Below are 70,425 nucleotides of genomic sequence, written 5' to 3'. Positions count from 1 at the left end.
TTTCTGGTAAAGGTGTTTGAACAACAAGGAAGACAATGTAGAGTCTTATAATGCTTGCAATATGTCTTTTATGTGAGTTTTGCTGTACCGGTTCATACTTGTGTTTGCTTCAAACAACCTTGCTAGCCTAAGCCATGTATTGAGCGGGAATACTTCTCGTGCATCCAAATCCTTGAGCCAAACACTATGCCATTTGTGTCCACCATACCTACCTACTACATGGTATTTCTCTGCCATTCCAAAGTAAATTGCTTGAGTGCTACCTTTAAATTTCCATTCTTTGTCTTTGCAATATATAGCTCATGGGACAAATAGCCTAAAAACTATTGTGGTATTGAATATGTACTTATGCAGTTTATCTCTTATAAGTTGCTTGTTGTGCGATAACCATGTTCCTGGGGACGCCATCAACTCTTTGTTGAATATCATGTGAGTTTCTATGCATGTCCGTCTTGTCTGAAGTAAGGGCGATTTACCATGAGTTGAATGGTTTGAGCATGCATATTGTTAGAGAAGAACATTGGGCCGCTAACTAAAGCCATAATCAATGGTGGAAGTTTCAGTTTTGGACAAATATCCTCAATCTCATATGAGAAAATTAATTGTTGTTGAATGCTTATGCATTAAAGAGGAGTCCATTATCTGTTATCTATGTTGTCCCGGTATGGATGTCTAAGTTGAGAATAATCAAAAGCGAGAAATCCAATGCGAGCTTTCTCCTTAGACCTTTGTACAGGCGGCATAGAGGTACCCCTTTGTGACACTTGGTTAAAACATATGTATTGCGGTGATAATCCAGGTAATCCGAGCTAATTAGGACAAGGTGCGGGCACTATTAGTATACTATGCATGAGGCTTGCAACTTGTAGGATATAATTTACATGATACATATGCTTTATTACTACCATTGACAAAATTGTTTCTTGTTTTCAAAATAAAATCTCTAGCACAAACATAGCAATCAATGCTTCCCTCTGCGAAGGGCCATTCTTCTACTTTATGTTGAGTCAGTTCACCCATTTCTCTCCATCTCAAGAAGCAAACACTTGTGTTAATTGTGCATTGATTCTTACATACTAGCATATTTGCATTCATCATATTACATTGCGTTGACAATACCCATAAGATATACATGTTGAAAGTTGAAAGCAACCGCTGAAACTTAAATCTTCCTTTGTGTTGCTTCAATGCCTTTACTATGAATTTATTGCTTTATGAGTTAACTCTTATGCAAGACTTATTGATGCTTGTCTTGAAAGTACTATTCATGAAAAGTCTTTGCTATATGATTCAGTTGTTTAATCATTATCTTTATCATTGCTTTGAATCGCTGCATTCATCTCATATGCTTTTCAATAGTATGATTAAGATCATGTTGGTAGCATGTCACTTCAGAAATTATCTTTGTTATCGTTTACCTACTCGAGGACGAGTAGGAACTAAGCTTGGGGATGCTGATACGTCTCCAACGTATCGATAATTTCTTATGTTCCATGCTTGTTTTATGACAATACCTACATGTTTTGTTCACACTTTATGATGATTTTATGCGTTTTCCGGAACTAACCTATTGACGAGATGCCGAAGTGCCAGTTCCTGTTTTCTGCTGTTTTTGGTTTCAGAAATCCTAGTAAGGAAATATTCTCGGAATTGAACGAAATCAACGCCCAGAGTCTTAGAATTGGACGAAGCTTCCAGAACACCCGAGAGCTGCCAGAGGGGGGCCACAGGCCCACCAGATGATAGGCTGGTGCGGCCCAGGCCTTGGCCGCGCCGCCCTATTGTGTCGTCGCCTCGTCGACCTTCCGACTCCGCCTCTTCGCCTATATAAAGGTCCCTGACCTAAATCTTCGATACGAAAAAAGCCACGGTACGAGAAACCTTCCAGAGCCGCCGCCATCGCGACGCCAAGATCTGGGGGACAGGAGTCTCTGTTCCGGCACGCCGCCGGGACGGGGAAGTGCCCCCGAAAGGCTTCTACATCGACACCGCTGCCATCTCCACCGCCATCTTCATCACCGCTGCTATCTCCCATGAGGAGGGAGTAGTTCTCCATCGAGGCTAAGGGTTGTACCGGTAGCTATGTGGTTAATCTCTCTCCTATGTACTTCAATACAATAATCTCATGAGCTGCCTTACATGATTGAGATTCATATGAGTTTTGTATCACTATTCATCTATGTGCTACTCTAGTGATGTTATTAAAGTAGTCTATTCCTCCTGCACGGTGTAATGGTGACAGTGTGTGCATCGTGTAGTACTTGGCGTAGGTTATGATTGTAATCTCTTGTAGATTATGAAGTTAATTATTGCTATGATAGTATTGATGTGATCTATGCCTCCTTCATAGTGTGATGGTGACAGTGTGCATGCTATGTTAGTACTTGGTGTAATTGCAATGATCTATCATGCACTCTAAGGTTATTTAAACATGAATATCGAATATTGTGGAGCTTGTTAACTCCGACATTGAGGGTTCGTGTAATCCTACACAATTAGTGGTGTTCATCATCCAACAAGAGAGTGTAGAGTATAGCATTTATCTATTTATGTGATCAATGTTGAGAGTGTCCACTAGTGAAAGTATAATCCCTAGGTCTTGTTCCCAAATACTAAAATCGCTGCTTGTTTACTGTTCTACTGCATCTGTACTGCCTGCAATATTACCACCATCAACCACACGCCAGTTGTAGCATCAAGCTATTTTCTGGTGCCGTTACTACTGCTCATATATATTCATACCACCTGTATTTCACTATATCTTCGCCGAACTAGTGCACCTATACATCTGACAAGTGTATTAGGTGTGTTGGGGACACAAGAGACTTCTTGCTTTGTGGTTGCAGGGTTGCATGAGAGGGATATCTTTGACCTCTTCCTCCCTGAGTTCGATAAACCTTGGGTGATCCACTTAAGGGAAAACTTGCTGCTGTTCTACAAACCTCTGCTTTTGGAGGCCCAACACTGTCTACAAGAATAGAAGCACCCGTAGACATCAATGTCTCTTACTGATTTGCCGTTATCATTTTGGAGTTATGCATTAGAGACAGCCGCATTCACTTTAAATAGAGCACCATCAAAATCCGTAGAAACGACACCGTATGAATTATGGTTTAATAAGAAACCTAAGCTGTCGTTTCTTAAAGTTTGGGGTTGCGAAGCCTATGTAAAAAAGTTACAACCGGACAAGCTAGAACCCAAAGCGGAGAAATGCGTCTTCATAGGATACCCTAAGGAAACTATAGGGTACACTTTCTATCACAGATCCGAAGGCAAAATCTTTGTTGCTAAGAACGGAACCTTTCTTGGGAAAGAATTTCTCACTAAAGAAGTGACTGGAAGAAAAGTAGAACTCAATGAGATTGATGAATCTTTACTCGTTGATCAAAGTAGCGCAGTACCGGAAACTGTTCCTGTGCCGCCTACACCGGCAACAGAAGAAGCTAATGATAATGATCATGAAACTTCGAACGAGGAAACTACTGAACCTCGCAGATCGACAAGGGAACGTGCCACTCCTGATTGGTATGATCCTTGTCTAAATGTCATGATTGTGGACAACAATGATGAGGACCCTGCGACGTATGAAGAAGCGATGATGAGCCCAGATTCCAACAAATGGCAAGAAGCCATGAAATCCGAAATGGGATCCATGTATGATAACAAAGTGTGGACATTGGTAGACTTACCTGATAGCCGCAAGGCTGTCGAGAATAAATGGATCTTCAAGAGAAAAACATATGCTGATGGTAATATTACTGTCTATAAAGCTCGACTTGTCGCAAAGGGTTTTCGACAAATTCAAGGTGTTGACTACGATGAGACTTTCTCACCTGTAGCGAAGCTAAAATCTGTGAGGATTTTGTTAGCAATAGCTGCATTTTTCGATTATGAGATTTGACAGATGGATGTCAAAACGGCGTTCCTTAATGGAGACATTGAGGAAGAGTTGTATATGGTACAACCCAAAGGTTTTGTCGATCCTAAAAATGCTGACAAAGTATGCAAACTTCAGCGTTCAATCTATGGACTGAAGTAAGCATCAAGAAGTTGGAACCGACGCTATGATAAGGTGATCAAAGACTTCGGGTTTATACAGTGTCATGGAGAGGCCTGTATTTACAAGAAAGTGAGTGGGAGCTCTGTAGCATTCCTGATATTATATATAGATGACATATTATTGATTGGGAATGATATAGAACTATTAAACAGTATAAAAGGTTATTTGAATAATAGTTTTTCAATGAAAGACCTTGGTGAAGCATCGTATATATTAGGCATCAAGATTTATAGAGATAGATCAAGACGCCTAATAGGGCTATCACAGAGTACATACCTGGACAAGATTCTAAAGAAGTTTAGAATGGACGAAAGTAAGAAAGGGTTCTTACCTATGTGTTATCACCAGAATTTGACCGAGTCAGAGGTGGGCCGCGATCAAGATGGGCTTGAAGGATATACATGGAAGAAATTCATGAATCGGCCTTTATATGCAAAGTTTGGGCTAGTTTGCCCGTGTATCTGTAATATAGTAGGATACGTGTCGGTTAGTTAGAGTTTGGCTCGTGCACGGTTGGGATTATTCCCACGTTAGAAAGTCTACGGACTATAAATATGTATCTAGGGTTTATGAAATAAACAACAATCACGTTCACCATAAACCAATCTAGGCGCATCGCCAACTCCCTTGTCTCGAGGGTTTCTTCCGGGTAAGCATCATGCTGCCTAGATCGCATCTTGCGATCTAGGCAGTACAAGTTTATTCGTCGTTCATGCGTTGCTCGTACTGAAGCCTTTTTGATGGCGAGCAACGTAGTTATCTTAGATGTGTTAGGGTTAGCATTGTTCTTCGTATCATATGCTATCGTCGTGCAACCCTTAGACATATAGCCGCCCTTACGCCTATCTTAGGCGTAGGGGCGGCACCCCGCTTGATCATTATTTAGTAGATCCGATCCGTTATGGTTGCTCCTTGTTCTTCAAGGATTAGTTTAATATCTGCATAGTTAGGCCTTACAAAGGGTTGAAGGATCCAGCGGCGCGCAGGGTGTAGTTTGCTAGCCCTAGACAGGATGTTCCGCGGATCAACTTCGTGTTGGTTTTTAGGCCTTGTCTAGGATCGGCTTACGATCACCGTGCGCGGCCGCGAGGCTCAATCACGAGTAGGATGTTCCGATTATGCGGTGAAAACCCTAAATCGTCGTAGATCGTTTTAGCTTTATCTTGATCAAGCAGGACCGCCATATATTCGTACACCTCGTGCGAATCATGGGTGGATCGGCTCTTTGAGCCGATTCACAGGACAACCTGAGAGCCGATCGAGGCTCGTATTTAATGTTTACGTGTATGCCATGCAGGAAACTAAGCGAGGCATCTCCATCACCTTCCTGACCAGGTATAGGTCAGGTGGCACGCCCTTGCACCAGCATCGGACGTGCGTGCCGGAAATCTTTGCGGGCCGTCGCTCGGAGGGACCAGGGCCAGCCGCAGCCCTAAGTTGCTCCCGGCTCTCCTGTGTTGCCCGTCGCTGCTCGCCGGTGGGTTTCTGACCGCAACACATTCTGGCACGCCCGGTGGGACAATCTTCGACATCAACCACATCGCCATCTACATCTGAGATGGCGGATGGCACCCCAGTCACGTACGAGGATCTGACCGAGGAGCTCAAGAAGAAGTATGACGAGGTCAAAGCGATCCTCGAAGCCGACCTCATCGGCTCCTTTCACAGAACCCGCTCACATGGCATTAGGTGGAAAGGGTTCTCACCTGAAGGCGCGCTCGATGGAGTGGACCTGTCCGCCCCGTCCGAAGAACGCACCAGGTCTCTGCGTCAGGAGATTAACTTCATGGTAGCTCATTCGCTACATCGCCACTCTGAGAACCTGGTGAACACTTTGGAGCGTGTTGCTCTTCGGGTGATCCAGGAAATCATGAGGCACCAGTACTCTCCGTCAGGACCAGCTCTCGGGACATACCAAGGAGAGATGCCACTCCAGTCCCGTCCACCGCTGCCATTCGCGTTGGCAGCACCAGAAGTGCCGAGTTCACCGGCATACGTCGTCTACAAGATCGGTGGTGACCCTAGTGACTACCAGTTCTTGCACGAGGCGCCTAAGGAGATCCCTCACGGGTACACGTGCACATACGTGCCAGACTGCGGTAGCTGGGCGCTCACAAACCAGGCCGCAACAGCAGGGACTTCTGGAACAACAGGAGGAACTTCGGGAACGGATCTTGAGAAGCAGACGTGGCTAGCTAAGTATGCCACTCCGACAAACCTCCAGAGCTCAGCTCCTGCAGTTGGCTCAGAGCTGGAAAAGCAAGCATGGCTGGCTAGGTATGCCACCCCGGTGAATCTTCAGAGTTCGACTCCTGCGGCCAGCACCGCGGATCAGATCAGTACCATCCTGAGAGACCAGTTCGGCATGGTGCCGAAAAGGAGGACAATCGGCTATTCCAAGCCGTACCCCAACGAGTACAAATTGATCCCGCTACCACCCAAGTATCGGCTCCCTGACTTCTCCAAATTTAATGGATCAGATGGTTCCAGCTCCATCGAGCATGTGAGCCGATATTTGGCACAGCTAGGAACGGTCTCAGCATCGGATCCACTACGCGTGAGGTTCTTCGCACAGTCCCTCACAGGATCGACTTTCGGGTGGTACACTTCGTTGCCACCAGACTCGATCCGGACTTGGAAGCAGTTGGAAGAACAGTTCCACATGCAGTATCACTCAGAGGCTTCCGAGTCTGGCCTTGCCGATCTAGCACAAGTACGTCAGAAGCGTGGAGAAACTGTGACAGAATACGTCCAGCGCTTCAGAAATCTTAGGAACCGATGTTATTCGGCTCGTGTGACTGAAAAGGAGGCAGTCGAGTTGGCAGTGGTGGGCCTTGCATCACCAATCAAGGATATGGCCTCCCAAGCAGACTACCCTTCACTGGCGCACATGGTTCAGAAACTGTCGTTATATGAACAGCGCCACCCGGACTTGTACCAGGACAAATTCAAGCGTGCGGTAGTCCTGGTTGAGGCAGATGAAGACGAAGACTCTGCGGGAGATCAAGAGGTAGCAGTGGCTGAATGGACTCGGGGGCAACCCCCGTGTCCTGCAAATGGGTTAAGCCACCAGGTCCGCCCAGAGGGTTTGATTTTGACGTGACTAAAACTGAGCAAATCTTCGACCTCTTACTCAAGGAGAAGCAGTTGAAGTTACCCGAAGGCCTCAAAATCCTCACGGTACAAGAGCTGAACGGAAAGCCATACTGCAAATGGCATAACTCGTTCTCCCATACCACCAACGACTGCAGGGTGTGGCGTCAGCAGATCCAAATGGCGATAGAACAAGGACGTCTGATTTTCAACCAGTACGCCATGAAGGTCGACACCCACCCCTTCCCCGCCGTTAACATGGTGGAGTGCACTTATCCTGAAGGGTGCCAGCCAGGATTCTCGTTCAACATCAACATGGTAGGACCTGGACACCACTCTGGTAAGGACGGAGACGAGGGCAGCTGCTCTCGTAGCAAGGACACAGAGGAGGCCGCTCCACGCGATCGGCTCCGGCACGATGGCAAGCGCTACATCACAGAGGGAGAAGTGAGGAACGTAAGATATCAGCGACCTCTCTCTGATCACCTCCTCAACAAGTATGTGAGTCAATATGACCAACGCCGACGACCCAACGACGATGATGAAAGAGATCATCTGGCTAGGGACGCCAGGAGACATCGTCGGCATGATCGCGATGAGGATGAGTACGAGCGCCGTGCCAAGGAAAAATCGAGGAAGCAAGACGACGAGGATAGGCACTGGGACTGCCCCTTCTTCAGACACTGCTGGGATTCAGGAATGAGCCGATTGCCTACAATCGGCAACTGCCCAGAATGTAGACAGAAGAGGAAGGATGCAGCTAACGTGTCCGTGTTCAAACGTCTAGGGCCTCTCCCACCGCGGAACAAGCACGCTGAGTCCCTTCGGGTGGAAGATCTCGGGGATTTGGAAGACGATGATGGAGAAGAAGAAGACAGGTACCACCGGCCAAGGTGGTGCCCTGATGGACTCAGCCGTTCCCAAAAGCGCAGGGTTCAGCGACTGCGCGGCTTGGAGGAAGCCGAAAGGTTATACCTGCACACGCTAAGGAAGGCGTGGCCTGATCTGGCCGCGAAAATTCAGCGAACCCTGGATGAAGAGGGTCGACCACAAAAAATGGAGTGGCGCCCCAAGCAAAGGAAAGCCGATGATGAAACATCGGCTGGCACAAACATGGTGTTCATCCTTCCGACGGAGTTTAGTGCTCCAGGAATGGACGAGGCACCCGTGGCACAACTTGACTGCGGCCCACGGCCAGTTATCTTTGAGAAGCCACGAGAAAGAAGCTACAGACATCTGAAGGCCCTGTACTTGCGAGGTTATATCAATGGGCGGCCTGTCAACAAGATGCTGGTGGACACCGGAGCGGCAGTCAACATTATGCCATACTCCATGCTACGTCGGTTGGGACGCTCTAGCTCGGATCTGATCAAGACCAACGTGACATTGAGCGATTTCAACGGCCAAGCGTCTGACGCACAAGGTGTTCTGAACGTGGATCTGACCGTAGGAAGGAAAACCATCCCTACGACGTTCTTCATTGTCGATAGCAAGAGCACCTATGCTGTTCTGCTAGGAAGAGATTGGATCCACGCCAACTGTTGCATCCCATCCACGATGCACCAATGCGTAATACAGTGGGATGGAGATGAGGTAGAGGTCGTCCATGCAGATGACTCAGCCGAGATTTCAACGGCTGGCATGAACGCTTGGGAGACAGCAGGCCAAGAGCCACTCTCAGGCATCAACTGACGATCGCGAGCGCATCGACGTGACGAAGGATGGGGTTAGGCTGGTCTTATCCACCGGCCTGACCGTGTAGCAGGAACAAACCTATGGACAAACGTGGCGAGGCCGATCCTTGGGATCGGCCCCAAAGATCTATGGAGGAACATTGCAAAACCTTCATTGAGCGATTCGATCAACGTGGAGGCCAATTCCAGCAATCGGCCAAAATTATCCTCACCATACATTCTGCCTGTGTTCAACATCGATCTAATACAGTGCCTTGGCTAACTACAGAGCCGATATCCGCAGTTACCTGGCAGATTCGGCTCGGGGGGCACTTAATCAGATGAACATGTGCGATACATGTGCGGTGAAATATTGGGGGCCGATAGAAAATCGGCCAGTAAATTTTTTTTACATAGTATACAGCCGATGCACGGACATCGACTTCAGAGCTAAGAAACAAAGCCAATGCACAGCCATCGACTCTAGTACAATTACACAAGATCTACCGGCTGCGTGTTCAAGACACGGATTTCGACCAGGTCGGTTTTCAGTTCAGCTGTGAGGCCTTCTGCTTCCTCGAGGGAATGAACAATGAGCTGATTTTGGTGCCTGAACCTTCTTTTCGAGGACTTCCAACCCTTTGCGCCAGTTCAGCAGTACTGTCAGAGGCGTCAGTTTTGGCATACAAGGCAGCCCTTTGCTCGTTAAGCCGTTGGTACTTCATCTACAATATCGGCTTTCAAAGGAAGAAAGGTGATCGGCTCTGGTACATCTACCGTCGGCCTAGCTAAGTTGGCCACTTTCTCAGCTACGCTCTGCATGATGGCTGTCTCACTTGCCTGAGTTCAAGGCCCTTTGTCTGATCTGTGCATCCTTACCGATATTCTCGCCTTGATTGAGGCTCGGGGGGCAGCTGGCCTGGTAGATGCTCTGTTTTAGAAGCCGATTGGGGTGTCATCGGCTGATCCTTCGTCGCAACCTTCTTCAAAATCATCAGTTGGAGAATTGAAGGATGAATTGTGAAGGACCGATGCATTGCTATCGGCTCATTAAGCATTGACTAAGTGGACAAATCGGCAAAATCAGTATGAGGGGAAATCGGCTAAATTAGCTCAAGGGAAATCGGCAAAATCAAATTGGGGGAAGTTCTTCATTGATAAGCAGGATTTCTTACATAAAGAGCTGATTGCTCTCAAAGGGAAGTACTAGGGGGTACATTGCCCCATCTACCACTACTGATCCTATGCTAAGGGTCCTATCTATGGGCCGTCGCTGCCCTCGTCGTCGCCGTCGTCGCCGCTGTCGGCGCTACTCCCGGCGGGCTCGTCGTCGCTGCTCCAGCGGCCGCCGGCCGGGCCTTCGTTGTCCTCATCCTCCTCGTCAGCGTCGTCGTCGTCGCTGTCGAAGTCGCTGAGGTTCCCCGGCCAGGGGCAGAAGCGCTTGGCCGGCGGTTCATCGGAGGAGGTGTCATCCTCCTCCTTCTCCTCCTCCTCCTCGGGGGAGGTGAAGTCGTCGCAGGAGAAGCGATCGTCATCACTCTCCTCCTCCGTTTCCCCGTCGGCGAGGAAGCGGAGGTCACTTTCCCCGTCGGTCGAGGACTTGTCGTCCTCGGACCAGACGGAGAAGTCGTGACTAGATTCCTCCCCGGCTTCGATGGCGCGGCGGATGTTGGCCGCGTGGGCCTCCTCCGGGTTCCACTCCGGCGTTGGCTCGCGGGAAGAGGAGGACTGGGTGGAAAGATCCGATGAAGCAGAGGAGGAAGAAGACATGGTGGCACAGGAGGGCTTTTTGGAGTGCTAATGCGAAGGGGATGCGGAAGCGAACTGTTTGGAGCGGTTAAATAAAAGGGGATATAGTGGAAATTCAATGCCACAGCAGTTTCCGAGGAAATGGTGCCTAAAAAGAAAAAACTGCCAGGTCACGCGGAGAAGTTGAGAAGGCAAGGCATCATGATGAAGGATACTGCGACGGTTCTGCCACGACATGACCCGACGAAGAAAAGCAGAGTGATTTTGGAATTATCAATTCCAAAACCAGGGGGGCATGTGTTATCACCAGAATTTGACCGAGTCAGAGGTGGGCCGCGATCAAGATGGGCTTGAAGGATATACATGGAAGAAATTCATGAATCGGCCTTTATATGCAAAGTTTGGGCTAGTTTGCCCGTGTATCTGTAATATAGTAGGATACGTGTCGGTTAGTTAGAGTTTGGCTCGTGCACGGTTGGGATTATTCCCACGTTAGAAAGTCTACGGACTATAAATATGTATCTAGGGTTTATGAAATAAACAACAATCACGTTCACCACAAACCAATCTAGGCGCATCGCCAACTCCCTTGTCTCGAGGGTTTCTTCCGGGTAAGCATCATGCTGCCTAGATCGCATCTTGCGATCTAGGCAGTACAAGTTTATTCGTCGTTCATGCGTTGCTCGTACTGAAGCCTTTTTGATGGCGAGCAACGTAGTTATCTTAGATGTGTTAGGGTTAGCATTGTTCTTCGTATCATATGCTATCGTCGTGCAACCCTTAGACATATAGCCGCCCTTACGCCTATCTTAGGCGTAGGGGCGGCACCCCGCTTGATCATTATTTAGTAGATCCGATCCGTTATGGTTGCTCCTTGTTCTTCAAGGATTAGTTTAATATCTGCATAGTTAGGCCTTACAAAGGGTTGAAGGATCCAGCGGCGCGCAGGGTGTAGTTTGCTAGCCCTAGACAGGATGTTCCGGGGATCAACTTCGTGTTGGTTTTTAGGCCTTGTCTAGGATCGGCTTACGATCACCGTGCGCGGCCGCGAGGCTCAATCACGAGTAGGATGTTCCGATTATGCGGTGAAAACCCTAAATCGTCGTAGATCGTTTTAGCTTTATCTTGATCAAGCAGGACCGCCATATATTCGTACACCTCGTGCGAATCATGGGTGGATCGGCTCTTTGAGCCGATTCACAGGACAACCTGAGAGCCGATCGAGGCTCGTATTTAATGTTTACGTGTATGCCATGCAGGAAACTAAGCGAGGCATCTCCATCACCTTCCTGACCAGGTATAGGTCAGGTGGCACGCCCTTGCACCAGCATCGGACGTGCGTGCCGGAAATCTTTGCGGGCCGTCGCTCGGAGGGACCAGGGCCAGCCACAGCCCTAAGTTGCTCCCGGCTCTCCGGTGTTGCTCGTCGCTGCTCGCCGGTGGGTTTCTGACCGCAACACTATGTTACCAGGCAAGGTCTTGAGTAAGACTCAAGGACCGGCTACGGCAGAAGAAAGAGAAAGGATGAGTCAGATCCCCTATGCCTCGGCAGTAGGCTCTATCATGTATGCCATGCTATGTACTAGACCGGATATTGCACATGTTGTTAGTTTGACTAGCAGATATCAAAGTGATCCAGGGATGGAACACTGGACAGCGGTCAAAAATATCCTGAAGTACTTGAAAAGAACTAAGGATATGTTTCTTTGTTATGGAGGTGACCAAGAGCTCGTTGTAACAAGTTACACCGATGCAAGATGGAACACTGATCCTGATGACTCTAAGTCACAGTCTGGGTACGTGTTTATATTAAATGGTGCTGCAGTAAGCTGGGCAAGCTCGAAGCAGTGCACGGTGGCGAAGTCTTCAACAGAATCAGAGTACATAGCGGCTTCAGAGGCTTCATCAGAAGCGGTATGGATGAAGAGGTTCATTGTAGAGCTCAGTGTGGTTCCTAGTGCATTGGACCCACTAGTCATCTACTGTGACAACATGGGTGCCATCGCCAATGCACAAGAACCAAGGTCACACAAGAGGCTGAAGCATATCAAGCTACGTTACCACTCGATTCACGAGTACATCGAAGATGGAGAAGTAAAGATTTGCAAAGTACACACTGATCTGAATGTAGCAGATCCGTTGACTAAAGCTCTCCCTAGGGCAAAGCATGACCAACACCAGAATGCCATGGGTGTTAGGTACATTACAATGTAATCTAGATTATTGACTCTAGTGCAAGTGGGAGACTGTTGGAGATATGCCCAAGAAGCAATAATAAAAGTGTTTATTATATATCTTTATGTTTATGATAAATGTTTATATACCATGCTATAATTGTATTAACCGAAACATTGATACATGAGTGATATGTAAACAACAAAGAGTCCCTAGTATGCCTCTTATCTAGCTTGTTGATTAATGGATGATTAGTTTCATAATCATGAACATTGGATGTTATTAATAACAAGGTTATATCATTGTATGAATGATGTAATGGACACACCCAATTAAGCGTAGCATAAGATCACGTCATTAAGTTATTTGCTATAAGCTTTCGATACATAGTTACCTAGTCCTTATGACCATGAGATCATGTAAATCACTTATACCGGAAAGGTACTTTGATTACATCAAACGCCACTGCGTAAATGGGTGGTTATAAAGGTGGGATTAAGTATCCGGAAAGTATGAGTTGAGGCATATGGATCAACAGTGGGATTTGTCCATCCCGATGACAGATAGATATACTCTGGGCCCTCTCGGTGGAATGTCGTCTAATGTCTTGCAAGCATATGAATAAGTTCATAAGAGACCACATACCACGGTACGAGTAAAGAGTACTTGTCAGGAGACGAGGTTGAACAAGGTATAGAGTGATACCGATGATCAAACCTCGGACAAGTAAAATATCGCGTGACAAAGGGAATTGGTATCGTATGTGAATGGTTCATTCGATCACTAAAGTCATCGTTGAATATGTGGGAGCCATTATGGATCTCCAGATCCCGCTATTGGTTATTGGTCGGAGAGAGTATTCAACCATGTCCACATAGTTCGCGAACCGTAGGGTGACACACTTAAGGTTTGATGTTGAAATGGTAGAACTTGAATATGGAATGGAGTTCGAAGTTTTGTTCGAAGTCCCGGATGGGATCCCGGACATCACGAGGAGTTCCGGAATGGTCCGGAGAATAAGATTCATATATAGGAAGTCATTTTATAAGATTTAAAATGATCCGGAAGATTTTATGGAAGGTTCTAGAAGGTTCTAGAAAAGTCCGGAAGAAATCAATTTGGAAGGCGGAGTCCCGAAGGGACTCCACCTCCCATGGCCGGCCAACCCTAGTGGGGGAGTCCAAGGTGGACTCCACCTAAGGGGGCCGGCCACCCCCCACATGGGAGGGGGGAATCCCACCTCAAGTGGGAGTCCCACCTTGGGTAGGTTTCCCTACTACATGGAAGGTTTTGGGTTGGGGTCTTATTCGAAGACTTGTAGTCCAACACTTGGGGGTTCCACCTATATAATGAGGGGCCAAGGGGAGGGGGCCGACCACCCCAAGACCACAAGGTGGCCGCACCCCTTAGTGGCCGGCGCCCCCCTCTCCCAAACCCTAGCCGCCCCCTCTCTCCTCCACCTCTCCCGCACGCTTAGCGAAGCTCCGCCGGAGTTCTCCACCACCACCGCCACCACGCCGTCGTGCTGCCGGATTCAAGGAGGAGCTACTACTTCCGCTGACCGCTGGAACGGGGAGAAGGACGTCGTCTTCATCAACACCGAACGTGTGACCGAGTACGGAGGTGCTGCCCGATCGTGGCACCGTGATCAAGATCTTCTACGCGCTTTTGCAAGCGGCAAGTGATCGTCTACCGCAGCAATAAGAGCCTACTCTTATAGGCTTTGGAAATCTTAAAAGGTGAGTCTCGATCATCCCCTCGTTGCTACCGTCTTCTAGATTGCATCTTGGCTTGGATTGCGTTCTCGCGGTAGGAATTTTTTTGTTTTCTATGCTACGAATCCCTACATAAAGGCCACAACGACGCTGCCTGCCAACACTAGCGTGCAGAAGGCAAATTCGACACGGGTCGCTGGCAGGCGGGCCTAGAAAGCATGGCGTCGTGGGACTATACAGTCATGTCCGCTGACATAGTGGTCCCTTTATGCTGACCGACGGGTTGGGGTTTTCTTGGATACGTCGGTCCGTTTAAGCCGAGCCGCTCGAGATGATCTAAGGGCATCTCCAACGCTGTGACCCAAACAGACGCGTTGGGCGTCCGTTTTTTGGCCATTTAGATGGCCGCGCGGACACACAGATAGGTGGATCTGGCTTCGGTTCGTTTGGGTCGCGCACTGCGCCCAACGCGCGGACGCACCCCATAAGTGAAATACAACAAAAAAAAAATGAAAAAAATGAAAACAATTAAATCTAAACCATATTTCATTAAACATATGCCCCATTTTGGGCAAATTTATACATATGCCCTATTTTGGGCAACTTTAAACTACAAAAAAAGCCCTCTATATGGGCATTAAACTAAAAAAAAATATAACCCTATCCTAGGGTTTGAGGAGGACGAGGTGGCCGCCGGTGCGCCGCCTAGTCCTTGTGGGCCTCGTCGACGACGTCCCCCGGGCGGCGATGCGCTGTTGTGGCTCGACTGCGCCGGGGACTCCGGCCACGGCGACCACTGGGCCTCTTCCCAGACCGATTGGGGGTCCGGAGCCGCCCGCTGCTCCATCTCCTCCCTGAGGCGGAGCTGCCTCTCCTGCTCCGCCAGGCGCCTGGCCTCCTGGCGCCTCTCCTCGTCGCGGCGGCGCCTGGCCTCCTCGCACCGCCGCATGGCTTCCTCCTCTCGGCGGGCCTGGCCGAGCAATGCCTAGGCCTCGGCGTCCTCGGCCGCCTGCCGGGCCTCCTCCTCCATCGCGGAGGTACGGATGACCGCCGCGAGATGCGGCCACTTGGCCTCCTCCTCCATCGCGGAAGTGCGGATGACCGCCGCGAGATGCGGCCACTTGGCCTCCTCCTCCATCGCGGAGGTGCGGATGACTGCCGCGAGATGCGGCCACTTGGCCTCCTCCTCCACCTTGGACAGCGCCAGAGCGGCGCGTATGTCCGGGTCATCGTCGTCCTCCGGCTTCGGCACCAGCGGTGCGGGTTGCACCAATGCCGCACCGACGCGAGCGGCCTCTCTGATGTAGAGACCGCCGCTGTGTCCGATAGCCCTTAACGCCGACGGAGGACGGCGGCTGCTACTGGCCTCGCCGTCGTTGGCGTCGGGAGCAAAAGCCCTCTTCGGGGCCATGGCGGCAGTTGCGAGCGCGTGGGGACGTGGACTGCGGAGTGGGGAAGTGGATTGGACAGGACAGTCCCCTCCCAGTCCACATTTAATAATATTCGCGCCCCCACCGACAGCTGGGCCGAGGGAGGCGATCAGGCGGACGCGCGAGGACGTCGCGTGCCATCCGCGGACACACAAACCTGACCCAGATGGTGGCCCACTGCTCCATATACCACTCCTTCACCTTTGAGTCCATGTTTGACGTGTCAGACCATCAAGATCGCGAAGTCCTCGTTCCTTCATTTTCTTCATCAGATCTTGATGTATGGCGTAAACACCTTCGCCGCCTCCGGCTTTGGCGGCATGGCGAGATCGGCTAACGGTGTGCGGCGGAGACGAGAGTGTGGGGTGGGTGCGAACGAGGGCGACAACGGAGAAACCAAGTGGGAGGAGGGAAGAAAAGGGGAAGTGAGATGGTCTTTGGTTGTGTCATATGGCTCCTACCTAATCGCCGCTTCTACCCGACCCTCCCAAGTGGGTTGGGTCCTCCTGGGGGCACCTGACAAGTTATTTAACTAGCGCCAAAACCCAATGAATCATGGGCGGGCACAGGACTTTGTGAATGGGTATTCAAAATAAATAAATTACAAAGAAAAGTATAAAAAAAAGTGTGAGAAAACCGTGGTTTGAAACCAGAACGTGCTTATACAAGTTTGCTTGCTCTAGCCAACAACCCAGGCACAATAAATTCATAAATTCATAGCTGTTTATATGATTTGAAAAGTTTAACAAATATTTAAGTATTCACTTGCGTACCCATGAATACACGTAGGCCCACCCATGCAAGGAATGTATGGGGGCGACAGTTTATTAAGCCACCTAAGAACCGTATGCGGCGCAGATTTGGAGATGTTCTAAATGGTACCTACGCGAATATGTAAGTGATATATGGTACGGCATTTTTCCAAAACAAAAGTGAGTACGAGAATCATATGCTGGCGTGGGTGTGCAGGATCATGATGATGGAGTTAGTTTTAGCAGTCAGCTAAAATAATCCAGTGCGGACGGACGAACGAACATAGTTAACGAACCCAACGCTAGATCTGAGGCTGTAAATGCGTAGTTTTAAATTCAAAAATGCATTCTGTAAGCTCCCACTTACTTGGCCTCGCTTAGCTCCAGAAACACCTAAACTTGAGCTGAAGCTTTGGCCAAACAACTATCCATAGCATAGTTTTTAGCCAAAAAAAATGTGAATAGAAGTATGCGTAGAAGTACGTACAAACTTTCCGGTACGAGAAGAAAACAGAATAGCAGGCCGCTGGCTCCAGAATAAAATAAAATCAACTTGCGGTAATGACTCAACAAGGATGACCAGTTTACCGAATTTCAGGCGGTAAGGATATGTACAAAGGTGATTACCTCAGGAACGATTATTGGCAGCATGGAGGAAAGATAATAAAACTAACTCTTCACAAAGAGTGCAGCCATATGTAGATGCGAAGCTACGTTATGAACCTGGTACTGTGGAATGATGATTCTTTTATTACGTTAACTCTGGAAAAGAAGAAATAACATGTTGTACAAAATGGATTTGGTGTACTCTCTACATGATATTAGAAGCTTGCAAAACATTTTTGGCAACCTTAGAGCATGTCTAACAGGCCCCGTATTTCGCTGCCCCGTATAAGTCTCTTATTTCGCCCCGTATCGAAAAACTGCTCCATTTCGAGCCATTCCGTCTAGCAGACCCCGTATTTCGCCCCGTATTTTCAAAAATAAAAACCCCGGGAAGTTCATCTTCATTGATCATACTACGGATCATACATACATTCCGATCATACTACGGATCATACTACATCTAACTACGGATCAACCTACGTCTACTCGTCAAGGATGACGTAGGGGATGAAGGCGATCCTCGCCGCCTCCTCCTGCGCCTCCCGCGCCTGCCGCGCCTCGAACTCCTGGACGGCGGCGATGGCCGCCGCCTGCTCCTCTGCCTCCGCCCGAGCTTTCTCGGCGGCATCCGCCTCGGATTCGGCCACCGCACGGCGGAAGGCCGCCTCCTCCTCTGCCGCCTCCTCTTCCTCCTCGCCGCCTCCGCTTCCTCCACCGCTGGTGCTGCCGATGGTCGCCCTCCATGCCGCCATCGCCGCGCGGTCGCGCCGCGCATCGCGCGCGCCACTTCTCGAAGGCTTCGCCGCTCATCGGCTTGAGCGGCGGGTCTGCCGGTACCACCGCCCACCCGCGGCGTACTTCCGGAGCGGCTCCGGCACGTACAGCGCGCCGGCGTACTTGCAGGCCGCGCGACGGCTCCCGGCGGCGGAAAGCTTGCACTTGAGCCGCCACGCTTCCTCTACGGTGTCCGGCGAGCGGGATCGCTTCGATCCGCTCGCCGGCGAGGCGCTACTGCGGCGGCGGGAGTCCATGCAGGCTTGGGGGTGGAATGCGGCGCGGAGGAGCGGCTAATTGCTCGCCGGAGCAGGGGGAGGAGGCGGCGGCGCACGGCGGAGCTAGGGTTGTGAGTGAGGGGTTAACCCCTCACTCGCACCTGCGCCCACTATATGTACGGGGCGACGGGGCCGATTTCCTGGGCCCCGTATTCCGCCGAAACGGGGCGGCCCGAATACGGGGCCTGCTAGACGGCCCAAACCGCGCCTGCCCCGTATGTCGCCGGAATTTTACGGGGTGGACGGGTTATACGGGGCCTGTTAGACATGCTCTTAGTCTTGTTACAAACACCCCCAAACATTTCTTGCGTTGAATGGCTGGGAATGTCAAACATAACGACATGTATTTTTTCCGTTTACTGTTAAGGAATCTGAGATGGCCTGAGTAATGTTTCCTCCAAGACACCGTAAATTCAGTTGCACATCAGCAGTCTGTGAGAGAACCTACAATAGTTAATCTAAATGTACATATTACGTGTATGACACTTTTCAGACACTTAACAGATCTGTGTCTAGCATTCAGGACAGTCTTTTCAGTTGCAGACTAGAAGCTAACGATTCATTTGGGGGAAGAATGGGTTTCAAAGGGGCAATGAGCAAAAAAGTAGGAAGACAAGAAAGTTAGTATATCCAAATTGGAGCCAATCAATTGCACGAACTTTATGCATGAACAGTCTGTAGCAAAAATAAATGAAATGCCGTGCTCGGGTCCCTACTCCCATAATTGCATGCTTTTCATCCTTAGTGGACTAATATAATAAGGATGCTTTATATCCAGCAAAACCTTAAAAACGATGCAAATGATGTTGGCTCAACCTAAGATTCTTCTCTTTTTCGCCCATGGCCATAGTGGATTATTGTGTCAGTCATAATCTTACAGATAATCCGTTAGTAGTGTCAAAAGCAGAGTAAAAGAGCGACCTATATGTATGGTCCTCCAAAATGCAGAGTAAAAGGGGAAATTTAACTGAAGACCGAATTTGGACCCTTTTTAAAAGGGAAATTCTAGCTTTGGCTATGACCCACTGCAGTGCAGTGTCAAGATAATTGGGAGAATATATTATGGACAATAAGGAAAAGTGCCCATGTGAGCTGTAAGGAGGGATAGCTTAGCAATTTTCTTCTTGCTCGGCCCAGCCCACAGCCCAAGCATGAATGAAAAAAACTTGGCGTCATTTTGGTGAGGCACAACTGTGTATATTATTTCTTACAAAGCACGTCCTTAGTCTGACTGCGGTTAATATGATGCTCATGTGGATCTACATGTATATCTGAGCATAACGATCAGTTGTTTATGATTTGGTCTGGTATTACAGTTTCAACAACAGCTGCTAACTCAGCATTTGAGTTTCCTAGACACGCCCACAGAGGATCTCTCCGACCTGGAGGTGGCTTTCACTGAGGACGAGGTCTGGGATGTCATCAGACATCTGCCTCCGGGCAAGGCCCCTGGGCCTGATGGGTTCACGGCGGAGTTCTTGCAGAGATGCTGGGTGTGGTCAAGGCCGACTTTATGGCGGCCTTTGACAAACTTTACACGATGTGTGGGCGCGGGTTTCAAGGCCTCAACCAAGCCTTGATAGTCCTGCTGCCCAAACGCCCAGATGCTGCAGGGCTGGCTGACTACAGACCGATCAGTCTAATCCACATCTTTGCCAAGCTGGTGGCAAAAATTCTGGCCACTAGGCTGGCTCCCCGGATGGAATCGCTGGTGGATCGCAACCAATGCGCCTTTATTCGCAAACGGTGCATCCATGACAACTTCATGTTGGTCCAGCAGACGGCCAAATTCCTGCATAAGGAAAAGGAGCCGAGGGTGATGCTTAAGCTGGATATCGCGCGGGCCTTTGACTCAGTTTCCTGGGGATTCCTCTTAGAGGTCCTCCAGAAGGTTGGGTTCGGGCCGAGGTTCCGGGAGCTCGTCTCCCTTCTACTGGCTACGGCCAGCACCCGGGTGTTGCTCAATGGCGAGCCAGGCCCCCCGATCTGGCATCGACGGGGACTGAGACAGGGCGACCCCCTGTCGCCATCGATGTTCGTGCTGGTGATGAACTTGCTCAATAAGGTGCTGTCGAAGGCTTCTGAGTTGGGCATTCTGCGACGGCTGGCGCGGCGGGAGCTTGCGACGTCCGTTTCCCTCTATGCGGATGACGTGGTGATCTTCTGCCACCCGGATGAGGCTGAGTTGCGAGCGGTTCGGGACATCCTAGGGCTCTTCGGAGAAGCCTCCGCCTGCGCACCAACTTTGCCAAGAGTTCGGCGGCCCCCAACGCCTGCACGGATGAGGAGGCGGCGGGCGCTGCGGAACACAGGGCATGTCAGCTAGCGCCTGTTCCGGTGAGAGACCTTGGCAGCCCCCTTTCCACCAAAGTGCGGTCATCGGCGGTGGCTTTCGACCCCGTTGGAGAGGCTCGCCGATAAGTCGCCAACATGGCGTGCCTCGATGATGACGCGTGATGGACGTTTGACGCCGATTCGCTCGGTGCTTGCGGCTATCCCGCTTCACCACCGATGGTGTCGGGCCTCAACAAAAAGACGCTCAGCTGTGTCAACAAGATCCTGCGAGGGTTTCTATGGTTGGGCGGGCGCACGCGCCGGCGAGGCAACCGCCACGTGAATCGGGCTAGGGTGTGCGGGCCGCTTGCCCTAGGCGGACTTGGGATCCCCGACCTTGCACGAATGGCCACTAGCCTTAGGGTGCGCCGTCGTGGAGATTGCGCACGGATCCCATGAGACCGTGGCGTGGGTTGGACATGCAGTTCTCGAAGGCGGAGCTGGACATCTTTGCTGCCTCCACCGCCATGGTGGTGGGCAATGGAGAGTCCGCCCTCTTCTGGGAGGACCGTTGGGTGGATGGCAGATCCATCAAAGAGATGGAGCCAGAGGTGTACGCGCTCGGGTGCCTAAGCGACGCAGAAGGTGCGTACGGTACGTGAGGCGCCGCTCGATCGCGCTTGGATCCCCGACATTGCAGGGCGCCTAATGCCCTCGCAATGTGGCAAGACGTGCGGCTATGGGGCAAGCTTCGGGAGTTCCAGCCTTTCACGGGAGATGATAGGATGACTTGGCGATAGACGGCTGATAGCCAGTATACCTCCCATTCCTGCTATGAGGCCCTCTTTCATGGAGCCATCACCTCAGCATCTTGGGAGCTAAACTGGAAGTCCTGGGCGCCTCCGAGGGTGAAGTTCTTCATTTGGCTGGCCTGTCTGGACAGGTGTTGGACGAGTGAGAGGCTGGCGCGTCGGGGCCTTCCGCATGCGCCTAGATGCCCACTCTGCGACCAGGCTGAGGAGACCATGACGCACCTTCTCACAGGGTGCTCTTTTTCCAAGACGATCTGGTTCGAGGTCCTCTCGTGGATTCGATCCACCTCGGGACCTCCTTCGGAGGGCGACTTTGCGGAGTGGTGGTCGGGCCGGGCAAGCGTACTACCCCTCGCCTGCTGCGCAAAGGTACCTCGTCGATCATCATGCTCACGGCGTGGTGGATCTGGAAGCATCGGAACGCTGTGATCTTCGACAATGCACAGCCCTCGGTGCCATCCTTATTCGACGACATCAGGACTGAGGCGCGGCAATGGGCGGACGCAGGAGCCCGGGGTGTTCGCCTTCTTCTCTCCTAGAATAGGGTCTCTTTTTCTTGGGTTGAGTTGTAGTGCGGAGTGTTGGCCCCCCACGGGGGGCATGTACATATAAACCTTCTTTTCTATCAATGCATCGAAACGCAAGTCTTTTGCGTTTTCGCGAAAAAAGCATTTGAGTTTCCTAGGGAATTCCATGTTGAGCTAGGCCCAGCCCATCACGCTCACAGTGTGCAGTGAGTCAGCCTAAGGTTTGAAGAACAGGGCCCATGCAACCCCAACTAAAATTTGGTCAACATAACGTATTCTGGCAAATTCAAGAATCAGATATTTGAATCCCATCAACCCGAGGATGTTGATAAGTAGTACTAACCAAACTGATTAACACTGGCTATTGGAAATATGGATGTGAAACTCTATAGAATTGCAAATAATATAAGCGGCAACTGAAATTCGACAGTGAATCTGAAAATATACGTGAACTTTGAACATCTAATATACTGCATCAGTGAGAAACATGCATAGTGAACTTACAACAATGGCAAACCAAAAAGGCTTATTCATTGGAGAGGCAATTCCCAAACCAACAAACAAGGACCGCCATAACAATCACCTAGGAATTGCTGTCTGCCTAGGCCTCTTCAGTCTCATCTGAAAATGACATAACACAAACTTGTTAAGAAACTAAAAATTAATAGAACTACTAGTAGAGCCTGTCAGCCGCAATTAAAAGAATATCAAAACATTGTATGAATAACACATAATTACTTATCTACTGTAACCCCTGCTCTTGAGAAAATATTTGTCATAACCAGGTTTAGCTCTTATTTTACTACATCCAGCATATTTAATACTAGTTGCTTTGTTAAATTAATTCCAAATTGTTTTTATTTTGTTTTCAGGTACTATGGCAGGAGCTATGCCTACCTTTTCATTTAGAATGAATAGCATTTAAAAAAGTTTGTAATGTTAGAAGACCAAAAGTTCATTTGTCGCCGCCTGCTGGTTACTCGTATCTGCTCAAGCTAGACATACTCCATTGGAAAGCTAGATAATTCACCAAATTGTAACAGAAAAGTATAACTGAATAGGTATTCAGGAGAATGTGCCGCTAGAACGAATGCATCAGGATTTGGAGTTCTTCCATGTAATTCATCGATAGCACATTGTTTCATCATTTTTTTTTGTTTGTCAGTTCAATGCTTGAACTTCAAATCCATCTTTGTCATAAAATATTAAATTTCACTATGCGAGGTCATTCTCGGTTGTAAATTGTTCAGCTGCTTCTTAGCGCTAATAAAGGAAGGACTGCACTCACTACAGAAGCACAGAATTGACATATTGTCGTACACAGTACATACCTGATACCATACCTATAGAGATGGCACCATCATTGGTGGATCTCTAAGCATGATTCTAAATTAGACCTTGAATTATATCACTTTATATTTTTTACGGATAACTGTAAACTTGTCACAGTAGAGCATCGGGGGAATGCGGCTCGGAGTGACGAATGAGACCCAAGCATGATGATACCTTTAACATCAATGGTGTGTCGATTGGGAACATATGATTCTACTTTAATACTTTCATTAAGTTTTGCAGTCTCATTGCAAGGTTAACTGGAGGGGGCAGTGGACAACTGATAACATTGTAACGCTAGCATTTCAGTGAATACATTGTATAAGCTTTCGGATTTCATTCACCTTTTACGCCATAACAATTTAGTGCAAATGCAATACACTGCACAGACTGTTTGAAGCAAGAGCAGGCAATTCAATTCACATCACTAGATAATTTGAAATCCCAAATTGTGGTAATCCTGAGAGTTTTAAATATTGGTCACTGAAAAGCTATTGATTCCTGACTAATGTAGTACACCTAACGGATTTTGGCTTTGAATTACTAGCTCATTTCACGCATGCTAGCAGAAAAATAATCAAACAGCAGCACACTTCAATCCGTACTGCAAAATGGTGATGCATAGCTAGCTATATGTACCTTGGGCAGCCTCCTCTGTGATTCCTTCCTCCTCTTGCTCCTCGACCGCTTCCTCTTCACCGTCATCCTCGCCATCTGTGTCGCCCTCATATTCATCAAACACCGTGGTACCGTACCTGGAGTTGAGGTAGTCAACAGCGGAGGGGGTGAAGAAGTGCTTGCGGGCGTCGAGGATGTCGTAAAGGTTGAGCGTCCTGGGGGTGAGCATCTTGAGGGTGCCGATGTTCCTGCCGCTAAGGCGCACATTGTTATCAAGCTCCGTGGAGAGGAACATGGCCTTCTCCTTGGGGTCGAGCCCCCAGCGCTGCAGGGCGGCCACGAAGTCCCTGGTCCGCGGCCCCGTGGCGAACTCCTCGTCGAACTCCTGCACGACGAAGGAGTCGTTGGCGACGGCGGCGCTGGCGAGCGCGGTGGAGATGGCGAGGCGCTTCTCCTTGCGGTTGATCTTGATGGACCAGTCCCGGGGCTTGGGCCCGAAGATGACGCCGCCGCCGGGGCGGAGCGGGGTGCGCGTGGACCCGCGCCGCGCCTTCCCGGTCTTCTTCTGGCCGTAGGGCTTCCTGCCGCCGCCCCGGACCTCCCCGCGGGTGAGCGTGGAGGCCGTGCCCCGGCGCGCGTTCTGGCGGTCGGTGATGAGGCCGCGGTGCACGACGGCGCGCGCGGTGGCGGGCGACGCCGACTTGATGTCGAGGGAGACCTCGCCGACCTTCTCGCCGGTGAAGGAGATGACCGGGAGGGTGGTGGCCTCGGCGCGCAGCGCGCGGAGGATGGAGGCGGATGGCCTGCTCCCCCTGGCGGAGGCGTGCGGGGAGGAGGAGGCCGGGAGGAAGGAGAGCGAGGAGGAGGCGAGGAAGGAGGAGGAAGAGGCGGAGAGCGAGAGGAGGAGCGACGAGGCCATGGAGGCGACCGGCATTGCGGCGGCGGCGGCGGCTCTAGTGCGCTCGGTGAGCTGCGCTGCGCTGGGGGCGGACGGAGAAGGGGGAGATGGCTCTGCCCGCTGCAGCTGCCGCTTCTATCCCTTTATCCACACCCGTTTGGCCACACGCACGACGGCACGACTGCATAAAACTGTCTCGGCTCGGGGCGTCGCGCACTGCCTCGTTCTACTTGGCGCGCCAAATCAGTACACTAGTCAATACTCGATGCTTACTCAATAGGTAGTAGTCACATGTTTTAAAAATAACTGGAACATTTTATTTTCGAGCTAAAGCCGTAGCTTCCACTGTTTATATACAGGGTTTTGTTTCAGTTCCCAGGTCAAGGTAAAGATGAACGCCCCAAAAAGATGCAATCAAATTCCATTTGAAATTCTAACAGGTTGGTAGTTTCCAGCTACCGTCCCTAAAACACCAGCATCACATCAAGTATATAGTTTCAAATAACGATGGGTATTTTTGCATAGTTCGTCATATGGTTGGATAAGTTGAAGCAACTGCCGATTTTCAGACAAACAAGCCATCCGTTCATAAAGCACACAAGCTAAAACAGCCCAAGAAATCTGAGTACAGTAGATACTAGCACTTCATATTACCAGCTTATTTTGAATGTTTAACATTCCTAAATACATTTTACATCAATAACTTAATATCCTATCCAATACTGTATACAGTTTCGGGTCCCTACAAGAATCATAGTTTTCATCACTGTGTAATGCCTGAGTTCGTACCTCCCCATTATTCACTAGATCCTACACTTTTTTGTAACTTGGTACCTCCTAACAGAGGTGAGCTCTTTTTGCTGACCCCGTTCACACTTTGTTCATGATATAATCAACAACTAATACTTCTGCAAAGACCTAGATCATCATCTTGATGGCTTTGACGGCAACTTCTTAACCAGACTGGTGTCACCTGTGACCAATAATCGAGCACCCTTCACCAGCTCTTCCTTGATCATGAAAAGGAGAGCGGAAGCAAAAACACTTTGAACAATTTTTGTGCCCATTCCTTTGTACATCCCTGAAAGGCCTTCATAATGCATCATTTTTGTAATTGCATCAAATGTGCCTGAAATCAAAGACATGGCGCAATCAACATTTGATAGAAAAGCCAGTAAAAGCATGAAATAGTAACTGAAAGAGAAGTAAAGACTTGACAGCAGGAGGATTTGAAGCAATTGTACTGACTCAACATTTAAAAATGAATGATGGCTGGTCATGTACCTTTGTAGCGATGCTTCTTGTCATCGTCGATCATATGCTTTGCCTGAAGTCTTGCCTGCAGCATAAAAAAAGCTTCAGTTTTAGGTACACAAATATGCCGCGGATTAGCTGCAGTTATATTGGGTGCACCAAATAATCACCTTCACAACTAGAAGTGGATATGTAACAAGAGTTGCGCCCAGTTTTGCAACAGCTCCAAGAAGAAAAATCTGAACATGTGTTTTTACAAAGGAGGTTAGCCGTTGGGAATTCCCATAACATTGTTAACTAACAAAGAAATACTCCCTCCGATTCATATTACTTGACACTAACATAGATGTATCTAGACACATTTTAATTACAGATATATACATTTTAGTGGCAAGTAATATGAATCGGAGGAAGTACTAGTGTTTGGGAACCACATCAAAATTCCAAAGTGCTTCCAAAGAATCATGTCCTAATTTTCCAGACTGAATATACGTCATACATAAACAAGCTTTCGAGTATTCGTAAGTATGAGAACCAAGCGCTGGCTTGGTGGCTCCACCCGTTTTGAATCGCAGGTGAAGTGTACGGACTAAAGGGCCGAGGCGCTGTCAGCGTGAAAAATCACTGGAGAGGTTTCATTTAACTAAAACGTATAGCTAAGGGAGGGATCCTTCCCCTGTAGGTCAACGTAGTATTCATAAGTATAGATTCAGGGCCTTCAGGCCCCAGCACAAGAAAGTTGACGTGATGCAGTACACACGCTAATAATATGTAAACACTATTCACCAGAAAAGCTAAAGCTTACTTCAAGAGCAGTTAGTCCCTGAGCCCCCTTCAAATTAGTGGCCCGTTTATTCTTCAGCTTCTTCAGAAGAGCCTCGTACAACATGAACTGGATTGCGGGGTTGCTGACCTAGTAAGTAGTAACAGGTGAAACATGGTGAACAACCCTTGTAAAATCATTGAGCAAAAAGAAGATTTGGAAACAACGACTTACCATAATAAGAGCAGGAATAACCCCTTTCCAGAAGCCCAGCACTCCAGCTTCCTTGTAAAGATCCTGAATCTGTAGCCAGACCAAGTCAATCAACCATACTCCAAACTAAAGCAGAATTGTAGCAGTTCAAAGCGGCTTTGTATTAAGATCGAGTATGACATAGCAGCCTTAGCTAAATACAGAAAATAACTACAGCAAAAAAGCACAAACTTGTTATTTTCCCTCATAAACTAATACTGCTCATCCCGTTCTTCTAGTACACTATTTCTTGGTCTCTAATGAGGATTGTAGACCACAAGATGATTCCCAGGTCCTTTCCATCACGGCCTATGCAAACTTAGACCTTGTTTACAATTCATTTGTTTCTCATATTTACTGTCTGATAGTAGTCTATTCTGTAGCTGCGGTAAAGGTTTTGAAATGAAAAAAGAAGGGGAAACATATATACAATCGAGGCCAGCAAGGTTTGCATTTCACTAGCTTGATAAAGAGTCAAAAGTAAAAATGTACCAATTTTTGTCCTAATGTTAGCTCAGAGAAGTTACATTCCTTATATATGTCAATCATGTTTCCGAATTTATAAGATTCAAAGAGTGAGCTCAAGCCATGTGATTTTTATTGAAAAGCACAAACCATATATATTTTTGTTGTATGATACTTGCAGCAACACAGTAATGATGTGAAGAATATATCATGTACTGCCTCTGTCCATAAAAGGATGTCTTAGATTTGTCTAAATTTGGATGTAGGTAGACACTATTTAGTGTATAGATACATCCAAGTTTAGACAAATCTAAGACACCCTTTTATGGACGGAGGAAGTATCATTTTAGTGCTTACTATTGTCCAGCCAGTGAATCATGACACCCTTTGGATCTAAGAACCCTATACTTAACTAAATTTACAGCATTACCAATTCAAACCAGCTGGGCAAACAAGAAGGGGGGAATATATTAGTTTCAAATCTTAGTGATTATGAGGACACATGTGTTCCATTCCTAAACAACGTTATACGGTTTTTTGCCGATGTCAGAAGTTGTGAAAGCTAAAAAAATGGCACACTACTGAGTTAGAACAAAAGAAACTTGGCTGTATATGAACTATTGGTTACAAGATAAACATTCATATACACATAAAACTGCAAACAGATATATTCAAGATGCAAAATGATAATAGCAAGCTTAAAAGTGAAGTACAGCAACTTTTTCCCACACAGGTAAGAAAGGATGTTAATCCGGCATGTGGTAATCAGCGAAACGTAATTGCACAGATAGAGTATCTTATTCTACAGGGAAAATGATTGGAGATACATACAACGTTGATAGTTTTATGAGGGATGTTTTCCACTGGGGCAGTTTGTAGGGCCTTGTCAAGAGCAGAAGTCAAACCCTCGGGGCTTTGCTGTTTGTTTGCCTTTCTGTGAGTCTGCAGGAAATAATAAATTATACTCCAGGATGCGTTAGCAAATGATTTCCACTAAAAGCTATTGACTGGGAGACACCGTTCCCAGAAAGTTGCGTCTGCTTACTTGCATTCGCGTGACAATTACCCAGATTGGGTTTGTGAGAAGCACATTGACGCATCTGCAAATTGAGAATCAACAGCATCGTCAACACAAGCCGTAACCTTTTGGAGCCTAGAAGAAACCATGTCCAGGAAAAGACAATGCAGCACACGAAGTCAACGATCGATGCACAACGCAGGTCAGGTATAATTCGAATCATTACCCAGAAAGTGCAGCGACGGTGAGCGACTGGAGCATCCCGACGGATCCATCGCCAACTCCTCTGATGGACCGCTGGAGGGACGCCGCCTCAGCCCTGCTCCGGAATATTTGGTAGAAGTAGTAGTAGACACCCTGATAGCACGGCAGTTTCAATCTCAGTAGCGTGTAAATCATGTCAAAACCAAGGCGGGCGGGAGGTTGGCGGATCGACCAACCTGGGATGCCGCGGTGCCGACGAGGGAGGGCGCCAGGCCGCCGTACAGGCGCTCCCACCCCTCGTTCTTCACCACCTGCTACAGCAGAATCGGGGATCACGGTAGCGTTAGACTCGGATCAGGTCAAATTACTCGTCAGTTGGGATGGATAGGAGAAGGGGATTAGGGGGAGGAGGAGGACCAGGCACATCTGGCGGACGGCGCCGTCCTTGAACGCCGGCTTGGAGGGGTCGCGCTCCGTCTGCTGCCGCGCGTTCACCTGAAACCCTCCCCGTTCAGCACGCGGAAGCAGCAGCAACAACAGGAGGCAAGCACGCGAGCAATCCGCAAGCAACGGGGAGAGAGGAGGCGAGACGTACGGTCTGGAGGGGGTAGGTGAGGAGCTGGGCGACGATCCCGCCGCCGGCGCCGGCGAGGCCGTTGATCAGCGCGTCCGACATCTCCGCGGCGCGTGCTTACCTCCCTCCGGGCCGCCTCGCCACCTCGGGATCGCCGCCGCTGCGTCGTAGGCTACCGGAAAACTTACGGCAGCCGCTGTTGCTTGGCCGGCCTCCTCGGGTTGGTTGCCGTGGGGGAGACGGAGGCGTGGTCTCCTTCGGTCCCGTGCTGGCCCTGCTTCCCCTTCCTTCAAGTTCAGACTACTGCGTACTGTACTGCTCGTGTCCTCCAACCACCTTTTTTTAAAGACAGTTTGTTAGTTAGAATATTATTCAGTACACGTTTTTAAAAATGTTCTCTAAGAAATACACGTTTTTTTCAAAATATTCTCTAGAAAATTCACGTTTTTTAATTGGAAAAAACATACTCGAATAAATTAGCGAGTTCTCCAACCAATACCGTATCAGGTCAACCACCCTTCCTTCAGCAAGGTTTGGTTATTCAGGTTTCAGTTTTGGGTTTGGTTTTCAAATTAGATCCGTTTGAGTTGATCGATAGTGACATGTAGCTTTGCAGGATATCTCACGCCTTGGCGTGTTGCGAGGAAAGCGCAGTCGGTACATTTCGTAGGAGAAGACTGGACAGGGACGTACTGATGTTTAGTTTACCACGCAGAGTTACTGGTGAAGACCGGAATATGCCGTTGAGTTCTTCCTGTCGCCTTGGATCCATCAGTAGTTCCGTCCTTCGTCTCTTCTTCTTTGGTGGGTGGACTTTCAACGCAGTATTCCAAAAAAATATTACTAGTAGAGTACGTTCTAAAATATGTAATCATGTATGTCGAAACTGAGACCTATATGCAAAGAATGCGCCGCCATGATTGGGCCGCGTTCGACCAATTGCCCGACGAGAGGTTGGCTGCTGATGTTGCAGTTCATGGGACATGCCATCACCGGTGGAGGAATGGTGGTGGAGCCCAAGGCGACGGCGGTCAAGGCCCGGGGCGTCGCGATGATCACGGGTGCAACACCCTCACTAGACCTGCTGCAGCGGGAGGTGCCAGAGGTGCTAGTGTCGGCACGTGGCAAGCGCACGAAGACGGTGGATGTGGATGTGGGAAAGGGCAAGACTGCACCATCCGTGGTGCGCAAGGGCTCGAGGCACAAGGGGTTGGCGACGAACATGCATACGCTGGAAAAGGGTCAACATCGCGCGGCAGAGAGGAACCTAGAAACAATCATGGAGGGTTCTGGTCATACAAAGAGACAGAGCGCTGCTGGATTTGTGCGGTTCAGGAGCTCGGGTATGTGGTGCCTGGCTAGTGTGACCCGTTGTGGCACACGACATGGCACTGGATGTACATACATGTGCCAAGAGGGGAAGTTCCTGGCTTGGAGGCGATCTACGAGGGCGTAAATCTTCTAAGTGGGGATAAGTATGCTATCTTGTACCATGGCTTACTAGGATTGATATAATACTCATACGAACAGGTTGCATCTTCATTTTCTGAAGCTCATTCGCGAAGAACCCCAAGGTTAAGAGGGGAAGTTCCTCGCTTGGGACTGATCGATGAGGGCGTCGATCTTCTAAAGGGGGATGGGTGCGATATTCTGAAACAAGACTTAATAGGATTGATAGCATACTCATACCAACAAGTTGTAATTTCTTTTTTGGAAAGCTCACGCAAAGAACCTCAAGGTCAAGCGTGTTTGATCTGGAGCGATTTGAGGATGGGTGATCAATGGGAAAGTTGATCTAAGGTGCACACGGGTGAGCACAAAGTGCGTAGAAAAGTCATGTGTTGATTTGTGGGGCTGACACTCTCCATTCTTCCTTCTTGGTGTGCCGCCGTTCCCTCTCCCTTCTATGCTTCTCATAATAATTGGGGGTAGTACACTGCTATGGTAGTGGCGGTCGGGCACATCAGGTTGTCCAGTATTCAACAAGGGGGTTTTTGCAAAATTAATGTGGAGCGATTGACGTAAGACACAACCGGACTAACATATGGGTCCCGTGCATGCCACGTTAGCCGATACATCGCTCTACACAAGGCGGTGACCACACTCGAGCAGGTACAACAAGTTCAGACACTGTAATGACGTATAATCAGTGTATGATGACCCATCGAACTGCACCGGTAAGTTATGTTACCCGCCATGCAATTTAGTACGAGTACTTTTTTTTTGTTTATTATCCAAGTTCAATACTTTAAATCTCAATTACACCGTGCGATAAACGCGTCTTTCGTGTGTGTTCGTGTACGTTTTCCTTCTTGCTAAAAAAAAAGTAAACTGCACCTAGTGGGTGACGTCATATCACACAAAGTTTGCGCATAATCGTTGCAAAAGAAAAGGGGAAATCCTCTCAAAAAAAGGAGCAAATAAACTCTAGTAGAAAGAAAAAAAAGAAGAGAAAGGAAATAAGGCATCGGTGTCCCGATTAGGCAAATCCCCCTTCAGTTTGGCTTCCAATCCCATCGACCCATCGAGGCGTCGGCGGCGCAAAGTCCCTGTGTTAGAGCGCGGCCGTGAGGGAAGGAAAACAATCCGCTGCCGTCCCGTCTGTAATCTGCGGCGATAAAAGCGCGACCCCCGCCGCCACTTCAGTCGCGGCATCATATGGAGTCTTCGTTAGCCAGATCAGAAGCAAATCCGGACGAGGAAGGACCAGGCTCGGCGGAAAGCAGCGGCGGCGGCGGCAGCAAGGTGTACCACGAAAGGCAGAGGATGCAGTTCTGTCTCCTCCACGCCCTCAACAACCTTATGCAGGTTACCCTCCTCCTCTCTCGCTGGTTGCTACTGCACCATCGCTTCATGCTCTCAATTATGTTTTTTTTTGTTATGATTGCAGTAACTTCAGTTGAGAACTTTGCTTAATCTTAGGTTTCAGTTGAGTCCGTAGAGTAAATCGGGTCTATCTTGCTTTCTTGTTCCCCTTGTTATTCCTGTCAAGTAGCATCGGCACAGCACCCACACATGGGAAGTAGGAAGGACCTAATTAAGCGTTCGAGTTACTCACTCGGTAGGAATTGTTGGATTAGTTGAGAGTTGTGCTCTACTCCGTCCTTACTGAAGATGGTGGGCACATTTTTCATGAGATTAAATCCACCTTGTAGTGAGAAGGTTGAAACCATAATCCTTCTCATCAGAAAGAGACGCAAGCCACTTTGTCAATTCTTGGCCCATCCGGTGGGGACTGCTCGCCATTAGCTCATATCAATGCATTTAAGGGTATCGCCCATCCGTCTTGCACGCTCATGCTCAACCATATGTAATGGAGACATGCTAGGTGTGTGATCATGTGACTTGCTTGATGCTGTTTTCAATTGCCACCTAGGTGAGTTTTGGGAAACTACACGCCATAGTTTCTAAGAAGAAAAATATACCCTCTCCAGACAGAATCCTCTCACCGAACAGAATAATTGCTCCCTGCCTCACTCTCATCTCGTCAACCTCTCCCATCAGCACAAGCTGGTGGACAGTTTACTCTCCTCCTTTGTTGCGGAACACCTCGCGCCGTGCCCCAGTTCGTCGACCATGTTGCTATCAAACCTGGGTCATGCCCCAATCTGCCAGCACGTCGCCACCAAGCTTGCACCACTCTAACCCGGGCTTCTGGTTCCGGACTAGAGAGGCAGAAAAGCCAACCACTCTCGAATCTGGACTGTGATGTAGTTGGCAAGTTTGGATCTAGGTGGGGTGACCTTGTGGAGAGTGACTGGAGGGCGGTAATGTGCCATCGTAATTCGTACATCCACTCTTGACGTTGTAGCGGTAGGGAGTTTGCACCATCAACAATGTATGGAGAGAGCGTGAATTGTCCTCTCTGCTACCTATAGGTGCCTTGGGTGACCACGGATCCTGCCTTGTTGATCTGGATTATATGAAAGTTTGATCTCAGGGGGAAAAGGTGATCTCCAATTTTAGCTACACCACAGCACACAAGTACTTAAGTCTCTAGTAGGGGCGTTTAGGAATCTGTATGGAGCGAGGGGTCCTTTTTTTTCTTTTCTTTAAGAGTGTGTTCAGGATCCCATATCGTGTTTTTTTGCTATTTTTAAGTTTGAGTTTCCGCTCGTGGTTTTTTAAGAATAGATATGCACGTGATTTTCTGTGGAAACAGAAAATAATGACATGTTGTGGAATGACCCAATTTTTTGCGCAAGCGGGTCATTCCCTGTCAATACATGCGAACGAGAGAACACACATGAAAATATAAACAAGACAATGCTAAGTTATTTTAGTATTAAGATAAGGATGATTGAATCTATGCTCTCGTTGCTCGAATAACAATTGGATAACTAAAACTAACAGTTGACATAATTGAGCTTGTTAGCTAAACTAGAAAATAATAATACGTAACCTCTTCAGACCGGCTCCCACCCCTAGCATCGTCATCTTAGTTCAATTCGTTATTCCTAGCTTGGACAACAACATTGACGTAGGCGCTTATATTGTGTAAGGTCTGGCAAGGTTAGCCGCACAGAGAAACATCTACAGATAAATTAGCGTGAGTCATGACAACACATGTCCCCTCGAAATAAAAAGAATGTCAGCATATATAAATCCACATGGAGAACTTATGCCAAATTGTCTGGACCTGAAGACTTGTGTTCACCACAACCTCACTCCTTAGTTGAACAACCATTTTGACTTCACACTGTATGGACCATGGAGCTGCAAGAGACTTCTAGTTCATAGGCTTAGTTGTTAACCTCGTCCCTTATGACTAATGTTCTGGCTAGAAGATGATCTAGCTCTCGGAGCAAGGGACTCGGTTAACAACCACACCTATGAAATAGAAGGCTCTCCCGCAACAATAGCCATGGGTTTGGGGTCCCTACGGCGCCAAGTCAGAGCAGTTGTTTAACTAGGGGAAAGATTGCAATAACCGAAACCTTCCGATCGAGATACTTTAGCAGCAATGTCATGTATGGTTTTGAATATGCTGGCAGTTTTTTATTTTGTACGGGGACAATCAATGTCATGACTCACAGTAATTTATTCATTAATGTTTGTGCGACCAACTTTGCAAGACCTAGCAAAATACACTCCTACATCAATGTTGCTTTCCTAGTTATGAATAATGCATTGACATAGGATGATGATGATAGGACCGAGAGCCAGTCTGGACAGTTTTATGTATTATTATTTTTAACTTTAGCTTATAAATCTCAGTTATACACTTATACCCAAAAAAATAGTTTCAGTAATCCAATTGTTATGTGAGCCACGGGAGTATATTTTCAAAAAATAAATTAATTAAAGTTGTCTCGATTGTCTTGTGTATATCCTCTCGTGATTATCTCGCTTGCATGCTAGCAAATTCTTAGGGGAAATCGGGTCGTTCCCTAGTTATCACTATGCTACATGTCTCTTTCTTCTGTTTTTTAGCATATCACCCCTATTTTTCTCCCTTAAAAAAACTACGAGCAGAAACTCAAACTGAAAATAGAAGCAGAAAAAACCCACGCTACGATATCCTGAATGAACTTTAATAGAAAAGGACTATTCACTCGATACAGATCCTGGGCGCACCTACTAAATAATGTGCTTGTGTGCTGCGATTTTACTGTTTGTCCGCTCCTTGATATTAGGTGTTATTTCATTGCCCTTTTAGATGTTATTTCATTGCCCTGATCACCGTAACCTTACAATCACAAATATAAATGATTGGCACTTTACGTTTTCAATATATGCTACAAGCAGCATGATCTATTCTACATTGCACATTCCTACACACCTGATCACTATGGTGCCGGCCTGCCTCTTCTCAACTCTTCAAAGCCCAAGCCTACCGAGGAATTCAGCGTGGCCTTGGGCAACGATGACGACTAGGTGAACCACAACTATCATTACCACATCATGTTAGGGCGATTGTCCTAATCTTCTACGAGATGGTAACGACAACAACATCGATGGTGCCCTCCCGACAACGAGAAGACCACTTCTCCCGATGATGACGACGATCGTGCCTCCTCTATTGTCATCTACAAGCAGAAGAAAAGGCGCAAGGGGCTGACAACCTACTGCATGATAACGTCGTCATCGGAGTGAGGTCGTCGTCAACGGTCCACATGCACTAGGTTGTTGGCCACTTGCGCCTTGTCTTCTTTTGCTTCTCGGTGACGAGGAGGAGGCACGATCGTCGTCATCATCGGGAGAGTTGATCTCCTTGTTGTTGGAAGGGGTGCCATCGCCGTTTTAGTTTCCGTTGCTGTTGTCCGGAGATACATCGTTCTGGGATGGTGAGATTAGGACGATAGCCCTATTATGGTCGTGGTGACCATAGTTTTGGTTCACCTGGTTGCCATCATCGTCCAAGACAACGAGGAATTTTTCGGTAGGCTTGGTCTTGGAGGAGCTGAGAAGAGGCAGCGTCAGTGTCACATCAATCAGGTGTGTAGTAATGTACAATGGTGTGGGTGTCGAAAAAATTGGCGGAAGTGGCAAACAATTTTGGCGCTTAAAATTTTTCATCGCTGTAGCTACCTCCTCTTAATAGTTAGTATTACTAGGAATGTGAATAAATAATATTGACAAGGTTTTAGTAGATACAGCATATGCTACAATCAGTAAAATATATATCGTCGTGAACTAACAGTTACAAAGGTAAATGATTTTATGTTGTCTACAAGCAGCATGATCTTAGTAGGTACATCATAGTTCATTCCTTTGCTTCCACACCACCTTGTTTAATCTGGCCTTACCATGTTTTAAATGTCTCTCTTGTCTTTCTGTGACTCAGGAAAAGGAATCTTTCACCCGAGCTGACTTGGATGGTATTTCTGAAAATCTTGCTCTTACCGACCCAAACAAGGACAAATGGACTCCCCTATCGTTGATTTGGAAGCCCCACCACAATGCATTAACCGGGAACTACGATGTAAATGTACTTATCGCGGCGTTAGAAGCAAGAAAGAAGAAGGTAGTCTGGCATGATCACCGGAAGGGTGCATCTTCGATAGATCTGGATGCAGAAGCGCTGGCAGGTCTTATGATCAATGTACCTGTCAGGAGGTTTAGGGGGCTCTGGTCAGGCAGGCATTGGGTGGCAATTCGAAGCGTTGATGGTGTCTGGTTTAATTTGGACAGTGATTTATCCTCAGCCAAGCAGTTTCAGGGCAAAGAAGAACTAATTGTGTTTCTGGACAGTGTCCTTAGTCAAGGCGGAGAACTCATGATTGTGCTGCAGGATGAATGATTGCACTGCTCCTAATCTCATGAGGCTACATCAAGTAGCTTCTCCCTCGCAAAGTGCCATGTAGCCCATATTTCTGAATTGACAATTAGATCACATGCGTCTGCAACACAGCAACAGTTGCTTCTCTATCTCGGTGAGAAACACGGGCAGGGCCTGTAGGAGTGCAGGTACATGGAATGTTCAGTTTGCTCTTGGCATGATCCATTGACGTGTATATCTCAAATGTCAACGAGTTGTGTATAGAGGCATAGCACATACTTGGCAATTAGTGTGTTACTTGTGTATGAAAAAACTTTCTCTCTTCGCTGAGGGCATTGTCAATCGTGTATGAGGAACCCCTCCCTTTTTCTTGAGATTGTGTATGCAGACCTTAGGAAATGAGAATCTGCTGCAGCAGTGTATATGCCCAGTGGAACACCATTTTCTGAGCATTGATTCAGAGTATACATTTGAACTATTTGGTGCAATTTATTTTTCCTATGTTTCTCTTGCTGGGCTTAGTAGTATTTGCTAGTCTATAACTTCAATGTGTTGGAGGCTTAGAGAGCCCTTGCACTTACGAAATTGAAGCTTGCCTGCACTTATCGTAGTGTTAGTCTGTTACTACTGACTTGTTGCAAGGGCTCCCTAAGCCTCCAATACATTCAACTTATAGATTAGCAAATACTGACTAGGACCATTAGTGCAGGCTAGCTTCAATTCAAAGAAAAAGTAAAATAAACAAAGAGTAGAGCAAGTACTGGACTATGGAATTCCTTCCAACGACATTGACTAGGATAGAATGTCATACAGATGCATCTCTTTCAACAACATTAGGATAGACTCTGGACTACGGAATTCCTTCCAACGACATTGAGTAGGATAGAATGTCATACAGATGCATCTCTTTCAACATCATTAGGATAAACTCTAGATTATCATGACCTGAAGTGGATCACAGCAGGCAATGCCGCAATCCCCAGTTCCTTGGTCATCTCCACCCTCAGCATATCCTTCTTCTCGCTGGTCCTCGGATATGTAGAAGGGCATACCTTGACTCTGTGATACAAGTACCGGCAGTGCTCACACGCCTTTCTGTCGTGCAGCGATATCTCCCTCATGTTCACGGCGACTTTCATGATGTTCCTCACGTATTGCACCATGTTTTCATTGGGTTGGAAGCCGTGGATGGTAAGCTTGACCAGATTCCTGTGCTTGAGACCAGGTACAGATGGTTGCCACTCCACATTTGCTTTCTCGCAGTATCCAAGTCCCCTTCGAGCGTACTCGTTTGTCATCATTTCGCACGAGTGATCCCAGACCGTGATGCATAACTCCCGTAGGCGGGGCGCGGCTTCAAGAATGAAGTTGGTCCAAGCAATATCACATCCTTCACGGAGATTATCCAGATTCACATACTCTAGTTTTCCAAACACAGGAGCTAGCAGTTTAGGGCATTCTGGTACAACCCAAATCTGGCACAAAAGAAGCAAATTAATTAATAACCGAGTGCCTGCAAACAAATCATCCTCGATTGTGAGCATCACAGAGTAGGATGGAATGAGCGAGTACCTTTTCACTTCTAAAATCCAGGTGCAGCTCGCTTATTGAGGGGACATTAGTAAGGAGCTGACTTAAGTGGATATCCGTAGTTAAACTAATACCCGTTTGTGCAAGACTTAGTGTTGAAAGCAGCGGGACATAGCCAAAAGCCAGTGGGACTGGAAAACACCAACCAGCACAAGTCAGACATTGGAGTTTTGGTAGACGGTAGAGATGGACTGCCTCATAATGGCCACGCTCGACTATGAGCTCAACAAGTTGATCATGTTCTACTAGCAGCACCGAACCGAGACCTGCGTCGCAGCACGAGAGGCGCAGGTGCTCCAGCCGCTTGCAGGTGCTGAGGATGTTGGGGATGTCCAGTTTGCCAAACCTCATGTTGCACAGCCACAGGCGTGTGAGGCCAGCAAATGCAGCTGGACAGTCACCAAGACAGGTATTGAATCGCTTCGCATAGCGCTCGTCAGGTCTGGATCCTATATAGGGGTCCTCTACGAGGGACACAAACTCGGCGTTTTCGACCTCCTGGGTCGCCATGGTGCTGGCCAAAGCTCTGGTGATGGGGAGACACTCATCAGGCCTCAAATAGCATCTGACCCTCAGCTTGTGGATGATGGGTATCTCTGAACTCCTCCTACACAGGATCTTCTCCGTGACACCAGCCAGAGCATTGTTGTACCGAGCAACGTGAGTAATGCTCAAATAGCGTTGGGATGCCTTGCCATGGTGCTGCGTGAGGGAGCCAACATCTATGTCGAACCGCGAGAGCATGGCGGGGAGCTGCAGCATTCTCTTCGAGAGGATGCAGGTTCTCAAGGCATCCATCGTGTCCACCCGCTCTAGGATGTTGAGTAGGATGTGATCAGGCAGCTCACTAAGCCTATCGCGAGCGGCTGCTTCAGTTTCCGGTCTCTAAAGAAACAAAGTTATCATGGACACACACGAGGACAGCGTGGCGGATGGACCTTGCGGCCTTCTTCATGCGAGTAGGTGCTCTCTGCTTTGGGCTAGATGGTGGTTCGATCTCCTCTTCTCCGGTGATGTCGGTGGTGCCGCTGGTTGCGGTGCCTGCGTGTGTTCCTGTGCGTGTACCTGGGTTCTTGTAATCTATATCTGTTGAATATACGCAGTTTGGCTCAAAAAAAAAAAAAAAAAAAAAAAGTACTAGTAGAGTAATAAAGAAATAAAAAGTACTACTTACATTATACCTCGTCCTTAGGTATATCCCATGCAGTGCTCGTCGTGAGACTTTGAGTAGGATGTCATTGGGCAGCTCGGGAAGCCTATTGCGAGCGGCTCCTTTAGCTTTCCGGCGAACTGCTGCATTCTGCATCACATTTATGTAAAGGAAAAGGTATCATGGACACACACGACGATATGCTGAAAAGAGTATAGTAGAGTAAATTTTTTTTAAAAAACTTACATTGGGGTTTTGTTATCACCAGATTTTGGCCAAATCAGGAGATGGGCCGTAATCGAGATGAGCTTGAAGAAGATGCACATGGAGAATATCTGAAGCGGCCTCGCACGAGAGTTTGGGCTAAATTGCCCGTGTATCTGTATATTATTAGATCGTATTTAGAATTGGAAGACAGAGTCTAGCTCGTACACGGTTGGGTTTATGCCCACGTTAGACAGTCTACGGACTATAAATATGTATCTAGGGTTATTGAGAAAGGAGGACAATCACGTTCACAACAAACACAAACCAGGCGCATCGCCACCCCTTATTTCGAGGGTTTCTTCCGGGTAAGCATCATGCTGCCTAGATCGCATCTTGCGATGCGATCTAGGCAGTACACGTTTATTCGATTACCTTGTGTTACTCGTGCTGAAGCATTGTTGATGGCGAGTAGCACTATTTATCGTAGATGTTTTGGGCTTGCATTGATGCTTTTCTTACACATATTTGCTTAGCAATGCCGTCCTTCGATATCTAGCTGTCCTTGCACCTATCCAGGTGTAAGGGCAGCACCTTGCTTGTTCGTTACTTAGTGGATCCGATCTGTTATAGTTGCTCCTTGTTCTTCAAGGATTAGTTTAATATCTGCATGATTAGGCCTTATGCTGGGGTTGGATGATCCGGTAGTGCGTTAGGTGTTGTTTTACCGTTCCTACAAGGGATGCTCCGGGAATTGACTTAATGTTGGTTTTTAGGCCTCTTTTAGGAGTAGTTTCCATCATCTTTCGTATCTGTTAGGCCCAGCTACGCGTAGGATGTTCCGGTTATGCGGTGAAAACCCTAAACTGTCGTAGATTGGTTTAGCTTTGTTTTGATCAAGCAGGATCCCCATGTCATCGTAAATCCAACGTGAACCATGGGGCGATCGGCTCTTTGAGCCGATCCACAGGGCAACCTGAGAGCCGATCGGGCTCGTATTTAATGTTTACGTGTCTACCATGCAGGAGACTAGTCGAAGCAATCTAACACCTTCCTGACCAGGTCTAGGTCAGGTGGCACGCCCTTGCAGCCGCCTGGACGTGTGCTAGGACTTTGCGGGACGACGCGAGGCGCCAGGGCCCACTAAGCGGTCGTGGGAGCCTCCCGGCTCTTCGTGTTGCTTAACCACTGCTCGCCGGTGAGTTTTGGCAGGCAACACATTCTGGCACGCCCGGTGGGACACTTTCTACAACAACCACGTCAACATCGGCAGCCAAGATGTCGGACGAACCGATCAAGTACGAGGATCTACCTGCAGAACATAAGAAGAAATACGATGAGCGGAAGGCCATCTTTGAAGCTGATCTCATCGGCTCTTTTGAGAAGACCCGTTCGCACGGCATCAGGTTTAAAGGATTCACACCCGAAGGCGCGTTCGAGGGTTTAGATCTGTCTCTCCCTTCGGAGGAACGTACCAGAGCCCTGCGCCAAGAAATTAACTATGTTGTGGCTCATTCTCTACATCGGCATTCTGAGAGCCTGGTGAATACGCTTGAGCGAGTTGCGCTTCGTGTGGTGCAAGAAATCATGAAACATCAGTATTCTCCGTCAGGACCCGCTTTAGGGACTCATCAGGGAGAGATATCATTCCACACCGGGCCACCACTGCCATTCGCGATGGCAGCTCCACAGCAACAAGGTTCACCGGCATACGTTGTCTACAAGGTTGGGGGTGATCCTGGCGACTACCAATTCTTGTATGAGCCGCCCAAGGAGATCCCACATGGATACGTGTGCACATACGTGCCGGACTGCAACAACTGGACGCGCGCGATCCAAACTTCGGCAGGAGGAATTGCCGGAGTAGGAGCTATTGTTACGACAGGAGGGGTTGCTGGAGCAGCGGGGAGTTCTGGAGCAGATGCTGAGAAACAGGCATGGCTAACTAAATATGCCACTACAACGAGTCCGGACAGCTCAACCTCTACAGCTCCTACTGTGGATCAGATCAGCGCAATCCTGAGAGATCAGTTCGGTATCCTGCCGAAGAAGAAAACAATCGGCTATTCCAAGCCGTATCCCAATGAGTATGACCTGATCCCGCTGCCTCCTAAATATCGGCTCCCTGACTTCACAAAATTTAGTGGATCAGAAGGATCTAGCTCCATCGAGCACGTGAGCCGATACTTGGCACAGCTGGGCATGGTTTCAGCATCAGAGCAGCTACGTGTGAGGTTCTTTGCCCAATCTCTCACGGGTCCAGCCTTTGGGTGGTACACCTCGCTACCCCCAAATTCAGTTCGGACATGGAAGCAGCTGGAAGAGCAGTTTCACATACAATATCATTCAGAAGCTACCGAAGCGGGCATTGCCGATCTGACGCAGGTTCGGCAAAGGCGAGGAGAGACGGTGTCTGAATACATTCAACGTTTCAGAACTGTCAAGAACCGATGTTATTCGGTTCATTTATCTGAGAAAGAAGCAGTCGAGCTGGCCGTGGCAGGCCTCGCAGCGCCACTCAAGGATCTGACGTTCCAAGTGGAGTACAATTCGTTGACGCACATGGTCCAGAGACTAACGTCGTATGAACAGCGCCACCCAGAGTTGTACCAAGATAAGTTCAAGCGCACGATAGGCCTGGTCGACGCTGAGGAGGATGAAGACCTTGCGGAAGATCAGGAAGTCGCCGTGGCTGAATGGACTCGGACGGCAGTTCCCGTGTCCTGCAAATGGGTGAAACAACCAGGGCCTCCAAAAGGGTTTGACTTTGATTTAAGCAAAACTGAGCAGATTTTTGATTTGCTGCTGAAGGAGAAACAGCTGAAGTTACCCGAAGGCCACAAAATTCCTACGTCACAAGAGATGAACGGTAGGCCATACTGCAAATGGCATCACACGTTCACCCACGCCACCAACGACTGCAAAGTGTTGCGCGCCCAGATTCAAATGGCGATAGAGTCAGGCCGATTAATCTTCGGACAATTTGCCATGAAAGTAGACACACATCCGTTTCCTGGCGTCAACATGGTGGATCTCAGTCACTCCATAAGATGTGAGCCAGGTTTCTCTTTTGATGTCAACATGGCAGGGCTTGGTAACCGCCATGACAAGGATAAAGCAGAAAGCAGTCACTCCCGTGGCAAGAAGAAAGAGGAGGCCGATCCACGCGACCGGCCCCAACATGATAACAGACGGTACCTGACAGAAGAAGAAGTGAGAAGCGTGCGGTATCGACGACCACTCTCCGCGCATCTCCTTAACAAATATGAGCAGCAGTATGACCGACGTCGGCGCTACGACGTGGATGACGAAAGATATCGTCGGTCTGATGCAGATGACAGGAGGTATCGTCGATATGATAGAGACGATGAAGGGTACGAGCGTCACGCTAGAGGAAACACAAGAGAGCAAGAAGACATAGATAGGCATTGGAATTGTCCTTTCTTTAAACACTGCTGGGACTCAGGAATGAGCCGATTGCCTACAATCGAGAACTGCCCAGAATGTAGACCGCAAAGGAAGGGAACAAAGGGAGTTTCAGTGTTCAAACGTCTAGGGCCTCTCCCACCTCAGAACAAACGAGCTGAGTCGTCTCAAGATGAAGACTTCGAGGAGTCAGATGAAGAAGAAGATAGGTACCACCGGCCAAGGTGGTGCCCTGATGGACTCAGCCATTCTCAGAAGCGTAGGGTGCAGCGGCTACGAAACCTGGAGGAAGCCGAAGCACAGTACCTGTACACGTTGAGGAAGGCACGGCCCGATCTGGCCGTGAAAATTCAACAAACGTTGGAGTCAGAGATGCGCCCGCTAAAGAAAGTGTGGCGCCCTAAACAGACAAAAGCCGATGCAGAGGCATCGGCTGATACAAACATGGTGTTCATACTCCCGTCAGAGTTTTGTGCTCCAAACGACGAGGAAGTATCGGTGGCTCAACTCGACTGCGGTCCACGGCCAGTGATCTTTGAGAAGCCACGAGAAAGGAGCTATGTGCATTTGAAAGCTCTATACCTAAAAGGTTATATCGATGGGCAGCTGTCGGCAAGATGTTGGTTGACACGGGAGCGGCGATCCAACATAATGCCGTATTCCATGCTACGACGTTTGGGACACTCCAATGACGATCTGATCAAGACCAACGTCACGTTAAGCGATTTCAACGGCCAAGCATCAGAAGCAAAAGGTGTTCTGAATGTAGATCTGACCGTAGGCCGAAAAACCATACCCACCTCGTTCTTCATCGTCGACAGCAAGAGCAATTACGCTGTCCTGCTTGGAAGGGATTGGATTCACGCTAACTGTTGCATTCCATCAACAATGCACCAATGCATCATACAGTGGGATGGAGATGACGTGGAGGTAGTTCAGGCAGATGACTCAATCGAGATCTCACTAGCGCCATGAATATTTGGGATGCAAACGACCAAGAGCCGCTCTCTGGAATCAGTTTGGACGGCTGTGAGCGCATCGAAGCTTCAAAAAACGGGGTGAGGCTGGTCTTATCCACCGGCCTGACAGAGTAGCAAGATCTAAGGCACTAGGCGTACGTGGCAAGGCCGATCCCTGCGATCAGCCCCAAAAAATAAAAAGCCAGAATCTCCTCTCGAGCATGTCACGTAGCCATAGTGAAGCGCCAAGAAGTTGTAAACCCTCATCAAGCATAGCAATGAAAAAGGAGGCCGATTCTAGCAATCGGCCAAAATTATCCTCAACATACACTTTGCCTGTGTGCAGCATTGATCTAGCAGGCGATGGAAAGCTGGGGTATGGGTTTACATCAGCTGATGAGCTGGAAGAGATTGACATTGGTCCTGGGGATAAGCCACGACCAACATTTATCAGCAAAAAGTTAGATCCACATCTCAGGGGCCTGATGATTGCCTTGTTAAAAGAGTACCCAGATTGTTTTGCATGGGATTATACGGAGATGCCTGGGTTAGACAGGAGCATCATTGAGCATCGGCTCCCCCTGAAGAAAGGATTTCGGCCGTTCCAGCAGCGAGCACGACAGATGAAGGCCGAAATCTTGGTGGAAGTCAAGAAGGAGATCCAGAAGATGTTGGACGCCGGGTTCATCAGGACATGCAGGTACGCTGAATGGATTTCCAATGTCGTACCTGTGGAGAAAAAGGATGGCCGATGGCGCATCGCCATAGATTTTCGGAACCTCAACAGTGCCACTCCAAAGGATGAATATCCAATGCCAGTAGCGGAGACATTGATCAATGCAGCTGCTGGTCATAAAATTTTAAGTTTCATGGATGGCAATGCCAGCTACAACCAAATTTTTATGGATCCAGAAGATATACACAAGACTGCATTCAGAGTGCCAGGCTCGGTGGGCTTGCTTGAATATGTAGTCATGACTTTTGGGCTGAAGAATGCTGGCGCAACGTACCAAAGAGCCATGAATTACATCTTTCATGATTTAATCGGCAAATTGGTGGAAATTTACATCGATGACGTGGTGGTCAAGTCTGTTTCGATGGATGGACACTTGGAGGATTTGCGACACGTCCTGGACCGAACTAGGAAGTTCGGACTAAGAATGAATCCAAAGAAGTGTGCCTTTGGTGTGACGGTCGGTCAGTTCCTGGGTTTCTTGGTTCATGAACGTGGAATTGAGATCGGCCTGAAAAGTCAAGAGGCAGTGCGAACGATGAAGCCACCCACCACGAAGAAGGAGCTCCAATGTCTCATCGGCAAAATTAATTTCGTCAGAAGGTTCATCTCTAACTTGTCAGGACGAATCGAGCCGTTCATGGGATTGGTTAAAATCAAGTCTGATGAGGAGTTTCGCTGGGGGGCAGAGCAACAACAAGCATTTGACGATATTAAGGAATACCTAACGAAGCCACCTGTGTTAGTTCCGCCGCAGCAGGACAGGCCGTTCTACATTTACTTATCGCTGGTGACACCTCCATCGCATCAGTGGTGGTGCAGGTTTATGATGGTCTGGAAAAAGTGGTTTTCTACCTCAGCAGAAGGATGTTGGATGCAGAAACAAGGTACCCTGAAATTGAGAAGTTGTGCCTCTGTCTATTTTTCACCTGCACCAAGATCCAGCACATCTTGCTGTCAGCAGAAATTATCGTCATTTGCAAATCGGATGTCATCAAGCACATGCTGTCGGCTCCTGTACTGAAAGGCCGACTCGGCAAATGGATGTTTGCGTTATCGGAATTTGACATCCGGTATCAACCTGCGAAAGCACTCAAGGGACAAGCGTTGGCCGATCTTATCGCTGAACGAATAAACACGGACGTAGCCGCACTATCTGTGCGTGCATGGGCCATGTTCTTCGATGGATCGGTCTGTGAGGATGGTTGCGGCATCGGCGTGCTACTCGTGTCGCCTCGGGGGGCAACATTTTCCTTCTCCATCAGGATAGCTACCCCTTGCACCAACAATGTTGCTGAGTATGAAGCGATGTGTAAGGGAATGGAGTTGCTATTGGACGCTGTGGCGGAAGCAGTTGAGATCTTTGGAGACTCCAAGTTGGTGATTTCTCAACTCACGGAAGAGTACAAGTGTGAGAGCGAGTCGCTCTTTCGATTATGGATGCAATGCCGTGAACTGATGACACGGTTCAGATATATAAACTTCCATTGGATCCCAAGGTCGCAAAATACCGAGGCGAACGATCTCGCACAAATGGCGTCAGGATACAAGGACGTAGCCGATGGAGCCGATTTTCAGGTGCAGTTCATGGAACCAGATGATTGGAGAGCCGATATCTTCAATTATTTGAAAGATTCGGCTCGGGGGGGCACCTAAACGGATAAGATATAGGGCCATGAAGTACGTACTGATTGGCGATGACATGTTCTACAGGACATTGGAAGGATTACTTCTCAAATGTTCGGGACCAGCCGAGTCCAATCGGCTCTTGCATGAGGTGCATGAAGGTGCCTGTGGAACTCACCAATCGGCTCATAAGATGAAGTGGCTGATCAGGCGATCGGGATTTTATTGGCCTGATGGCGTGTAACTCACACGTTCGTTGGGAACCCCAAGAGGAAGGTATGATGCGCACAGCAGCAAGTTTTCCCTCAGAAAGAAACCAAGGTTTATCGAACCAGGAGGAGCCAAGAAGCACGTTGAAGGTTGATGGCGGCGGGATGTAGTTCGGCGCAACACCAGGGATTCCGGCGCCAACGTGGAACCTGCACAACACAACCAAAGTACTTTGCCCCAACGAAACAATGAGGTTGTCAATCTCACCGGCTTGCTGTAACAAAGGATTAATCGTATTGTGTGGAAGATGATTGTTTGCAGAAAATAGTAGAACAGTATTGCAGTAGATTGTATTTCAGTATAGAGAATTGGACCGGGGTCCACAGTTCACTAGAGGTGTCTCTCCCATAAGATAAACAGCATGTTGGGTGAACAAATTACAGTTGGGCAATTGACAAATAAAGAGGGCATGACCATGCACATACATATTATGATGAATATAGTGAGATTTAATTGGGCATTACGACAAAGTACATAGACCGCCATCCAGCATGCATCTATGCCTAAAAAGTCCACCTTCAGGTTATCATCCGAACCCCCTCCAGTATTAAGTTGCTAACAACAGACAATTGCATTAAGTATTGCGCGTAATGTAATCAGTAACTACATCCTTGAACATAGCACCAATGTTTTATCCCTAGTGGCAACAGCACATCCACAACCTTAGAACTTTCATCGTCATCCCCCGAGATATCAATGGAGGCATGAACCCACTATCGAGCATAAATACTCCCTCTTGGAGTTACAAGCATCTACTTGGCCAGAGCATCTACTAGTAACGGAGAGCATGCACGATCATAAACAACACATAGACATAACTTTGATAATCAACATAACAAGTATTCTCTATTCATCGGATCCCAACAAACGCAACATATAGAATTACAGATAGATGATCTTGATCATGTTAGGCAGCTCACAAGATCCGACAATGAAGCACAATGGGGAGAAGACAACCATCTAGCTACTGCTATGGACCCATAGTCCAGGGGTAGACTACTCACACATCACTCCGGAGGCGACCATGGCGGCGTAGAGTCCTCCGGGAGATGAATCCCCTCTCCGGCAGGGTGCCGGAGGCGATCTCCTGGATCCCCCGAGATGGGATCGGCGGCGGCGGCGTCTCTGGAAGGTTTTCCGTATCGTGGCTCTCGGTGCGGGGGTTTCGCGACGGAGGCTTTAAGTAGGCGGAAGGGCAGGTCGGGAGAGGCGGCACGAGGGGCCCACACCACGTGGCCGCGCGGCCAAGGGGGCCGCGCCGCCTAGGGTGTGGCCACCTCGTGGCCCCACTTCGTCTCCTCTTCGGTCTTCTGGAAGCTTCGTGGCAAAATAGGACCACAGGCGTTGATTTCGTCCAATTCCGAGAATATTTCGTTACTAGGATTTCTGAAACCAAAAACAGCAGACAAAGAATCGGCACTTCGGCATCTTGTTAATAGGTTAGTTCCAGAAAATGCACGAATATGACATAAAGTGTGCATAAAACATGTAGATAACATCAATAATGTGGCATGGAACATAAGAAATTATCGATACGTCGGAGACGTATCAGCATCCCCAAGCTTAGTTCTGCTCGTCCCGAGCAGGAAAAACGATAACACAGATAATTTCTGGAGTGACATGCCATCATAACCTTGATCATACTATTTGTAAAACATATGTAGTGAATGCAGCGATCAAAACAATGTATATTACATGAGTAAACAAGTGAATCATAAAGCAAAGACTTTTCATGAATAGCACTTCAAGACAAGCATCAATAAGTCTTGCATAAGAGTTAACTCATAAAGCAATAATTCAAAGTAAAAGCATTGAAGCAACACAAAGGAAGATTAAGTTTCAGCGGTTGCTTTCAACTTGTAACATGTATATCTCATGGATATTGTCAACATAGAGTAATATAATAAGTGCAATATGCAAGTATGTAGGAATCAATGCACAGTTCACACAAGTGTTTGCTTCTTGAGGTGGAGAGAAATAGGTGAACTGACTCAACATTGAAAGTAAAAGAAATGTCCTCCATAGAGGAAAAGCATCGATTGCTATATTTGTGCTAGAGCTTTGATTTTGAAAACATGAAACAATTTTGTCAACGGTAGTAATAAAGCATATGTATCATGTAAATTATATCTTACAAGTTGCAAGCCTCATGCATAGTATACTAATAGTGCCCGCACCTTGTCCTAATTAGCTTGGACTACCGGATCATCACAATGCACATGTTTTAACCAAGTGTCACAAAGGGGTACCTCTATGCCGCCTGTACAAAGGTCTAAGGAGAAAGCTCGCATTGGATTTCTCGCTATTGATTATTCTCAACTTAGACATCCATATCGGGACAACATAGACAACAGATAATGGACTCCTCTTTTATGCATAAGCATGTAACAACAATTAATAATTTTCTCATATGAGATTGAGGATATATGTCCAAAACTGAAACTTCCACCATGGATCATGGCTTTAGTTAGCGGCCCAATGTTCTTCTCTAACAATATGCATGCTTAACCATAAGGTGGTAGATCGCTCTTACTTCAGATAAGACGAACATGCATAGCAACTCACATGAAATTCAACAAAGAGTAGTTGATGGCGTCCCCAGTGAACATGGTTATCGCACAACAAGCAACTTAGTAAGAGATAAAGTGCATAATTACATATTTAATACCACAATAGTTTTTAAGCTATTTGTCCCATGAGCTATATATTGCAAAGGTGAATGATGGAATTTTAAAGGTAGCACTCAAGCAATTTACTTTGGAATGGCGGAAAATACCATGTAGTAGGTAGGTATGGTGGACACAAATGGCATAGTGGTTGGCTCAAGTATTTTGGATGCATGAGAAGTATTCCCTCTCGATACAAGGTTTAGGCTAGCAAGGCTTATTTGAAACAAACACAAGGATGAACCGGTGCAGCAAAACTCACATAAAAGACATATTGAAAACATTATAAGACTCTACACCGTCTTCCTTGTTGTTCAAACTCAATACTAGAAATTATCTAGACCTTAGAGAAACCAAATATGCAAACCAAATTTTAGCATGCTCTATGTATTTCTTCATTAATGGGTGCAAAGTATATGATGCAAGAGCTTAAACATGAGCACAACAATTGCCAAGTATCACATTACCCAAGACATTATAGCAATTTACTACATGTATCATTTTCCAATTCCAACCATATAACAATTTAACGAAGAAGAAACTTCGCCATGAATACTATGAGTAGAAACTAAGGACATACTTGTCCATATGCTACAGCGGAGCGTGTCTCTCTCCCATAAAGTGAATGCTAGGATCCATTTTATTCAAACAAAACAAAAACAAAAACAAACCGACGCTCCAAGCAAAGCACATAAGATGTGATGGAATAAAAATATAGTTTCAGGGGAGGAACCTGATAATGTTGTCGATGAAGAAGGGGATGCCTTGGGCATCCCCAAGCTTAGACGCTTGAGTCTTCTTAAATATGCAGGGGTGAACCACCGGGGCATCCCCAAGCTTAGAGCTTTCACTCTCCTTGATCATGTTGCATCATACTCCTCTCTTGATCCTTGAAAACTTCCTCCACACCAAACTTAGAACAACTCATTAGAGGGTTAGTGACAATAAAAATTAACATGTTCAGAGGTGACACAATCATTCTTAACACTTCTGGACATTGCATAAAGCTACTGGACATTCATGGATCAAAGAAATTCATCCAACATAGCAAAAGAGGCAATGCGAAATAAAAGGCAGAATCTGTCAAAACAGAACAGTTCGTATTGACGAATTTTATCGAGGCACCAGACTTGCTCAAATGAAAATGCTCAAATCGAATGAAAGTTGCGTACATATCTGAGGATCACTCACGTAAATTGGCATAATTTTCTGAGTTACCTACAGAGAAAACAGCCCAGATTCGTGACAGCAAAGAAATCTGTTTCTGCGCAGTAATCCAAATCTAGTATGAACTTTTCTATCAACGACTTTACTTGGCACAACAAAACACTAAACTAAGATAAGGAGAGGTTGCTACGGTAGTAAACAACTTCCAAGACACAAAATAAAAACAAAGTACTGTAGGTAAAAACCATGGGTTGTCTCCCATAAGCGCTTTTCTTTAACGCCTTTCAGCTAGGCGCAGAAAGTGTGTATCAAGTATTATCAAGAGACGAAGCATCAACATCATAATTTGTTCTAATAATAGAATCAAAAGGTAACTTCATTCTCTTTCTAGGGAAGTGTTCCATACCTTTCTTGAGAGGAAATTGATATTTTATATTACCTTCCTTCATATCAATGATAGCACCAACAGTTCGAAGAAAAGGTCTTCCCAATATAATGGGACAAGATGCATTGCATTCAATATCCAAGACAACAAAATCAACGGGGACAAGGTTATTGTTAACGGTAATGCGAACATTATCAACTTTCCCCAAAGGTTTCTTTGTAGAATGATCAGCAAGATTAACATCCAAATAACAATTTTTCAGCGGTGGCAAGTCAAGCATATTATAAATTTTCTTAGGCATAACAGAAATACTTGCACCAAGATCACATAAAGCATTACAATCAAAATCTTTAACCTTCATCTTAATGATGGGCTCCCAACCATCCTCTAGCTTTTTAGGAATAGAGGCTTCGCGCTCTAGTTTCTCTTCTCTAGCTTTTATGAGAGCATTTGTAATATGTTGCGTGAAAGCCAAATTTATAGCACTAGCATTAGGACTTTTAGCAAGTTTTTGCAAGAACTTTATAACTTCAGAGATGTGGCAATCATCAAAATTCAAACCATTATAATCTAAAGCAATGGGATCATCATCCCCAATGTTGGAAAAAATTTCAGCAGCTTTATCACAGGCAGTTTCAGCAGTTTTAGCAGTTTCAGGTAGTTTCTCGCGCTTTGCATTAGAAGTGGAAACATTGCTAACACCAATTCTTTTATTATTAATAGTAGGAGGTGCAGCAACATGTGTAGCATTAGCATTACTAGTCGTGGTAATAGTCCAAACTTTAGCTACATTCTTCTCTTTAGCTAGTTTTTCATTTTCTTCTCTATCCCACCTAGCACGCAGTTCAGCCATCAATCTTATATTCTCATTAATTCTAACTTGGATGGCATTTGCTGTAGTAACAATTTTATTATGATGATTTTCATTAGGCATAACTTTCGATTTCAAAAGATCAACATCAGCAGCAAGACTATCGACTTTAGAAGCAAGTATATCGATTTTCCCAAGCTTTTCTTCAACAGATTTGTTAAAAGCAGTTTGTGTACTAATAAATTCTTTAAGCATGGCTTCAAGTCCAGGGGGTGTGTTCCTATTATTGTTGTAAGAATTCCCATAAGAATTACCATAGCCGTTGCCATTATTATAAGGATATGGCCTATAGTTGTTACTAGAATTGTTCCGGTAAGCATTGTTGTTGAAATTATTATTTTTAATGAAGTTCACATCAACATGTTCTTCTTGTGCAACCAATGAAGCTAACGGAACATTATTAGGATCAATATTAGTCCTATCATTCACAAGCATAGACATAATAGCATCAATCTTATCACTCAAGGAAGAGGTTTCTTCGACAGAATTTACCTTCTTACCTTGTGGAGCTCTTTCCGTGTGCCATTCGGAGTAGTTGATCATCATATTATCAAGAAGCTTTGTTGCTTCACCAAGAGTGATGGACATAAAGGTACCTCCAGCAGTTGAATCCAATAAATTCCGCGAAGAAAAATTTAGTCCTGCATAGAAGGTTTGGATGATCATCCAAGTAGTCAGTCCATGGGTTGGGCAATTTTTAACCAAAGATTTCATTCTTTCCCAAGCTTGAGCAACATGTTCAGTATCTAATTGTTTAAAATTCATTATGCTACTCCTCAAAGATATAATTTTAGCAGGGGGATAATATCTACCAATAAAAGCATCCTTGCATTTAGTCCATGAATCAATACTATTCTTAGGCAGAGATAGCAACCAATCTTTAGCTCTTCCTCTTAATGAGAAAGGGAACAATTTTAATTTTATAATGTCACCATCTACATCTTTACACTTTTGCATTTCACATAATTCAACAAAATTATTAAGATGGGCAGCAGCATCATCAGAACTAACACCAGAAAATTGCTCTCGCATAACAAGATTCAGTAAAGCAGGTTTAATTTCAAAGAATTCTGCTGTAGTAGCAGGTGGAGCAATAGGTGTGCATAAGAAATCATTATTATTTGTGGTTGTGAAGTCACACAACTTAGTATTTTCAGGGGTGGCCATTTTAGCAGTAGTAAATAAAGCAAACTAGATAAAGTAAATGCAAGTAACTAATTTTTTTGTGTTTTTGATATAGCAAACAAGATAGCAAATAAAGTAAAACTAGCAACTAATTTTTTTGTATTTTGATTTAGTGCAGCAAACAAAGTAGTAAATAAAACTAAGCAAGACAAAAACAAAGTAAAGAGATTGGGAAGTGGAGACCCCCCTTGCAGCGTGTCTTGATCTCCCCGGCAACGGCGCCAGAAAAAGAGCTTGATGGCGTGTAACTCACACGTTCGTTGGGAACCCCAAGAGGAAGGTATGATGCGCACAGCAGCAAGTTTTCCCTCAGAAAGAAACCAAGGTTTATCGAACCAGGAGGAGCCAAGAAGCACGTTGAAGGTTGATGGCGGCGGGATGTAGTGCGGCGCAACACCAGGGATTCCGGCGCCAACGTGGAACCTGCACAACACAACCAAAGTACTTTGCCCCAACGAAACAGTGAGGTTGTCAATCTCACCGGCTTGCTGTAACAAAGGATTAACCGTATTGTGTGGAAGATGATTGTTTGCAGAAAATAGTAGAACAGTATTGCAAGAGATTGTATTTCAAGATAGAGAATTGGACCGGGGTCCACAATTCACTAGAGGTGTCTCTCCCATAAGATAAATAGCATGTTGGGTGAACAAATTACAGTTGGGCAATTGACAAATAAAGAGGGCATGACCATGCACATACATGATATGATGAGTATAGTGAGATTTAATTGGGCATTACGACAAAGTACATAGACCGCCATCCAGCATGCATCTATGCCTAAATAGTCCACCTTCGTGTTATCATCCGAACCCCCTCCGGTATTAAGTTGCTAACAACGAGACAATTGCATTAAGTATTGCGCGTAATGTAATCAGTAACTACATCCTTGAACATAGCACCAATGTTTTATCCCTAGTCGCAACAGACATCCACAACCTTAGAACTTTTTACCATCCTTGTCCCGGATATCAATGGAGGCATGAACCCACTATCGAGCATAAATACTCCCTCTTGGAGTTACAAGCATCTACTTGGCCAGAGCATCTACTAGTAACGGAGAGCATGCAAGATCATAAACAACACATAGACATAACATTGATAATCAACATAACAAGTATTCTCTATTCATCGGATCCCAACAAACGCAACATATAGAATTACAGATAGATGATCTTGATCATGTTAGGCAGCTCACAAGATCCGACAATGAAGCACAATGGGGAGAAGACAACCATCTAGCTACTGCTATGGACCCATAGTCCAGGGGTAGACTACTCACACATCACTCCGGAGGCGACCATGGCGGCGTAGAGTCCTCCGGGAGATGAATCCCCTCTCCCGGCAGGTGCCGGAGGCGATCTCTGGATCCCCCGAGATGGGATCGGCGGCGGCGGCGTCTCTGGAAGGTTTTCCGTATCGTGGCTCTCGGTGCATGGGGGTTTCGCGACGGAGGCTTTAAGTAGGCGGAAGGGCAGGTCGGGGAGGCGGCACGAGGGCCCACACCACGGGGGCCGCGCGACCAAGGGGGGCCGCGCCGCCTAGGGTGTGGCCACCTCGTGGCCCCACTTCGTCTCCTCTTCGGTCTTCCGGAAGCTTCGTGGCAAAATAGGACCCCGGGCGTTGATTTCGTCCAATTCCGAGAATATTTCGTTACTAGGATTTCTAAAACCAAAACAAAGCAGAAACAAAGAACTGGCACTTCGGCATCTTGTTAATAGGTTAGTTCCAGAAAATGCACGAATATGACATAAAGTGTGCATAAAACATGTAGATAACATCAATAATGTGGCATGGAACATAAGAAATTATCGATACGTCGGAGACGTATCATGGCCTACCATGCTTGAAGATTGTTTCCAGTATTATAAAGGGTGTCAAGCATGTCAGAAGTTTGGGAGCATTCAGATGGTACCCGCATCAGCAATGAATCCTATTGTCAAACCTTGGCCATTCCGAGGTTGGGGCATGGATATGATCGGCAAAATTCATCCCACGCATCGAGCAAAGGCCATGAATGGGTTCTGGCCATTACAGATTACTTCACTAAATGGGTGGAGGCCATCCCTATGAAGTCAGTAGCATCGAAAGATGTTATCAGTTTCGTGTTGGAACATGTCATTCATAGATTCGGGATTCCCCAGACTATCACGACCGATGGAGGTTCGGTCTTCGTGTCGAAGGAGATGAAGAAGTTCTGCGATGACATGGGGATCAAGTTGATCCGATCGTCTCCATATTATGCTCAAGCAAACGGGCAGGCTGAAGCGTCCAACAAGAGCTCGATCAAGCTGATTAAGAGGAAAATCGACGAGCACCCTAGACGATGGCATGAGGTGTTGTCGGAGGCTTTGTGGGCTTACCGCATGTCGTGTCATGGAGCAATAAAAACCTCGCCATACCAGCTGGTCTATGGACAAGAAGCTGTGTTACCTTGGGAAATCAAGGCTGGGTCGAGACGGATTACATTTCAGAATGATTTAACTGCTGAAGAATATGCAGCCCTAATGAGCGACAGCATTGAGGATGCAACGGAACTCAGACTATGGTCACTTGAGAAGATCAAGGAGAATAAGGCTAAGGTGGCTCGCGCATATAATAAGAAGGTGAAGCCAAAGGAGTTCCAGGTTGGTGATCTGGTATGGGAAGCTGTATTGCCGTTGGGGACTAAGGACAAAGTGTATGGTAAATGGTCTCCAAATTGGCACGGTCCTTACAAAGTCATCCAGGTTTTGAAGGGCAATGCCTACATGCTTGAACAGTTGGATGGTGTGAAGTTCCCAGTGGCTGTCAATGGCCAGCATCTCAAGAAGTATTTCCCAAGTATGTGGGATGATGGACAGTAAAATATGGAGGCCGATGCACGAAATCGGCCAGTAAAAAAAAATTTCTCTTCCCAAATATGGGGATGATGAACAGTGGAATATGGGGGCCGATGTATGAAATCGGCCGGTAAAAAGAAGTATATGTACGACGCAACAGGATGCTAAGTACAGCCGATGCACAGACATCGACTTAAGAGCAGAACAGCCGATGCACAGCCATCGACTTTAGAAGTCATTGAGTTTGGCCTTATTGGCGTTTGATGGTGAAAAACCGATACTTTGCTATCGGTTCTTGGTGCGTTGACTTATTTTGACAATCGGAAGATTTGAAATTGGACAGTTGAAAAATTCATCTTGGAAGAACATTTTCATTGATTCAAAGAGGGATTTTACAAGGAAGAGTCGATTACTCTCAAAAGGATGAGCTACTGCCTAATGCACTACTACTAGTCCCTAATCTACGGGCCGTCGCTGCCCTCGTCGTCGCCGTCTGCGCCGCTATCAGTCTTTGCCCCGGCGGCGACCTCCTCGTCACTGCTGCCATAGCCCTCGGCAGGGGCCTCTTCCTCCTCGTCATTGTCGTCGTCGTCGTCCTCGGCATCCGACCCGGCGCGGAAGCGTTTCGCCGGCGGCTCGTCGGAGGGGCTGTCATCCTCTTCTTCCTCCTCCTCGTCGGAAGAGGAGAAGCCGTCCCAGGAGAAGAGGTCATCGTCGCTCTCCTCCTCCAATCCCCCAACCGCAAGGAGATGAAGGTTGTCCTCCCCGTCGGTCAGGGAGGCGTCGTCTTCCGACTCGTCGGTGAAGGCCCAATCTCTCTCGTCCCACCATTCTGGGGCGAGGGCTTCGTACGCTGCCATCAGGTCGAAGTCCGGCTCCGGCTCGCTGGAGGAGGAGGATTGGAAGGATAGGCCAGAGGAGGAGGAGGAATCCATGGCGGCCGAGATGGGTTTTTTGCCGATGGCTAGTACGGAGCAGGGGATTGAAGAGATGAACTGCTCGATGCGGTAAATAAAGGGGATATAGTGGAGATTTAATGCTTGAACAGTTTTCGAGGATGCGGTGCCAAAACTGTCAATCATGCAGAAGTTGAGAAGACCGGGTATCATGATGGAAAGATACTGAAGCGGTTCTGCTCTGCCACAACATGACCCTACGAAGGAGGAACAGAGTGGTTTTGAAATTATCATTACCAAAACCAGGGGGGCATGTGTTATCACCAGATTTTGGCCAAATCAGGAGATGGGCCGTAATCGAGATGGGCTTGAAGAAGATGCACATGGAGAATATCTGAAGCGGCCTCGCACGAGAGTTTGGGCTAAATTGCCCGTGTATCTATATATTATTAGATCGTATTTAGAATTGGAAGACAGAGTCTAGCTCGTACACGGTTGGGTTTATGCCCACGTTAGACAGTCTACGGACTATAAATATGTATCTAGGGTTATTGAGAAAGGAGGACAATCACGTTCACAACAAACACAAACCAGGCGCATCGCCACCCCTTATTTCGAGGGTTTCTTCCGGGTAAGCATCATGCTGCCTAGATCGCATCTTGCGATCTAGGCAGTACACGTTTATTCGATTACCTTGTGTTACTCGTGCTGAAGCATTGTTGATGGCGAGTAGCACTATTTATCGTAGATGTTTTGGGCTTGCATTGATGCTTTTCTTACACATATTTGCTTAGCAATGCCGTCCTTCGATATCTAGCTGTCCTTGCACCTATCCAGGTGTAAGGGCAGCACCTTGTTTGTTCGTTACTTAGTGGATCCGATCTGTTATAGTTGCTCCTTGTTCTTCAAGGATTAGTTTAATATCTGCATGATTAGGCCTTATGCTGGGGTTGGATGATCCGGTAGTGCGTTAGGTGTTGTTTTACCGTTCCTACAAGGGATGTTCCGGGAATTGACTTAATGTTGGTTTTTAGGCCTCTTTTAGGAGTAGTTTCCATCATCTTTCGTATCTGTTAGGCCCAGCTACGCGTAGGATGTTCCGGTTATGCGGTGAAAACCCTAAACTGTCGTAGATTGGTTTAGCTTTGTTTTGATCAAGCAGGATCCCCATGTCATCGTAAATCCAACGTGAACCATGGGGCGATCGGCTCTTTGAGCCGATCCACAGGGCAACCTGAGAGCCGATCGGGCTCGTATTTAATGTTTACGTGTCTACCATGCAGGAGACTAGTCGAAGCAATCTAACACCTTCCTGACCAGGTCTAGGTCAGGTGGCACGCCCTTGCAGCCGCCTGGACGTGTGCTAGAACTTTGCGGGACGACGCGAGGCGCCAGGGCCCACTAAGCGGTCGTGGGAGCCTCCCGGCTCTTCGTGTTGCTTAACCACTGCTCACCGGTGAGTTTTGGCAGGCAACAGGTTTCTCCTCGTCTCCTCATATATCTCACACAGTACTAGTGGTGAGGTGTAGAGTAGAATTACATCGGGCAGCTGGCCAAACCAAGCAGATGCTTCATCGTCATGGTGATGCATTGTATAAAGACCATGAGCATGGATGTTGAAAATTGCGTCAGCCAGGTTGTTATTCAATTCCAGTCTCCGACTTCTCTGAACTCAAATCCCCCCTCCTCGTCTATATCTTCAGGATTTTACTGCTTGTCAAGATACACTCTATATTTATGAAAGAGGGGCGGCGCAACTAGGCAGAGATCGAGTAACTCCCGTTCCTATCCTGAGGAGGGACTTGACCGGCCTGTGGAGGGACTTGATACAAAGCGTGTCCTGGGAGGAGGCTAGGAAGGATATACGTAACGCTCAAAAGCACTGGGAGATCGAGGATTCCACGAGTCTTAAAATAGCTAATACTGCATCAAACAGGGTCAGGATTACCTGCGATTGATTGGACATGGAAGCTGTACGGCACGGGAAAGGAGAAATCAGAAACGGAACGGAACGGAACTCGTAATCGTCCTTTTACGATCCGGCATGACAAGTTCAGGAACAGAAGGATGAACCTGCATCTCCAGTGTTGTCAGTACTGTTGCCGGGCTCTTCTCCTAAGCAGATCGTATGCTCAAGCAAAATCCCCGGGACGACTGAGACTTACGTTTCCTTGTACTTCCTTACCTGGTTTTACTTGTCCGAACTTATTTGATGAATGATGTTTGTTTATTGATTGTCTGATTGTTTTATATCTATAGCTTGAATGTCTAAATTTAATTGAACTTATTAGTTGGTAGTAACAGCCTAGCCCCTAAAAAAGTATAACAGCATAACAATAAACTGAAATTGCTATTTTCAAAGAGCTTTGTAATGTACAGGAATTGCATACAAGCGATCGGTCACTGTATACATATGAATGCAGCTAGCCACGCAAACTCGCAAGCTGCTTGTTACAATGTACAAATCTATGGCTGTATAAACAGTAACCATGTTGACAGGGCAGCGAACGGAATGCCTGGACGGACAAGCGCAGCCTAGCTAGTTCTGCCTGTCTTCTTCCGCCAGTAGGACGTCGCCGTGCTGTAGTGCTCGTTGCGTATCGCCTTTGAGGCCGTTCTCCAGTCGCAGTTCTCCATCTCCTCCCTGGCAGCCCTTCCGACGGACTCCCTGAGGTCATTTGATGAGAGGAGCTGTTGGATCTTCCTCACACACTCGTCTAGATCCCCAGGTGTGAACAGGAAGCTGGTCTTGCCCTCCTTGTCCTTGGGTATTATATCAGGTATGCCTCCCGCGCGAGCAGCGACAACCGGGACTCCAGAAGCCATAGACTCCAGCACTACCTGGCCAAGGGTCTCAGACTCTGAAGGCATTACAAATACGTCTCCACTGGCGTACGCTTGTGAGAGCTCCTCGCCTTGGAGCATTCCGGTAAAAACTGCAGGCAGGCCTGCGAACATTTTTTCCAGCTCAGCCCTGTTAAGATAAACAGGCTGGGTAAACATCTCTGGAGCCCAAGATGAACTACAAGAGGTTAAACAAATGGCCCAACGCATATAAATTTCATTCTCATATGCTCATTGTAAAAAGGGCCAAGTTCTCATTTGGCAGTTACTCCCTCTGTTCCTGCTTTAGTCTACATTGTAGAAGAAATGCGACAAACTATTGTTGCATTTATTAGGACTACTTTGTTTTCAGTAAAGAGAGCAACCTCACTTTGTTTTCAGTGTTGTTGTTGACTAAAAGCTAGATCGTAGATTATTTCAGAACAAAATTTGGGGCTAGAATGTAGATTATTTCAGAAAGGAGGGAGTATGTAGTATTGTTACTGTTTGTGGACATGTGACACCTTATACTTTCTGCATTAGCTTGCATTGTCCAGACATTTTTTGTGGGGTATATTATTGGGATCACTTGGAGAATAAATCCTCAGGCTAAACCATGTATTAACTCAAAGAGACAAAGAAAAGGAATACTAAGCCACAACTTATGAGCAGGTTCTTCTTACAACTTAAAACTTGGCAAGTTAATGAAATAATGTGCAAAGAATGAAGTGCTCCAATATAGGGTTTGTGTATTATTGAAAACAGAAACCAGTTAATAGTTGAACAATGACACACGCACCTGTACGGTCCATCTCCAACAAAAGCAATCCTTACTCCAGGGAGTTTTTCCATGACCCTGTATTATCAGTGAAATAAGTAAAGCCCTAACGACATGGCAAAATGAATCATGTAGCAAATACTTGCTAACATGAGGACAGCTGATTGATCAAGTTGACCATACAAAAGAAAAATTCGATGGACTTGTAGTTTTAACAGCAATACGCAGCACATAATAGTTAAATATACACATTGGTTCCACGAATATCGCATTGTTACTGAATCATTGAAGAAATCACCGTTCTCTCCATTTTAACTTCAATGTAGTTCAGAATGTTTCTAGTTCAAAAGTCAAGTTCATACTAACAAATGATAATATATTTTGTAGAACAAAAAGCTAACCTCTTCAGAAAATCCAAATTCTTTTCGCGCCCAAAACGGCCGACATGTATTACCAATGGTTTTTCTGATTCACCACCACTAATAGGAGGAAAAGAAAATATGTTAGCCTGCGCAATGTTTTCCTAACTCTTTCAACATTGAATTTGAAACAATAGGTGATACCTCAACTTGGCGCGCATTACATGACTACGAAATTTAGGATGGAAGCTTTCAGAATCAACGCCCTTGTTCCAAAGCCGTACTCTGCTTGCTGCAGAGGCAAAAGGAGTTCATGGTAAGGAATGATGAAAGGAAGAACAATATAAATTACAGATTAACTGTAAATGTTTACCTGATACTACCTTAGCAGTTTCAAAGTCCTCGGCAATAGCTACTGAAGGAACTAGAGTAAGATCTGCAGACCTGTGGAGGCATCCTTCAAAACAAAATAGAAGTGTCAGCACAAACTAAGTGAGAAATACCAACTTTATTTTTTCTTCAGCTACTGACTTCTGTTGAGAGCATAAAAGAAGTTGAGCTTACGTATAAGACACCACGTGGGCCCAAGCAACCAATTTAAATTATATCCTGGTAAATACCTGAAAGCCATAACACGAAACCAATTCAGCAATGCAAATCTATTAACAACCCTAGCCCAACTGAAACCAAGAATTGGAAATGAAACTCACGCCGGAAGATGTGTGTGATAAGACATCACCATTGGGACTGAAATCATCTTCGCGATGGCAAGAGCGCCGAAGACCTGGAATCATGATATGTGGTAGTAAGAAACCATGGTGCCATGCCAAGGAGGCAAGGACAACATATGCCTGTTGGGTTTTTGATGGATACCATAATTCCTGGTGAAGTAGCATGAATTATGTCCGGCTTGAACTTTCTGACCTCGGAATATATTCTGGGGCTCAAGGCCAGCGAGAGCGGGACGTTTTGGTACAATGGGCATGGAAAGCTGAAAACAAGTAGTTTAGGCAAACGGAAGTGCATGTGGAATGGAGATAGTTTCCATAAACTGAATTTTGATGACATCCAAATATCAGAAAGTAAATAATTCATAACAAATATATCACCAATTTCAAATTTATCTAGCCTATGCTCCAAAAATAGCAATTACAGTTGGCGACACGGCACACTGCCTGCGTTGCTTGTTTTTCCTAAGCATGTGAGTCCTTATTTTAGCAAAGTAGTAGTTCATGGATTTGCTTGTCATTTCTCGATTTGACCGATCGATAAAGTAGAAGTTCAAGGTAGATTGCGTTGGATTACCTCCACGAGCCAACGACCTTCGCTCCATGGAACTCCTCGGGAGCTCCTTTGTGCGTGGTGACGACCAATACCTGAACCGAAATAGCGGGCGTCAATTCCGAGGTACGGCAACCATCTTGAAAACAGGGGGCATACACGCCAACAATGCAAGTTGTTAAGAAGGATGGGGTACCTCGTCGCCCATCTCCCGCAGATGCTTGATGAAGTTCTGGAACCGGTTCTTGTACCCGGAGATGTAGCTGCGACAGAGAGAGCCAGCAAGGAAAAGTCAGTCATTGACTCTGGCCGTCTAGGCAGATCAAAGGCATGGCGAATTCAGCAAATCATTGACCCCGAATTGCGCACAGGCGCGCGCGGGCTGCAGAGCGCCTCGATCTGATTCTGATCTAATCTGGTATGATCCGATCAGCAGCGTCCGGGCTAACACTTGGGGGGAGGAGGAGGAGGAGGAGAGGGGAGGAGGAGGGAGAGGGGGACTGACGCGAAGGGCGAGGGCTCGACGAAGAGCGCAATGCGATGCGGCCTGGAGCTCCAGTCGGCGTCGGCGTCGGCGCCGTCGTCCACCCGCACGAGCAGCGGCGCCGCCGCCGTGTCCGGAGCCTCCCCCATCCCGCTGTGCTGACCCGCGGCACCAGCTGCACCGATCCCGCCGCGGCCGCGCGAATTATACAGCGCCGGCTGCCCGTGGCGTCTACTGCTCGCAGCCGTGCCGTGCCGTGCCGCCTATCCTTCCCGCCCGCGCCGGCTTGGAGCGCACGCACGGGGAAGGCGGCGCGTGGAAGCACCGGGACGCGTGCCGCCGGCGCGACCGCCACTACCGCGACCGAGGAGGCGCGACGACGGGGCGCGCGCGGCAGTGGGGGGAGGGCGACGGCGACGGCGACGACGTGGTGGTGGACTGGGCTTGGGCAGTGGCCTCGGGTGGTGGGTGAAGAAGTACGTACAACGGGCGAGCGGAGACGGGGGAAGGAATCGAATCCGGGTTTGCGCCGCGGCGTGGTGTGGCCGGCTTGGCTTGGCTGGTTGGCCTGCGGTGTGCGCTAATCAGGATCGGTTCCGGGGAGGGGGAGAGAATAATTGCCGAGGCAAACGAGGCATATGCTTTCCCCCTGCCGCGGGGCGCGACAGTGACCCCCGGATTTTGATTCGTGCCGTTGCGCTCCGTCCGCTGGTGATATGGTCAAACCAGCTGAGAGCATCTCCACTCGTGCCCCCGACGAGGCCCCCGAGCGACGTTTTTTCCATCCGGACGGCGAAATTCGGCCCAGTCGCGCCCCCGGTTTCTCGTTTTCGTCCGGATTTGGCCCTTCATCCATCCGGCGAGCCCACGCCATCCCCGGCCCCCCGGGGCGCGCTCGGGGACTCCGGACGAAAGATTTTGGCGCGAAACGTCGTGTGGACCCGCGTAGTCGGTGACTGGAAAACCAAATCCTGTCGATTTTCCCTCCAATTTGCTTGCATATCCCCATTCCCTCCAATTTGCTTGCATATCCCCATTCTCTCCCGCCGAAATTGGCCAATCTCCTCGTCTTCCAGCTCCAGTTCCCGGCGGCGTCTTCGCGTCCACCACCACTCTCCTCCTCGTCTTCTCGTCCACCACAATACCGCCGAAGGCGCCGGCGAGGAAGATGCGGGCGAAGAAGACGAAGCCGCCGGGCATGTCGAACGCCGAGTGGGCGGCGGACGAGAAACGGCGCGAAGTGGAAACAAGTGGCAGGGCGGAGAGGGTGAAAAAAGCCGCCGCCAAGAGGGCGGCGGCGGCGGCCCTCGACGAACAAGCGAGGATCATCAGCATGGCCATGAGCAGCGGCGGCGGCGGCATGTTCCCCGGCCAATGGCCGACGCAAGGTACAACCAGTTCCCCGTCGTCCTTCTCCCCTTTGTTGTACTCGCCGTCGCCGACTGCCGTGTTCCAAGAGGGCGCCTACGTCCAACCGTCTAGGTCCACACCGTCGCCGCCCGAGCTTGGCGTCGGCGGCGGCGGCCAGTTCGAGGACACCTCGCCGGCCATGCGACGAGGGCCGCTCGCGTTCGGTGCGATGGCGGCGCCGAACGAAGAGGAGATCCACGAGATGATCACCTCCGGCTCCGCCGCCGCCGCTGCGAGCCCGGGGTTTTTCATGGCCGCCGCCGCTGCGTGCCCGGGGTTCTTCACGCAAGAGGAGCAGAGGGCGACGGCCGCTGTGGCGGCGCGCAACGAGCATCGGGAGGATGTTGCCGACGGAAGCCAAGCCGTCGAAGAAGAAGACGAGGAAGAAGAAGAGCCAACACAAGCCACCGCCAACCTGTCGAAGGGGAAGAAGAAGAGGAAGAAGGACTCGCCGCCTGCCGAACCGCGTATCAAATGGACGCCGAAGGAAGAGGAGTGCCTCGCCGAAGCTTGGAAGACCGTGTCCATGAACGGCATAATCGGGGCCAATCAGTCGTTCGACACATATTGGCTTCGAGTGAAGCAGGCGTACGAGGAGCGCAAACTCGTCGATCCCTACTTCAACAAGACGAACATGAACGTGTTCCGGGGAGACAAGGCAATGGCCACCCATTGGGGGCTCATGCAGACGGCGTGCAGCAAATGGCACGGCATACAGGAGGAGTGCGACAAACGGCCGATCAGCGGTCACGACTTGGAGCAAAAGGTATGCTCCGTCGACCCTGCATCACCGAGGTACATCGTCGTTAGCTGACCCGTATCGCCGTGCTCTGAGAGTCGGATGAGAACTCGGGCGATTTCGTACTACCGAACTCTACAATCAAAGAAAGAAAAAAACAATTTTAAACTCGGTTCGGTGAAATAAAACCCTGACTCCAACTCTCTAAGTTCGTGTCATTTGTACTTTGAACTTGATAATGTCGGTCTAAATCAAACCCTTAGCGCTGCTTTTCGGAGCAGATTTATTTTTCTGAATTGCTACTCTCGTTGACTACATTAGCCAACATGTCCTATTCATCTTTCTTCCTCCCCCGAGAGCAATGTGAGCTTCAGCCACCGGACACCTTCTCATGCGGCATCCCGACACTAGCATGTAATCCTAGTCGGGATTGTTGCTGCAGGATTTAACTTAGACCGGGATTCGTAAGTTCAATGTACAAACCATAAGGATTTAGAGCATTTCCAAGTGGCTCATCAAATGCCACATATATGTCCAAATTTTTCCTCGCAGACGTAGTGTGGGCTACAGGTCGGCACCCATTTTTATCTCCAAATTTAGGATCGAAATAGGGGGGGCATGGAAGACTGTGTGCGCGGCCCTCCCTAGGTCCTTCCTGGCTCACCTAGCAACCTCTCCACTACCCACCTACCTCGCTCCAAGGAAAAAAGACTTGCCACCCCATGACGCCATCTCATATATCCCTCTGCTCGTATGCGTGCAAACCATAGTGGCTACCTCTCCACAATGCCACACACATTTCTATTGTAGATTGACGCGATCGTCGCAGGCGCCAGGTTGGTTGTGCCATCGTTGGACGGCTCCGGTGAAGGGAATGGTGGGGTTGACCGTTCCTTTGAGGCACCTTCCGCGGCTTCAACCACACGGTCTTCGACGGCGTGTCGCCGACAACGAAGTTTCTTCGCGCTGCGCAGGCTTCCACAACGCCGAGTCGGTGGTGGCCATCAAGGAGCATGTGTGCTACGGTTGTCCATCTCCGAGGAGCTAGTACAACTGGATGTGGCACACGTACACATCGGCTCCTCCCGACGTCAAGATGTTGGACGGGTGCTGTAATAACCCAGAACATAGGAACAACGAAGGGTAGATTTAGAAATGGGATATGCATTTCATCGCAAAACGGGGGAAATTTTCGCGCCTTATTGCAACTAAACCTAAGAGGGATCGAGGTTCTCTCTCATTTTGCACTTAGGTTTAGGCAATGTGAGTTAGGGAAATTTCGACATGATCTCTTTTGTATCTTGTTGATTTGGGGAATTGATTTCATTTGACAAGTGTTAATACATTAAACAATAAACATTGGACAATATAAATGGAATTCATAATTCAAACAACTTTGAATTTCAAAGTAAATCATAAATACAATGTTTATTTCAGAATATAAATGTCACATAATCAAAAGCTCATAAACAAAAACCTTGGGCTTTATTGATATCAACACAGATTACAAAGTCTTTACAATATTCTTGATACAAGAATTGATAAATAAGAAACAGAAATGAAAATGAAGATTACAATTTTATTCCTAACCTAAAACCTAGACTATATGACTTGGAGAATATCTTCTGGCCATGTCCAACTTTATAAACCTGCAAAACAAAGAATCAAACTAGCCAAAATGTTAGAGTTAGCAAATGACACAATATTCAGTTTGGACAGAACCAAGTCACAGCACACTTGTGCTTGTCCAAAACCAGGGACAGCACAAGATAAGGGCAGCAGCAGACCAAACCTGAGCACACACCAGGGCTCAAGTTTCAGCATATGAGAGCACACAGCTCAAGTGTGCTGGGCAGCAACAGCAAGGCCATGCAAAAGCATAGTCACCAAGCATGCCAGGCTTGTGTGTCAATACAGAGAGAGAAGTAGGGATCATATAAAAGGAGCACAAACCCTAGAACCAGTGACCAGTCGACCAGATAAGATCACCAGGTAAGGGTGAAGCAAAGACAAGCATAGTTCATCTGTTCTTGAGCAAGAACAGAACCAACACACACCACTCCTCAAGCCACCAGAGATCATGGTGACCTAGAAGATCATCCAAGCTCTGGAGGTGAAGGGCTGTGAACAAACCCAAGTCTGCATCAACAAAGCATTACTTTCTAGGAGCTGGAACAAGGTATACCTAGTTCCTGGAAGAGATCCAATGGATCTAATCCATCATATGCATAAGCATGGGATGAGCAGATGCTCACATGGATAGATCATCACTTGGTTTTCACCAAGGATTACTGCCGATCAAAAGCTACTAAGACGTAAACCATCCAGATACAAATCATGTGCACAAGCTAGAAAGCATGCACAGATGCACACTAGCAAGATCACATGCACTGAGATAGCACCAGTAGATAGCATAGATTAGCAGCTAAGACTACACGAAGATCCTAAGCAAGCAACCATCGAAAACCCTAGATTTCTTCACGAGGCAAGCATATTGGCATTCATACTTACTATGATCCCCTAATATGCAAGCAAAGTTGAGTAGCCAACAAGATCCAACCAACTAGGTGAGCAACTACCAAGAGCAAGGCCACCGAGGTCACATCACAATTAGCACCAAATAAGAGCAAGCCCAATAGATCACATCACTATCCTGTAATGGATTCAGTGTTTTATTGCTTGTAAAAGAATCATGAACAGCAAACTCATATACAAGCAAGACATTTAAATCATCACTGCATAAGCAGTTCATCATAATTAAGTAATCTAAGCATGAATTTATCACAGATCCATGCTAAGCATGACAACAGCATACTGTTAAGCAATACAACTTAATTCATAGCCACTAGAGCAAGTCTAGATAGCTAGAAATAAGCAACAAGACAAGTAAGCAACAGCACGGGGATGCTTGAGCATCGGCATCATCGAGATAAGTGAATCATTTAACCACGGTATTAGCCGATAAGCCATCATCGACCATCAATTGATCAAGTTGATCAATCATAGCAAGCCAAGCTACACAGAGAGATTAGCCAACAAGCAAGAAATGATCCAAAGGATCATTGGCTTGCGTAATTAGTACTAAATCATATCACGAGGCACCTCTCGGCACACACACAAGTGTCACGAGATGCAACACAGTACACCTAGGCAAGCAAGTATGATAAACCAAGAAGCATAGCAAGCCCATAAGCATGAACATCAGGGTATATCAAGCCAAAGCAAGCACAGTAGAGCAGGGCAAGTGTAGAGCAAGCTAGAAGTAGCAGAGAAACAAGCATAGCATGAACAGCAAGCAAATCGACATGTGCCAGTACCAGTAACTGGTAATCTGACCATTAGCTTGCAGTAAACCGAAGCACAGTAAGATTGCGCAGCAGTAGCATGACTTTAGATGATCACAAGATCACCAGAGAGTGACATAGCATGAGGAGGAAGAAGCACAGTAACAAGGGGAGGCACACAGAAGAGAAGGAGGAAGAGCATAGGACCTTACCCGCGCCTGGAAGCAGAAGCTATGGCATGGCGAGGCAGTGCCCGCGCGGCCATAGCAGCTGCAAAGCCAGTTGTGGAAGTCGCCGGCGTTACGCCGACGAGCACCACCACAAAGAAGACAACATGGAGACGACGGCACGGGCGCTGCGAGCAGCACCGCGCCGGGTCGATCTCGGAGGGCGCGCACGTCGTCGGCAGGACGAGATCTCGCCGGAGTTCGTCGAGGCGATTCTCCGGTGGATCCGCATCGAGGCGATTCGCCAGGAGAGGACGAGAGGGGAAAAACGGCGCGGACAGATCGATAGATCTGCTCGCGGTGGTTCAGGAGCTATAGATGGCTACGGCGGAGGAGGCCGGCGATGGCCGGAGCAGGGCGGCGGCCATGGCGGCGACGCCATCGCCACGGGATCGCCAGAGGCTAGGGTTAGGTCGAGTGAGGAGAGGGCCGAGTGAGAGTGAGTGAGGTGGGCCGCTTCGGCGCCACCGAACCCAAAAGGGGGCCAGCCTATTTGGGCCGTCCCTGGGTTAGTTTAATTGGGCTGGGCCCAATAGGGGTCCGGGGGGTATTTTGGTCATTTTACATTTAATAAAAGACCAAAACTTTACCAAATTTTTATAAATCATAAACAACTCTAAAAATCCAATAAAAATTGGATTTATAAATGAAAAATAAATCTTAACCAGAATAAAATATGAAATGGAATTTATGGAACAAATTCAAAATTATGAATTTTCAGAATTTAAATAATAACTTGGAATTTTAAATTATTATTTCCTTGTATTTAAAATTCAAGGAAAAATCTCAAATAAGTTCAAATACTTATTTTCCAACATTTCAAAATGAGATTCTATTATTCCAAGTCATTTCTTTTGAACAAGGGAAATTTTCCCAGAAAACTACTATATTTCTTTTTATTCCAAAAACTATAGAGGTAACTCTATAATTTCAAATTATTTTGGAATAACTAAGGTAATTATCAAGTAAAATCATTTTACTTTGAATTGTTGTACTTTGTGTGAATTACAATGATTAATACTTTTAAATCAATTGTAAATTACCGTCAAAGACATAACTCTTAAATACAACCCTAAATTGTAATAACTCAATGGGGTAAAGGGATTCACCATAAAATAATACATCCATGATTGCATTATTTGGATTTTTATAACATTGTCCTTACCAGACAATGATGCTTCTTACAGAACCCGAGGTCCAGGTTCCATCAACTGCATTGAACTGCACTATCTCGCAGTCCACAGGCAAGTTCACCCTTGCTCATGTCAACTTGAGTATTTTCTACTACTTTAATGCAAAGCTATATACTTATCATTCCTGCATCGCAAATGAAATGTTATTTTCCAACTATGAATATGAATATGTGGAGGGCAATGGAACCATGGTATGTGTTGATATGGTGGAGGTTCCATTGCAATGGGTTATATCACCCTAGGATTAATTACCAATGCCGTCCAGTGATTCTAGCGCCGTACAAACCGCGTTGACCATGAGATCTATAATGGCTCTGGAAAAGCCAGCTGTATCTTTTCCCTTCTGCACGCCAACGGATCGGAGAGCTGGTGGGGTCTTTGGAGGCACTGCCGCAATAGGTTGGGAAATCCTTTTAAATCCCCATCCATTAGTGATGATAAGCTCCACGATCTATGAGGGATTGTCCGGAGTACACCATGAGTAAAGCCGTATTATCGGGGGAAGTCTACTGTAGGTGTACGGTCGGACAAAAGGGTGGGTTTGCAGTCGCGGAGAAGGCGGTGTGGGCTTGGATCTTTATACCTGGCCTCACACCAAAGGAAGTGTGAACGGGGGCAAGTCCCTGCGGATGGCAAAAAGGGTGAGATCTCTTGTGGGAAAAGTAACGCACCTCTGCAGAGTGTATCAAGTTGTGGCTGTCACTCCTTGTTCCGGGAAGGGAGCTGCGAACGCGGCGAGAAAGGAACTCCACGAAGTTCTGGTCAACCTTTCGTGAAGACCGACGGCATAGTTTTCATAATAAAAGCAACCTTTTGAAGAAATGTTTTCAAAACATGCATTGACCTGCGATTTCCTGATCAATGGTCGTAGCTAGTGCATCAAACACCTTTTATTCTTTTAGAACTTGCTGAGTACCTCTGTACTCACTTTCTTTCGACACCCTTGCTAGTCTGTGATCCGGAAGTGGAGGCTATCAATGATGGAGCACCAGAAGGAAGCTACGAGCTGGTCTACGAAGAACCTGATCTTACCGGCGGAGTGGAAGGCGTAGACTATGGGATAGTCTACGGACCAGATGACACGGAGGTGGAGGAGTAGTGACATACCCTAGTATCATAGAGCCGAGCAACGTAGAACTTACCTAAATAAGTTGTTGAGCTCTTTCATCTTTAGTATGAGTTGTAATTGTACTTTAGTAGTATCTTAGGGTGTTCTCATAGGACCTGTGAGAATACCAACTTGTTAAGACAATGTTTGTAATAAAGTATGGAGTGTTATGACCTGCAATGTTTGTTGTACCACTCGAGGGATATGGCAATTTGTGAGGAAGCCCCTTCACAAAGATCATATCAACGACTTGTATACTACAACATGCGGTGGT

The 70,425-nt window shown here is 47.4% G+C and overlaps 5 protein-coding genes across 6 annotated transcripts; 1 reads left to right on the top strand and 4 right to left on the bottom strand.

The window, feature by feature from the left end:
- Positions 1–22,348: 22,348 nt before the first annotated feature.
- Positions 22,349–24,932, bottom strand: LOC127296135 (large ribosomal subunit protein uL4c). Its single transcript, XM_051326164.2, has 2 exons — positions 23,890–24,932; positions 22,349–22,539 (listed from the first exon to the last, which is right to left on the bottom strand). Exons 1-2 carry the CDS (start codon positions 24,800–24,802, stop codon positions 22,520–22,522), a joined length of 933 nt encoding a protein of 310 aa, XP_051182124.1. The 5' UTR covers positions 24,803–24,932; the 3' UTR covers positions 22,349–22,519.
- Positions 24,933–25,388: 456 nt separating this feature from the next.
- On the bottom strand, positions 25,389–29,620 carry LOC127296134 (peroxisomal nicotinamide adenine dinucleotide carrier). The gene is made up of 11 exons (XM_051326163.2): positions 29,318–29,620; positions 29,140–29,217; positions 28,959–29,033; positions 28,745–28,875; positions 28,546–28,600; positions 28,332–28,442; positions 27,018–27,086; positions 26,826–26,933; positions 26,191–26,259; positions 26,051–26,105; positions 25,389–25,895 (listed from the first exon to the last, which is right to left on the bottom strand). Exons 1-11 carry the CDS (start codon positions 29,396–29,398, stop codon positions 25,693–25,695), a joined length of 1,035 nt encoding a protein of 344 aa, XP_051182123.1. The 5' UTR covers positions 29,399–29,620; the 3' UTR covers positions 25,389–25,692.
- A 2,144-nt stretch (positions 29,621–31,764) lies between these two features.
- Positions 31,765–37,010, top strand: LOC127296133 (josephin-like protein). The gene is made up of 2 exons (XM_051326162.2): positions 31,765–32,104; positions 36,084–37,010. Exons 1-2 carry the CDS (start codon positions 31,955–31,957, stop codon positions 36,537–36,539), a joined length of 606 nt encoding a protein of 201 aa, XP_051182122.1. The 5' UTR covers positions 31,765–31,954; the 3' UTR covers positions 36,540–37,010.
- Positions 37,011–37,369: 359 nt separating this feature from the next.
- Positions 37,370–56,429, bottom strand: LOC127347810 (uncharacterized). Its single transcript, XM_071818221.1, has 3 exons — positions 56,310–56,429; positions 38,091–38,993; positions 37,370–37,993 (listed from the first exon to the last, which is right to left on the bottom strand). The coding sequence occupies exons 1-3, from the start codon at positions 56,427–56,429 to the stop codon at positions 37,457–37,459; spliced, it is 1,560 nt and encodes a 519-aa protein (XP_071674322.1). The 3' UTR covers positions 37,370–37,456.
- A 2,367-nt stretch (positions 56,430–58,796) lies between these two features.
- LOC127296132 (sulfoquinovosyl transferase SQD2) lies at positions 58,797–62,807 on the bottom strand. Of its 2 annotated transcripts, none has more exons than XM_051326160.2 (11): positions 62,212–62,799; positions 61,903–61,969; positions 61,731–61,801; positions 61,299–61,416; positions 61,136–61,209; positions 60,990–61,045; positions 60,799–60,882; positions 60,630–60,717; positions 60,468–60,545; positions 60,088–60,144; positions 58,797–59,439 (listed from the first exon to the last, which is right to left on the bottom strand). In XM_051326160.2, the coding sequence occupies exons 1-11, from the start codon at positions 62,337–62,339 to the stop codon at positions 59,001–59,003; spliced, it is 1,260 nt and encodes a 419-aa protein (XP_051182120.1). In that variant the 5' UTR covers positions 62,340–62,799; the 3' UTR covers positions 58,797–59,000. The 2 variants fall into 2 exon arrangements, with proteins under 2 accessions (XP_051182120.1, XP_051182121.1); XM_051326161.2 differs by having other exon boundaries at positions 59,181–59,413; positions 62,212–62,807.
- Positions 62,808–70,425: the final 7,618 nt, after the last annotated feature.

The sequence above is a fragment of the Lolium perenne genome, chromosome 4 (assembly GCF_019359855.2).
Source record: "Lolium perenne isolate Kyuss_39 chromosome 4, Kyuss_2.0, whole genome shotgun sequence".
In the NCBI taxonomy this organism is placed as follows: domain Eukaryota; kingdom Viridiplantae; phylum Streptophyta; class Magnoliopsida; order Poales; family Poaceae; genus Lolium; species Lolium perenne.
The sequence above is the reverse complement of the archived record's forward strand: the minus strand, read 5'-3'. Positions and strand labels throughout refer to the sequence as shown.

Excerpts from the sequence above, each read along its gene's own strand:
- LOC127296135 (XM_051326164.2), bottom strand. The coding sequence starts at position 24,802 with ATGCCGGTCGCCTCCATGGCCTCGTCGCTCCTCCTCTCGCTCTCCGCC. Across the intron at positions 22,540-23,889 it reads CACAGAGGAGGCTGCCCAAG|ATGAGACTGAAGAGGCCTAG; the intron begins GTACATATAGCT and ends TGTCATTTTCAG.
- LOC127296134 (XM_051326163.2), bottom strand. The coding sequence starts at position 29,398 with ATGTCGGACGCGCTGATCAACGGCCTCGCCGGCGCCGGCGGCGGGATC. Across the intron at positions 28,443-28,545 it reads TAATTGTCACGCGAATGCAA|ACTCACAGAAAGGCAAACAA; the intron begins GTAAGCAGACGC and ends TATTTCCTGCAG. Across the intron at positions 26,106-26,190 it reads ATCCACTTCTAGTTGTGAAG|GCAAGACTTCAGGCAAAGCA; the intron begins GTGATTATTTGG and ends TTTATGCTGCAG.
- LOC127296133 (XM_051326162.2), top strand. The coding sequence starts at position 31,955 with ATGGAGTCTTCGTTAGCCAGATCAGAAGCAAATCCGGACGAGGAAGGA. Across the intron at positions 32,105-36,083 it reads CCCTCAACAACCTTATGCAG|GAAAAGGAATCTTTCACCCG; the intron begins GTTACCCTCCTC and ends TCTGTGACTCAG.
- LOC127347810 (XM_071818221.1), bottom strand. The coding sequence starts at position 56,429 with ATGGCAGCGTACGAAGCCCTCGCCCCAGAATGGTGGGACGAGAGAGAT. Across the intron at positions 38,994-56,309 it reads ACAACCTTCATCTCCTTGCG|AGACCGGAAACTGAAGCAGC; the intron begins GTTGGGGGATTG and ends TTGTTTCTTTAG. Across the intron at positions 37,994-38,090 it reads TGGATTTTAGAAGTGAAAAG|ATTTGGGTTGTACCAGAATG; the intron begins GTACTCGCTCAT and ends CTTTTGTGCCAG.
- LOC127296132 (XM_051326160.2), bottom strand. The coding sequence starts at position 62,339 with ATGGGGGAGGCTCCGGACACGGCGGCGGCGCCGCTGCTCGTGCGGGTG. Across the intron at positions 61,802-61,902 it reads TGCGGGAGATGGGCGACGAG|GTATTGGTCGTCACCACGCA; the intron begins GTACCCCATCCT and ends ATTTCGGTTCAG. Across the intron at positions 61,210-61,298 it reads CTACTTCACCAGGAATTATG|GTCTTCGGCGCTCTTGCCAT; the intron begins GTATCCATCAAA and ends TCATGATTCCAG.